Source organism: Tauraco erythrolophus, chromosome 5 (genome assembly GCF_009769465.1).
Source record: "Tauraco erythrolophus isolate bTauEry1 chromosome 5, bTauEry1.pri, whole genome shotgun sequence".
Taxonomy (NCBI): Eukaryota; Metazoa; Chordata; class Aves; order Musophagiformes; family Musophagidae; genus Tauraco; species Tauraco erythrolophus.
The window spans coordinates 79000025-79071900 of NC_141469.1; the positions used below are offsets into that span (position 1 = coordinate 79000025).

Here is a 71876-nt window from a genome sequence, read left to right on the forward strand (position 1 = left end):
ACCAGTTGGAGAGGGTCCAGAGGAGGGCCACGAAGATGATAAGAGGGCTGGAGCACCTTTCCTATGAGGACAGGCTGAAAGAGTTGGGGCTGTTCAGCCTGGAGAAGAGGAGGCTCCGGGGTGACCTTATAGCAGCCTTCCAGTACCTCAAGGGGGCCTACAAGAAAGATGGGGAGAGGCTGTTCAGGAGGGCCTGTTGTGATAGGACAAGGGGTAATGGTTTTAAAATAGAGGGAGGTAGATTCAGGTTGGATATTAGGAAAAAATTTTTTACCATGAGAGTTGTAGAACACTGGAACAGGTTGCCCAGAGAGGTGGTGGATGCTCCATCCCTGGAGACGTTCAAGGCCAGGTTGGATGAGGCCCTGAGCAACCTGATCTAGTTGGAGATATCCCTGTTCCTTGCAGGGGGGTTGGACTAGATGACCTTTGAAGGTCCCTTCCAGCCCTAACGATTCTATGATTCTATGATTCTATTGAGATATCTCACAGCAGCTCAAAACCTTTTCAAGCACTCATTTTTTTCCCCTAGTCTCCTGATGCTCAATGTAGTGTACAGTGAAAAACCTCTACTTTTCCCAGAAATTTATATATTTGATATTAAAGCTTAAGAACCTCTACTTCCTTTTCCACCTTCAAACCCCTATATGTCAATTTTGAGCATGCATAAACAGCCGGGCACAAGGCAGATAACCTGAGTTTCAGCAGATTGTTTAAACTACACAGAATCTCTGTGTTAGATGCTGTACAAACATCGGGATCTAGTGTGGTTCAAAATAATCTCCTTTACAATTCATCATAAAAAAATAAGGAAAAATAAGATTATAGGCAATGCTCAAAGGGTATCGTGTTCTTTGAGGAAGGCTTCACTGTAAAATCAGTTGGTTTGTAAATACTATTTCTACCATGCATGGCTATTCTGTAAAACCCTCTTGGTTCATTCTTTGTCAACCACAAATGATCAAAAATTATGAGTTAAGATGTCCAATAATCAGCAGCTTTTCTAAAAAATTAATAACATGCTGGAATATTTATTTGTCTTTCACTTTCAGAGTATGCTCATTGGCTTTCAGTGAGGTCACTTCGGAAACAATCTTTCAGAAAAAATTGTCCTGCTTCATGGCCATACTCAAAGTAAGAATTTCTGGTGAAACACACTTTCAAGGAACACATCCCAAACTGTAAAGTTTAAAATAAACTTCTGGGTGAAGAACTTCTCCAATATGCATTGCTTCATCTGTTAAGCTTAGAACCGCTATTGCACTATCAACTTGGCAGAGGAAAAACACCCTGAATGGGCCATAGCATTAGGCTAAGCCTCACTTCCTAAACTCCACACACCTCTTGCCAAGTCCACACAGAGTCTGCTGTAGAAGAGTTAGATGTCTTCTGCATCAAATGGCACTACCACCTCCCAGAGCTGCTCAACATGATCAAATATTACTCTCCTCTCACAGGCACCTCGCTCACCTTGCATCACCCCGCTGACAAATATCACACCACCTTTCGTGCTCTGGAGCACGTGGTTTGTCAGGCAACCTCATACCTGCTCACTGCTGAAAGCTCTTCACAGACGTTCTCAAGGAGACAAAAAAGCCACCAGGAGAAACTCTTACCTCCCCGTGAAGCCCTCAGGCCAGAGAGGCTGTCAGAAGGACAGGGGCTACCTGTACAAACACAGTTGACTTTGCTCTTCAAAAAAACAAGAAACTGCTCCACTGAAGCAACGCTTGCCTCCAAAATGCCATAGCCTTGCAGGTAGCTATGGGCTCACCAGGCCTGGCAAAGTGTAGGGCACATATCCTTTCCCACCTCCGGCCTCAGGGTATGTGATGCTGGTTTAGGAACCTCTGGTTTTTGCTCCAGTTTTCCCCTATCACATCCCTCCTGGCAGGCTGTTTCATTTTTGAGTTACTGGTAGGGGGAAGAAACTTCTTCAGTGTGAACAATCACATTCAGTGCAGAAATAACCCAGCTCGTTTTCAACTAAAAATGAAGGTCAGATAATTTTAGGCTCCATCTATGGCTAGCAGTGCCTGCAAACGTTTCTGGGTACAGCACTTCAGCTGCCTATGCCGTTAAGTTGTTCTCACAATGTGTTCCATGATGTTGGCCTACAGCTTCTTTCCAAACTTTTCTGGATGTGGTTAGAGAGTTGGTGCAGAGAAGAAACTGTTCCAAATAACTAGGTTGGATGTAGGCACCCTGCTCTGGAGGCTACTGCCAATGTGAGCCCTTCTGGGTCACAGGAGGAGGTGACAAATGATTAGGACTTTTTATCTTTTAGTACAAAAGGATTAGGTTCTTTGTACCCTTACATCTTTTACTACTTTTATTTCTACTTCTTCTATAGATTGAAAATACATGCTTTAAGTCCTTCTACATTGTCAGTCTAACTTTACATGGGAATTTACAAGTTAGTCCAGGAAAAAAATTTCAAAAATTACTTAAGTGAATCTGAGTATCAGGAAAACGTAGATCTCAATGCAAACTTTGTTGGTTGAATCCATGTCTAATTTTACTATAAAGCAAATTATGCAATAGGATAACCTGCTTACTGTGTTGAGTCACCTTCATCAAAAGCTTTCGTAGGAAGTGATATAACATCCTAGTAGGCTTATAGAATTAGCCTGTAGTGACTGTACATTGACTGCAGGACAGGAACAATGTCTGACTGGAAGATTGAGAGGATATTTTCTGAGCTCTGGGTAAGTATGTGATTTCCATGTTCTTACACTGCAAAGATCCCAGGCGTAGAAAAAATAAACATACATGAATGTGCAAGAAACACTATGCATCATTTGAATTAACAAAAATAATGCAGAAATCACTTTTTTTCGAGCACATGTTACACAGCTAGTAACACCTGAAACAAGAGGTCTAAATGACTGACATTGCTCTTTGCTTTTCCCCTCCCCGATCCAGATTTTTCCTGAACAATCTTGAGACTGCAAGGGTTCAGTGACTTGCTTCCCTTCAGGAGCAAGAAGCTTTTGACCCCACTCATCTGTTTTTGCAAGAATTTCATGGAGTCTGTAGTCGCAAAAGCTGGCTCTTTTCCTAGGTTATGTATGATTCAGGCTAACCAGAGGGCAGAGGGAGCAGCGGCCAGCAGATATACCCTTTACAGGTGGTGAGAGCAAGACTTAAAACAGAATCCCCGTAAACTATCATTCAGTTGGTTTACTGCATTTAGCTATTGCAGGTTTTTTTGTTTGATGTTTAATTTCTTGCTGAACCTTGAGCGACCTGGTAGGACATATGACATCAACCATGAGTAATGATTTGTTTGTAGTTAGTTACTATTAACACTACCAGGTAGCTTAGTCAATAATAATAATAATAAAGGGAAAAGTTTTTTTAAAAAAGATCTTTAACTGCATTTAAAGGGTCACCTTTTTTGCTTCTCTGATGACTGAGGAAATTAATAAGCCGTGTTGAAAAGGTTGACACTATTGTGGAGCAAAAATATAAATACATAAATAAGTTACTATATGTGGGTTTCTATCAGGACATGTTTTGTATTGACTACTTCTATTGCTGCTAATTTGCCCGTTTTGTCAGATTTACTCCAGATCTGCCCTGCTGCAATTTTTGACTCTGATCTCTCCCTCTTTCTCTTTCTTTTTTTAAACCAAATATCTGAATGCAGCCTTTGATATGGTGGGTCCTGAGGTACAGAATTACCTTCTGCTGACATCCAATTCCTCTTTCCAATTCTAATTTCCAAACAACACTGACATCATCTGTCTCTCTACTCAAAGATGTATTTACTGTGACCAATGTTAACTCCAATTCCTTTCTCAGTTGTGTCTCCAGCCTAACTCTCTTTATTTTCCAGCTCTTTCAAATAAATACTCCAGTTTAGCTGCTTGCGCTGTATTAGATTGGATGTATATTACAAGGCGATAAACTTTAAAGCACTTAAATGAGAATTACAGTAATTTGGTTCAAGGTATCTAAAACAGTTAGACAACCTGTTTTTAAGACATGGAAGCTTTATTCACTCTTTATTCAAAATCCTAGCAGGTGTCCTACGAAAATACCCAGGAATTTTCCCAGATACATGGGAACATATTGGTAGCAGCAGGACATTACATTATTTCCAGGCACTAGGAATGAACATACTTATCAGGAGAGTAAGAGTCCATGGCTTGCCTGAAAAGAATCAAATAAGTAGTTCCACCCAGTACAGGGCAGAGGTACATCAACAGCCCTTACACAGGAACAAAGTGCCAATAAATTTTTTGATGAAAACCGTTCCAAAACCATGAACCTGGTTCCAGGGCCATGGAGGCACATGAGAATGAGACACAGTGAGAAGGAGTGACTACAAAAATTCTGTTCTATGCAGGAGTCTTTGAGTAAGAGACCCATCCCTCTAACTGCCTTATTCTGAATTACTAGGCTGGAACTACACTGGGTCTGTTTAATGAACAGATTTTGCTTCAGAAATTGTTTTGTCAAACCAAACGCATTTGTTTGAACTGTCAGTTTCAAGGTGTTTGACTAGATTTTGTAAGTCCAGTGCACATAGGAGAGAAAAACTTAAATACAGAGACTGACCTTTTCACTCTGCAAGCAGAGGTTTCAACAAAGTCATGTTTGATTAGAGATTGCAAAAATTTTGAAAGCCTTGGAGGTGTTTGTGAAACAGAACCTGTTTTTTTATGGCTTGTTCCAATGTTGACATGCACCCAGAGGCAGGGCAGGACCTGGCACTTCAGCTGATCCAGCACATCGGGCTGACTCAGAAGCATTGCTGGAGACCAGTAGGACTCTGACTTACACAGACTAACTGTTGATACTGTCTTTTGGCCAACCTCCTTACTTTGGCATCTTCTATTTTCTTGTCAAACATAAAGTGAGACTTTCTAGCTGACCTTATTACTGCTGTGTTACTATCTATCCCTGCTTTATTTATTTCCAATACAATTTGCAATAGCAGTGTAAATCTCACAGCTAGAATCTTTCCCCTGTGCTTACATCAGACAACAGTACATAAGCTGTTGTCTTATATAGAATTTTGCAGATGATGCATTAGAGGAGATACCCATGAATCAAAGATGGCACCAAGGGGGTTTCACTTGCAGTGAGCTACGTTCTACTTCAAGGTTTCCTAAGAAGCAAAGAATATAGATTGAAGATAGTCCCTCAAAGACCTGCTTTCTGACATACAGCAAATGGAAAGGAAACATGTGACAGTTTAACCAAAAGGATGTTCAAATGGATTAAGACTGTATCAGAAAGAGAGCTTTATAATTTCTGTTCTCTCTTTTGACTGTGTAAACTGCTGGAACAGCATTGATTCAACCTGAGAGACCATGAAATACTGTTATCCAAAGTGAAGCATTTCCAAAATGTTCTTGCAGGCTCCAGAGTCTCTCCTGCTGCCAAAGTAATTTAAATTTAAAGCATTAACTTTATTTAAAAATATCTCTCCGCTTTGGAGAGGAGCTTGGAGCCAGCTGCCCTCCCTCTCGGCATATGTAAGTGATCACGGCAGGTGAACATGCACTATACAGTAGCTTCGTATTTCTCCCATTAGGATCCATGTCACTTTCTATTTTTGAGAGCTGACTGAGTGTTTACTAGGCTACGCTTCATCCCCCTCCTTCCCCTGTACTGGAACCTTGTAACCCAAGATGCTGGAGGCAGTATTGGGTTTGCAGTGCTCTGACCCTTTGTCCCTCTACTTGAAATTGACTGGTTTTATCCCGCGATGGCTGCCGGTTGGGTTACACTGATAACCTTTTGTTATGTGCCTGGTGAACTTCCTAGCAGAAAGAGGAAAGGACCATGGCTTACCTCAATTCAAATAGCAGCAATTCAAAGTCAGGTCCCTGTTAGGCTGGGATAGTGTCAGAGCTCTCTGAAATTGCGCTGGATGCACATGGGGCCATGAAGAGACTTACCATTGAAGCCTTCGAGTCAGTGATCCACAAGTGACCCAGGGACTGAATTCACATTCTAGCCCCTTTCTCCAGTCCTTATTCAGGCAAAATACTCAGTGAACTTCTTAGGTATTTTTCCTAGTAAAGGCAAAAGAATTGATCCACTCGTGGAAGTCATCACACACAGTTAGCAAGAAAAAACAATTCCTTACCCACTGTTCCACTGTACATCACCCCACACACGCACTTCACCCTAAAAAGATACCCAGAAAAGTAATCACATGACAAATGGGAAGACATTTGAATGATTTTGTCCCTCCCATCCGGAGGGCCTCCATCTAAAGCCCCTGGGAGTTTTACCTTACCGCAAGACCAAACTGGAAATGAAGCACAGAGTGTCAGTGTTTGGCAGCCTGGTTCAGGGAGTAAAAAGACTCGGTGGAAGGTGGAAGGTTGCTGCCATTTGTTAGTAAGGCTCTGGGTTTTTTCTTTTATTTGAAATCTTCCAGCATAAGTAAATATAAAACAATAGATTTGCACCCTTTCTCCTGATTTCTGATGTGCAACAGAATTCATATTTCCATATCCCCCTCATTTCACTTCCAAAAGGTTTTGTTTTCTATTTCAATTTTCTGTGACTATCTCAATCTGGAATATTAAACTTTATGTTCCTTTTTATATGCAAAAACTTGTGAGGGTGAACACAGTTCTCAGAAAAAGATCAATAAAGTTCCTATCATCTAGCTAAAAAAGCATTATTTCGAGTCTCCTCTTTGCATAGCATTTGAGTTAATTTTGGCTTCAATATAACCGTAAAACTCTGCTTTAGTGAATAGCTAGTTACTGCTCAAAAGGACATTCCCACCTCTTCTGACCCCCGGCTGCATCTTCCCACCCTTCCCTTGGCCAGCACAGACACTCATCTGATGCTATGGAGAACCAGGTCAGGAAGCTTAGCCAGCAGAATATTAATCTCTCTTTTTTCACGGTTTAGTTTTTCGCTGTTTTAGTTTGAACAAGCTCACTGAGAGTCCAGAAGAATGCAGAGTTAAACTAAAAAAAAGCAGCACGCTGTTAGATTGGCTCAAACATTTTCTGAAACTTTATTTTTAGCATTTGCCAAAAGTAGAGTTTTATCTGGTCTGACTAGAAATTCTTCTATCTTGCCACTTTTTCAGATTGTGGTGTCTTACGTTGCCCCCAAATTTTGACAGTTCTGGAAAGCTCAGTGGGCAAGACCTGGATTCCTTCTAGCACACATCTCTACACCTTGCTTTCCCTCCACCTCCAAAACACACTCAATTATACTCAAGGCAGCACAAGTTTTGAAAGCTTTTACACACAATATACTAAGAAGCAAAACAGACTTATTTTGCCTTTCAGGTATTTTAATGAGTTGCTAACACTTTTCCTAAGCAATATTCTTTACTTTTATCCATTACCCTTCTTTTTCATTCAATGCTTCTTTGAGGAATTTAAGGTCTTGCTTCCATAACACTATAGCCCATCAGTGGGCACTTGAAATGCAACCAGCTGCCATTTTCCCTCCATGTCATAGTCAGATTCATATCACTTTTTTTTTTTTTTTTTTTAATGTGGATGCACAGACAGGGAGTGTATACTCAATTATAGAGAAAACTTATTTTCTTTGCTTAAGTATTCATGAGAGTAACTGCTGACCATTCTATTATCTCCAGAGACCAAAATATGCTGTTTCCCAAATCACCAGAAAATAGACAGCAGCAGGGGAAGGAAGCACACTGGCAAGACCTTGTTGATTTATCCTGGCTTCCCAGTTGAGCAGTCACACCTAAGGTTGCTGTAAGACATAATAGACCTTTACATTGAATCCTTGGTTAGCCTGCCTGACCTGCCAGTTAACCAGTGGTTAACAGCTAATGCATTTCCCAACAGTGTCCAGTGATAAAGGAACGCACTCATGGTTTCATAATGCATATTTCATTGCAGGTGCTGTCTCCATCAGTTAAAAGTCTGTCTTTTCCTATTTGCAACAGGGTTATAAAGCTCCACTGATTTTCATGTTTTGGAAAACAGTAGCTAATATATTGAACAAATCCCAAGCCTTTTATCCACGTATATGACTTCTTTAGAGCTCAAAGTATCATCCTTGATAACGATGAGAAATGCTGGCCTGGCTCTTACAGGTCTGATAAGCGTGCACAAAACAGCTGAGTGAATTAACAAACCAAGGGCAAAAGGCAAAGATCATGCATGGGATTAAGGTAGACAGTGATCCTGCCCGAAACATGCTATTTGATCATTTCTTTTTAAAAAGGCAGTATGACTTTGAAGCCCTAACAGTATTTTCCATAGAGCTGAAAAGGATGACAGATGTCCCACTAGCTCACTATCTACTGTCACAGCAAATATAGTTTTCTTGTCACCACCTACAAATCCCAGGATACGACTGCCTTCCCTCCCTCCCTCCCGTTTATCCCTCCATATCTAACTCCACATTTCCTCACCCCACCTGCTCTGCCAGCTTCTCCCATCAGCTTCCCTCACAATCACTGCCACCGAGTCCCTTATGAGCAGCAAGTGTTTCCTGAGCTCATCTGCAAAGCCCCTATCCTTCTTTTGATGGCTTATTACTGTCATGCAACTAACTGCAGGCCACCGAAGGGACCTCATCTTTTTATAAAAATGAAAGAAGAAAAGAATGAGATCTTTCTCGAGATGAAATTTATCCCAAGATAAATGATGTTGCAGGGAAAACTCACATTTGGACAGGATTTTGCTGACACGCACTACTGATTTTTATTGCTATCAACGGAGATCTGCATACAGATCTAACTTCTCTTGCAAAGCTTAAAACAGGGCAAGGAGGTAACAACAACAAAATGAAGGTCATAAAAAAACTAAAAGAAAATTAATACAATACTGACAGAAGTCATTCTGTGAACAGTCAGCATATTTTGGTGTTGGACGTCTATTTTGCTTCCTACTGCTCTGGCCAGGAGGTCTTTTCATACAGGGACACTACATCTGGCCTGAACACATTCTCCATACTCCAGAAATTATGTTCTTTCTTTCCTCCTGTCAGGGTCCTCAAGACCTTAAGGAACCACTTTCCAAGACTCCCTCACAGTCCATGCATGCTCTTGCCAGAACTCCACCTTCCTTACACCTAATTTGTCAAAAGGAAATTCTCAACCTCAATGGCTTTATTCACAAATGAAATGAAAGATACAGGCTATGTCTGAGCAGCACAATGGAGATGTAGGTATCACTGAGTAACTTCTTTTCAGGCCTTGAAGCAGAACAGCATGGTGAACATTAGCACCTAAACTAATCCCAAACAATTTTTTTATATCTCTGTGGCACCAAGCTAATGCAGCTGTGCTGCTTCCAGCACTCCAGCTAGCATCTCTGCATGACCCTGTCTTGTGGCATGTGGATAACCTAATTCCTGTCAGTATCCACCTGGTAGTTCTGTACCATGCGAGACATACCAATCATTGCTGCTCCATGTATCTGAAACACCAGCACAGGACTCCATCTCGGTTGCCTAACTCCCTCCTGAGAGTCGTCTTCTTCTTCCACAGCAATGCAGGGTGCACTTTTCTTCAAACATCACCTCTAGTCATTGACTCTCCTTGCTGAAAATAACTTACCTTTTAAGGAGCATAAGCTAAAATACCTTTGTCTCCTCCTGCCCTTCCCCTGGGGTTTTGTCATTCTCCTGTCTTCTCTGTTAGTTACAACAGCTAGGACTGATTCAGCCAGTCAACAGACTTTTTTGCTCATAAAGCTATAGTTCTGCTTCTGTCCTATACTGGATGGCCTCTTTTGGACTCAGGAGAAAAATATGTTTTAGTGCCTGAACTGGCTGACTAAATATTTCAGTAATTAGGCTGAGTATCATCTGCCTTCCTGCAGATGTGCAATCTTTTCAGAACTAGATCAATCCTTTGCACCTACAATATCAACAGTCACATAGACAGATGGTATTTAGAGAAGCTATTCAAAATAACCCACATCCTCTGTTCTCCTGGTGGTCACTCTTGGGTTTTACTAAGGGTGAATTGTAATCATATGAAAGATCTTGGACCAAGATAGTACACTTCCCATGTCTTTCCTTTCATCAACAAAAAAAGTACTGCATTAATAAAAAAGTCAAAACCCATGTGTTCTTGTAGTCATCAAATAAGCATAGTGCAATTATATCTCTAGATTGCCTGGCTGTAAAAGAAATCCATGCTCACAGGGTAAAAAACATCCAGCTTTCACAGACATAAATACCAACAGACCACCCAGAAGCAATTCCTACCAGGGAATTTTTCCACAGGTCCCTAGAGGGCAATGTATCTAAGTAAAATGCAGAGCAATGAGGCTCCAGGAGAAAATCAGCCAAGGAGAGATCCTCCCAAACTGCAAAACAGGTAAGAACTGAACTTGGCAGATATCTCAAGGTGATAAGAAAATATGTCAAATGTACGGTGCAAGTAACTACCTGAAATGTGTCAGAAACAACACTTTTTGGTTACTTTCTGGCAGTAACCAAAAAGTTTCAATTCCACTGTGTATGCAAGTCCGCCACCTGAGACTTCAGTTTGGAGGGATGGAGAGGACAGCACCTGTGGAGAAAGAGCTCTCTCATCATCAGACTCCTGTTCTCTCCCTACCCAATCTACTGTGAACTCAGCAATGCCATCCATGGATTTGCATAGCCAACACAACGACACCAATGTGAGTTTACTCCTCTAAGCGTTACCACACAACAAGCAATGACTGTATATTTTTAATAATAGTAATTTCAAAAAGTATACTCTGTAATCAACAAGAAAATACAAATCTGAAATGGGAATCATCAAAGGCCACTAGTGTCAGAAGTTACGTGGAGGGCAATTAGCATGGAGCCGGCTTAAAGCTCATATGCAAACCCACGATGTGCTCCTTAGGGCTAAAGGATGTGTCCTTCAGAGCAGACATAGTACAAAGCTGCCTACAGTAAGTCTCTTCCAAGCCCCCACTAGAAGACAGATAAACATGTACAGGGCAAGGGAGTCGTAGTTACAAAAAGCCTTTAATGAAATGTTTTGCAATCATGTTACATTATGGCTAAGCAGGCATGAGTTACAGCAACCTCTTTTTGTCCACTAATATTTACCCTATGGGCAATTTCATTTCATAAATGAACACCAGAGAATTCAGGAGACTTTTCAGACAGATACCATTTTTTCTGAATAGTGCAACACATCAACTCATAGATCACCACCTGAATTTCAGAGCACAAATACGGTTCCACTGTGTGTGCACCAGGGAAGTCTATAAACACTCCCCATACAACAGGAAAACCTTCAATGACATCTCCAAACCCTGGGCAAATGTGCTATATTTCTGAATGTCAGTCACAGCTGGGTCATGGTTGTCTGCATAGTGGGACAAACCAACACCCTGGAATCATGGACGTTGAGACCGTAAAAAGTTTGTATCTCAGCGAGGAACAAAGCTTTGCACCTGACTGTACTCCAAATTAGTCATAGAATCATAGAATCATAGAATGGTTAGGGCTGGAAGGGACCTTCAAAGGTCATCTAGTCCAACCCCCCTGCAAGGAACAGGGATATCTCCAACTAGTCCTTAGTGAATGGCTGATTTTTCTAACCCTGTGGGACATGTTTTTCTTTAGGGATATTTTCCTTAGCCTCCGAAGTGAAAGAATCATCAACGCCAGCTGAACATCCCACCTCCCCTGCAGTTCAGTACTGAACCATTAAATTCCCGCAATTTCTCGGAAAGGATGAGCAGCCGCGTCTGACCGCGCTGGAGCTGCTGCAACTTCGTTGCCGCGTGGCCGCTTGCCTCGCTCCACGCAGAACTTGCCTCTGCCCGTGGTGTCGGCACAAAGCGCGACAAAAGGTAAAGTCTCCCAGATTGTCCACCCACGGCCCGCGGGTTATTACGGCAGTCTGCCCAACCGAGAAGGTCCAGCTGAGCAGAAAAAATCCCTCCCTCTCTTCTGAAGTGACGGGATGTGACCGTGCAGGGACAGTGAGCGAGGTTATCTCGGGACAGGCAGCGGACCAAAAAACAGATTGCGTCAGCGTGGGAAAGGATTGGGCAGGAGCGGAGGGTGTGTCAGGGCACGCTCCGGGACAGAGAAAAGCTCAGAATAAACAGGGAGATAGTCGCTGGCCGGGGGTTTGAATAGAGGCCTCGGAATTGCAAAGATCTGGGCCACGCTAATGAGGGCACCGGCACTTCCCTGCCAGCGGAAAGAGGGGGAGGAGGGTGGAGGGAAAGGAAAGGAAAGCAGGATGTGGGGAAGTGTGGAAGGGTTGCAAAGAAAGTCATCTGAAACCTCAATCTGATGGAGATCAACAGTACAGTTGGTAGGGAATTCGGTGGTAGGGTTTCTCGTGATAAAATTTAATTAATGCAAAATCTACTACGGGTGTAACCGAAGCGCCGAGACGCCCTTTACGTGGCCGAGGTGCGGCAGAGACAGAGGCTGCCCTTGCCCCAAGGAGGGCACGAATTACACTTGGGTGAGACGCAGCAGGTGGCTGCAAACAGCTGGGCACGGAGAGGCACCGTCGGGCTGGTCTCAGCGCCGGAGCTGAACTCTGGTCCTCTAATTTTGGAGGCACCACAGGATCGGAGGCAGTTTTGAAGGAGGGTGTGCTTGGAAAAGAATAACTTGCTCTTTCAGCAGAGGTTTATGGGGCACAAGCAAAAAGAGCAGAACAGAAGTGGAAACATGACAGGGCTCCTTTGAAAATTTATCAAGGGAGAAAGTTTAGCACAAGGGACTAATTGGAAAGAGCTGGGAGTAACCATTTCAATAATATATGAGATGTAAAGGAGGGTGAAGGAGACACCAGGAATGATCTTGCAGCAAAACAGCCTACATCTCGGGAAATGGAAGAGACAGAGCTTGCCAACAAACTAGTAAGCAAGAGGGGAAGTAACTGAGCTTAAAGTTTCAATAAAATGCTGCTGCAAATTTTCATTTTTTTCTATAGAAAGTGCCCTTTGACTACAGCATTTAAAATGTCATTGTTGCCCTGAAAATATCTAGAATAAAAATTAATTATTGTAAAAATTCTAGTGAATGCTTGCTGTTGAACTGACAGTGCCTAATGCTGTTGGTAGGATGCAGAACCGACAATTAGATCTAAATTTTATTCCTAGCTCTCTGTTAAGCTGCTACATAACTTTAAGCTAGCCACTTACTCCCCCAATATCCCGTCTGTAAAAGGCGTATGAAAACAGCCATCTGTGTGACAGACACAAAGGCTTTAAAAGTCTCAGATGCAGGCATCTGGAAAGAGTGTTGAAAGGGGTCTTTTCTACAGGCACTGATGCACACGTTCTTCCTCCTATTTTCATTTATCTCCCTTTCACTGTTGAAGACACATCTACAGGACTTATTTGTAGCAAGCTGTCATTTAAATTTCTATCCAAGCGAAACAAGAGACTCATTGCCTTAAAATACACCAGGGTGAAATCCCTACTAACCGAGGCAAATGCTTCTTGCAGATTGCAGTGTTTTATGGGGGCCATATCAACACTTTTCACATTATGCTTCAAGACAGATGCCAGCAGGGAGAGCTCCAGGTTTTGGCAGGAACTTTTCTAAAACCTTCTGGTAGTAAGCTCACCCTACTTTATAACCATGCACACAGAAATCCTGGTGCAGTCCACACAGCTTTCTCTACCTCTGCAATCTGTGTTCTGACTTTCAATTCTAATTTATGGACATCAGTCACCATTTCAATACTGAGTAGTTCTTATCCTTGCACTTACTGTATTTTAACCATTTAAATGGTCAGTTCCTTTTAGCAATTTAATGCCTTCACCATCGTCAGACATACAGTGAATGTTCCGTCAAAAGAATGAGACTTTATATTTTACCTCTCTCTAAAAACACTGTATAATTTTGAGTAATTCGCACAACTTCATAATACTCCAGATATTTTCCCCTTTTATGAGCTATGTATAAAGTCAGCATATATATGTATTTTTTTATATATATATGTGTGTGTGTGTGTACATACACACACTGACTTCTTAATTGACCTAGTCTGTATAAACTGTTTTGAAATTTTTGGCTGGATGGTGCCATAGAAGTGCAAGTTGTTATCCTCTCATATGTTTTTAAGCCCTGAAATTTCAATTGGAAAACTAATTTAAGTGAAAGAAACATACAGATAAGTCTTTCACATACTTGCACTTTAGCAACAAGAAAAATAGATCCCAATACACTCACCACTGTAATATTTCATATACATATTCATGTACAGAACAGTACGAGGCTTCAGTATGCTCCGTTTAAAACCAGACTTTCCTTCCCAGACTGCATAACGTTGCAGGGACTGCCATCCAGTGGTGAACCAAGGGCTTAACAGATGATTGAAACTGCAGATAATAAAATTAAAAGGTGTCAAGGCTGGAAAAAAAGAGTAGTAGCTATTAACGATGCTGGAACTACTAATGGTAGAAAGAATTTCTTTAGTCAGATTCATATATTATTTACAATGTTTGGCTAAAAGACATTTATTTTCCAAATGTAGCTGCACAAAGGCAATACTTTGTACTGACCGTCCAAGGTAGGTAAACTGAGGCTTGTTCAGTCACAGCCTAGTAAACAAGCTGCAGTTAAACACAACTCCTAGACACATCCAAAATATCACAGGCATGATTCCCCTCTTTGCACTGGTCTGTCTCCATTGATTTCAGTGCAGTGTAGCCTGGCTTTATCCAGGTGTTAGATGAGACAAGAAAATATTTAAGGTCACTCTGTGTTTCTACTGCCTTTTAAACCATTAGAGGGAAAAACTTCCTCATACATCTAAAATTATTCCTGCTTAGGCTATGAAATCAAATGATGATTTAAATCTAGTTTGTTGATCATTTTGTTAAGTAGCAGTGGTTTTAAGCATTGTGTGCCTTATGTAACTTTAAAAATGGTCTGACGGAACGTTCTGTTTCTCTGGTTTTATGAGCTTTCATATTTATTGCCTTGTCTACTGTGTATATGAATCTTGGTATTTGTGACAGATTTTTCTTAGTTTGCTCCATTGTGTACAGACCATATGTTGTCTATGCTCATAAAACACTCAGTAATTGTATGTGCAGAAAAAAAAAAAAAATAGAGTTACTCACTAAGAAACTTAAGAACTTTCAGGTTATCCCTGCAGAGGTGTTTTTAAATCTAGCCCCAGGAAACAATTGCCTCCTTTTCTTAGAGTTGTGATGAAACTTTGGCAGGATTCTCAGATGTATTTGGCAGTTAACTTCTATTGATTTGGACAAAAATTATGTACCTGAATTCCATGAGGATCTTGGCTTGACTGCTGTTGATGTAAATTTTGGATACAGGAGTGCCTTCGTTGGCTCCCCAGTGTAATGCTTGGGGATGCAGTAGGATTTTTATTGTTTTCAGGATGAGTCATGCAGGCAGCAGCACAGCAGATGCTGGGGAGTGTAGAACAATAAAGACAAAGATATGAGACAGCTAAGAGAAAACTGGAACAGTCAAAGGAACAACCAGAGGATGAGAGAGGCTGAAAGGATGAGAGAAGCCAGGAGGCTGGGCTCTGCCATGGATAGCAGGAGCTAATGAAGTGTGGAGTCAGTGCAGGGTGAAGTAGCTCAGACAGTGGTCGGCAGGGAAAATTAAAGGACCTGTAGTCAAAGCAGAAGGAACAGAGGTTAGAAAAGCAAGAGGAGCAAGACTAATGGATCACCAAGTGGCTGGTGAGGCCCAGTGATGGATTTTGGTGCGATAAATGAAAAAAGCACTAGAGGAGGAGGAATAAGGAAGTGGAAGAGCTGAGGAGACTGATAAATAACATCCTTTGAAGACAGAAATACCAGAGCAGTTAGAGAGCAATCAAAACCAGCAGCAGTGTCCCAAAACTCGGAAGTCTAGAATGACAGCAAAGAAACAAGGGACGGCAGCTGCTGAAAGACAATAGCATAAATCCCCCAAAAAGAGCTCAGGCCAGCAGCAGGCCAGCAAAAGGAGATGAAGCACAGTAGTTCAGAGCTGGTGTAACAACAAACTGTAGCAGAGAGAGGCAGACACACTTGGGTAAAACACGAAAGAAGTTAAATTCCACAGGTCAGTGAAGCACAGTTCCTGAAAGGAGGGATCTGGAGAAGCCCGTGTAATTGAAAAGTGGTTTAGTGTCTTACTGCTGCTCCAGCTCAGAGAAGGCAGAAATGCAGAGAAAGCTCCATCAGCAAAATACTTCCTAGAAAAATCACACTCCCTCTGTTCACTCATCATCCTGTTCTAATGTGGCAGCTATTCTGACAGCTGCCTGTTACACATTTTAGGTGAGAGACTAGCATGGAAATTAGGAAAGGAAAAGGCCTCAAACATTCATCCATACATTTCTATTTTCCTTATCCCAACAGCTAATTAATTTTCTGTTCTGGCAGTAGGTAGTTATTGGAGCTACTTTCTGCTGTCATGTCTAGGTCATACAACTACTTGATTTTTTCAGACTGAACTGAGGCCAGCAGGATTCCGTCCTACAACCGCACTGCAGGGATATTTTTAAAGGACAGATTTAGTTATTTACAAAGACCTTTCCGTAACTGTTTTTAAAGATAGAGAGCATTGGTGTTTGGAAGGTCGAAAGTTTTGTTCTCGTCCATGGAATAATAAAGCTGAGCAGCTTCTGGAAGCCACCTCCAGAAGCAAATCACTCACCCCAAAACAAGACCAGATGTATCTGCAGATTTTAACAGGTGTTTGCCTAGCCTGTTCTTAAAGCTGCGCACAGCAGAAATTCCATCACCGCCATAGACCATCTAGACCAGTAGTCAACTATTTTACCCTCAAAAATATTTTTCTAGTATGATCTCAACTCTATCTTGCTGCTATTTAAGCTCTAGCTACTACTGATACAGAAATGAAATTACTCCTTTCCTTTTCACACTTACTTCGATATCTCATATACTCTGTAGTTAAAAGTTTTGCAAATATCTCAGTGTGATGTTGTATTGCTGCACAAAAGGCAAATACTCCTCTTCAGCTTGTGATGCAGCAGAATCCAAGGACTTGCTCTGAGAAATCCCACAGTTCGCCAGTTATTTCGCTTCAGTAGCATTGGCATTTTGCACTTGTACCTAGAAAGGATAAACCAGTCTATGTCTTTCAGGGCACTCTTTTTTATTTGTTAAAATCACTATGTATCCTAATTCTGCCCTCCCAGTAATCTCTGAGTTTTTTGATTTCTGCTAATTTAGTAAGTACTCCTTACTCGATTCACGTCACTGGGTGTTGAACCAAACTAGCCACAGGACAGACCTCAAAAAAATGTCTTTCCACTTTGATAAAAGCACATCAACTAATCAGTAAACACTCTCTGAAAATGGTTTTCAAAGTACTTTCGCATCCAGCTTATAGTTGTTTCAGCTAAGCCAAGTTTCCATAACATACAAGACAGTATTAAAAACTACAGCCTAAACATCTGCTTTTCTTCTATTCATGGGGGCCATAACTCTCATATGTATGGCTTTTTCTTCATATGACTTAATCTTTAAAAATTCAAGTTGGCTACTCATCCTTTCACCATTTTCTTCCAGGTGCTTAAAATGCTTCCCCCACCTCCCAAACCTTTTTCTCCAGACTGAAGTTAAGCTTATTTTTTTGTTATTCCCCATCCCTCACACTCTAGATCCACTGTTAAAGACAGATGACGTACTGGAAGGCTGAATAGAGTGAACATATTACCCATCATCCAGGAGCTGTCAGGAATAGCTAAAAACTCTGAAATTGTTTCAGCCTGTTCACTAAGTAACATAGAAAAAGTTTAACTTTCACAGTTCGCTCTAGAAACATCCAACCAGTCTGAGTCCTTTCAAAATTTTTCTTTCCATTTCCAGCTAAGAGCATACAATTACTACTGACAACAAAAGGATACCAGTCCCCACCTCAACATTGATCTTTGTAGTGAAAATTGATTCCAAAAAAAAAAAGGGAAAATACAAATGTCAGTCTTTTGCATGCATAAGGCAGCGGATGATACCACATTGATATGATTTACTCACAGCTAAATACTACTTCTTGCAGCCTGCAGGTACAACTCTGAAAGAGCTTTGACATTTATAGAACCCATATGGGATAGCTGCGTGACGAAGTGAAACTCCATCTTATCCCAGAAGAACATTAGTAACTAAACTGATAGCGCCAAACAGGAGCTCAGCGAGTTGCCTTATGGATTCAAGATACTAGACATCAGAACGCAGTGCCTCGCATCTATATCGCCAGTTAAAACATGGTGCAAGTCAGACATGCTTGACTCCCATTACAGTGCCACAGCTGTTGCTCTAAAATGAGCTCGTGGTCTCAGTCCAGTTCTTAGCTGCGGGGTATCCATGTCAAACAAAAAGGACATCAGCATAACTAGTTCTTAGCAAAGAAACCAAATTACCTAGAAATTCTCCTATTTCTAGTAGCTGCTTCCCATGAAACACTACCCTTTAAGAAGAGTTCGATGCCTTAGTTGTATTTTTTGCTGTCACTGAAAGCCAGATTTATCCAGATTTCTCCAATCATCAGTATAGCTAAAAGGTCTCAGAATTGCAGAGCGTTACAAAATGTTCTCCTTCTATGATTCTTACAATTGTTCCAATTCCTTTCTTGCAATGGTTACAACCCTCTTTAACCATCTTCTGGAAGAAAAACATTCTAACATAACTGCAAAGTTCAGAAGCGGCAATTAGAAATTCTAAAAAAAGGCCAGAGCTGTTGCTGCAATCCTTTTTGTGAGGAAAATCGTCACACTGAAGGAAAAGCACAACCACCACATTCACAAACGTGCAGCACCAATTACATTGTCACAGACATCGCTGTGCTGTAGGACAACGGTTTCCATTGTATGCAGAGTTTCCATGCACGTCAGGAAAATAAACACGAATTGCTGTCTTCCTTATACCCACGTTGGCTCCCTGCATTGGGAGCAGCAGAAGAAATTTAGGATTGTCTCAATTTCAAAGACTGTAACTCGTTAAGAGATCTAATATCTAGTGCTTCCTAATTCATATATTAAGAACATATATTTATGTATATAAAATACACAACTGGAACTGGAAATAGGAAGATTTTAGTAACTGTACCAAGCAGCATTCTGTGAACACGTATCCCGCTTCACAAGTAGTTAGCTGAAGCACTTTCAGCCTCCTAAGCAAAACTCCATTAAGCACAATATATTTAGAATTAGAATGCCGTAAATTAGCGAGAAAGTCTAATGGCGGTGCTTAAAAATATTCTGTATCAGTCTAAGGTGTCAGTTTTATTTCAGGCATCGGTATGGACTACTTCATACCAGCAAATAAACTTACCTGTAAAATATATTATAGGTTTTAGTTAACAATTACACATCTTTAAAAAGTTGGTATTTGGACTTAAAAAAAAAAGCCAAGCTTATTTTTACAAGCAAGAGTAGTTATTAGTATCTCCTCAAAACGTCTGAAATGTCCCCCTCCCTCCAAAAATTGCTTCAGTGGCACAGATCTTCCAAACATGTCTCAATTCTTGGTAAGTAAGGAGGGAGGTCAGCAGAGCTGCTACCTTGGACTTCAGAGGGCAGACATTGGTCTGTGTGGGCACTGGTTGACACGGTCCCTTGGGAGGCAGTCCTGAAGGGCAAAGGATTCCAGGAAGGCTGGACAATATTCAGGAAGGAAATCTTAAAAGTGCAGAAGCAGGCCGTCCCCATGTGCCAAAAGATGAGCCCACAGAGAAGACCAGCCTGGCTGAACAGAGAGATTTGGCTGAAACTCAGGGGAAAAAAAGAGAGTTTATGACCTTTGGAAGAAGGGGCAATCAACTAAGAATTCCAAAGATGTTATGAGGTTATGCAGAGAGTTTCCCTGTACTCAGCTCTGGTGAGGCCGTACCTTGAATACTGCATTTAGTCTTGGGCCCTCACTACAATAAAGACATTGAGGTGCTGGAGTGTGTCCAAAGAAGAGCAATGAAGCTGGTGAAGGGTCTGGAGCACAAGTCTTATGAGGAGTGGCTGAGGGAACTGTGGTTGTTTAGCCTTGAGAAAAGGAGGCTGAGGGGAGATCTTATCGCCCTCTACAACTACCTGAAAGGAGGTTGTAGCAGGGCGGATGTTGGTCTCTTCTACCAAGTAACAAGAGATAGGGCAAGAGGAAATGGCCTCAAGTTGCACCAGAGGAGGTTTAGATTGGATATTAGGAGAAATTTCTTCACTGAAAGGGTTAAAAAGCACCAGAACAGGCTGCCCCGGGAAGTGGTTAAGTCACCACCCCTGGAGTATTTAAAAGATGTGTAGATGTGGTGCTTAGGGACACGGTTTAGCAGTGGACTTGACAGTATTAAGTTTGCAGTTGGAGTTGATGATCTTAAAGGTCTTTTCCAATCTAATGATTCTATGATTTTGTTACTGTTCCACAATTTGCAGAAGTCCGGAAAGAGTATTGGGGGGGAAAAAAGGGAAACCAGAATGTCTGGTCTTTTTTTTCTAGAGGTATTTTTCAGCTTAATTCAATTAAGATTACTTGGATTGTTCAAGGTTCATATATGGATATACTAACTTTCAAAAGCTACACAGGTTATACATCTCTCCCTGACTATATTGACCAGGCATCATCACTCGGAGATTATACTGAAGCCCACAGAGGAACCATGGATTCAGTATTTTCTCCAGCAAGAGAGCCAGAAAATCAAAACCTCTACACTTCAGCTTGACTCTTTTTGTTGCATTTGGAAGTAGGCCAAACTCCTGGTTTTAATCATGGAAAGATGCGTTCCTATAAGCTCTGCTTTACCTTTACCACAGTATTTCAACTTTGTTTTTGATTTCCCACCCCACAATTCAGTTCAGTTCACCCTAGAAGATAAAAGCACCAAACACAGATGGATATTGTCACTAGCTATGGGAAGTTTTCCTTCAGTCACTGAAATATTCCTATTACTATCCTAAACCCTTACAGCAGAGGCCACCTGCCGTTACCTACAAAGAGCAGCGGACATTTACAGAAAATACCAGCCTTTCTTTAGCTGAAAGTGGGATTCCTGTCATAGCAATGCTTCAGCTTTGCTGTTTATTTGACAACGCTCCGTAGAAATTTTTCATTGGGTGACCAAGAAGCCTCCAACCGACATCCAAGACGAACCACTCTCTAGTTGTGGATTCTGACATCTTCCTAATGCTCTTAATTTCTGGGTGGTCTGTCTTCTGCTCTGCACTTGTTTTCCTGGTTCTCTCTGCACCTCATGCTTTGGCGGAGGATCATACAAGATCTAGTTCGTAGCCTGTGACCAAAGAAACATAAGGGATCATTTAACCTTGTTTGTTGCAGAGTCATTATCTTAGTCTTACTCCCTCAAAATTATCTTCTACCTTGCAATTAAAAGTCTGCTTTATTTGTTCCAAGTTACATCACCTGATCTAGGTGGTCCTGCTCCAGCAGGCGGATTGGACTAGATGATCCTTTGAGGTCCCTTCCAATCCCTAACACTCTGTGATTCTGTGTGTCATTATAATCAAATGCATTTCATAGACCACAGGCATCAGCTATGCCACTAAAGCCACTAAGAGCACGCTCCTTTAGAACCAGCTGCAAACTTGGAAGCTGAACTGCAGTGGGACAAGTCCTGAGCTGGAAGATCTCTTTTATACTCAGTGAAGCGACCTTCTGGTTTTACTTCCATCTCAGAGACATTAAAAAGTCGACTTACGTATCCAGTTATTTACTTACATAATATCAATGCTCCCCCTTGAAGCTAAGCACATATCTCACCAAAATCAGAGTGACCAAAAGATGATCGCTTGGAAGAGACTGGAAACTTTGCAGTTATGAGCCTCATAAAACGGCTCTTAAGTTAAGTTTAAAGTTAAGCAACTTTAAAGTTAAGCAACTTTAAATCTTAATGATAAACACGTAAGATGAGCAAATGCAGAAGTCACATTGCCTGTAAGAATGAGGGAGTGGAAGTGGCATATCCTGAGGGCAGATGATTAACAGCTAGCTCAGAAATCCGATTAAGTATGAGAACAGTAATACTTACTTCACAATTACGGGAATAAACAACATTTCTCACTGACAATTGTGAGACATTTTATACAAATGAACACAGTGCTTCAAACACACACAGCTTGCAAGAAGATGTTTATGGAGATTTAGAGAGATCTTTCCTTCCCCCAGAATGCAATACATTACTTCAATGAAATGTGATAGTAACATTCAATCTTTTAAAATAAAGACAAAGTAAGTTGGAGCCTCACCTCTCACACAAAAAAGCAGCAGCTTCAGAAGTAAGTTTTCTTGGCTACTGGTAACAGTATGTCACGTAGATACAGTACAAGTTCATAGAACGTATGAGGTTTCTTGTCCCTGATACTTAAAAAAAGAAAGAAATTCACTCTCCAATAGTGAAAAATAAAGCTGAAGTTATGTGGCCATGGTATGGTATGGCATCTCAAACAGGCCATACACACAAGAAAAAGCTTCAGAAACTGCACAGAATTCAAATAATTTTGTAGAAAATAAGTTTTATTCGGTTCCTTTCGTACACTTTTTCAAAAAGAAATGCACGTTCATGCAGTTTGCCTTTCCCAGTGCATGTCTGGATTTGCTCACATAGAGCCATTAATATCAAGGCAAAAGGTGCCTTTGAAATCATTTCAGACACACTGTATTTTGACTATAAAGCATCCAAAGTTACTCATTTCCTAATTATAACTTGGAAAGAAACATTTCAAGCGTTTGTTCTCCAATTCACACAAGTAATTGTCCCACATAGGGAAGAGGAGACAGATCTGCAACAAAGAACTGTCAAGCCAACGGCTAATAATCATTTCAGGTAGAGCTAAAGATAGGTTCTCTATTTCAAACTAAGTTGGGATATACAAGAAAAACCCAGCGAGGCTCTTTTCAAAAGCTCTAAAACAGAAATGATAAAACATTGCTTCGAAGCTACAAATCAGCCATTGGTAGTGAGAGTTTGTTTGCAGAGAAAGCACTCTTTCCCCAGTTGATCCTCATGGACAGGTCTCTTGCCTGTTGATGGTGACTATGGAATTTGTTCCTTGCTGCTGCTTCTCAAACACTTCATGAGAGGAGTAAATTCAGCTCGGGCTTTCACACATCACAAGAGGTACTAACCCATCAAGTAGCCCCTACAGAAAAAAATTAAGTTAGAAAAAAAGTTAGCAAACACAGGCAGCGCTCCGCAAAAATCGAGACACACGGTCTTACAACAAAAACTTCAGACTGCCAAAAATTGCTGATCAAGGCTATTAAAACAATAAATTCTGTCCAAGGTACAAACTGGCCAGCTTAACTACACGTTCCTTCCTCAGCTGATTTTCTTCAATGAACACTGAACATGGATTAGCCTGTTCTCAACCCAGCTTCAGTAATTGTTTGGAATTTTTGAAGCCCAGGTTGCACCCTACGAAAGGTTCTGTATTTCTACCTTTTACACAAACTATCAGTGTTAAGATATTCAGTACAACCCGACACTTTCTGGCACTCAACACAACTCTAGTCTCTTTTTCTCTTCCATTTCTCCGTTTCTTTAATGAGTTTAAGAAAGAGAACTGTTAAGACACACGTGTACTAAGAAATAAGACACTTAACACACATGGACTAAGAAATAAAGAAGGAGGAAAAAATTGAAAGTCCTGCACTTGGATTTTGCATAGCTTGAAAGCTCCACACCTTTCCTACTTTTTGATCTGTGAATATAGGTGTATTAAAATGTTACATATATTGTATGCTTCAGTGTTACGTTCAGTTTTCCCGCAACAAAAAAAAAACCACGAGACATCATCTTTACTTTAGGGCTGCTTTGGATGTTTCTGAACACTTGTTACAGCTGCCATCAGTTCTTCTAGTTACGATCTCTCATGGATGCTGTCACTATAAAGTACTCACTTGCCTTTCTTCAAGTTCTTTGACACCTGCTTTTTCCTCAAAGCCCTACTTTGTAATTGATTTACCTGACCAGTACATAATCGGTCTACCTTAGAATTCATTCTAAGTCAGACTCACTAATCACAGCTTCTGACATACCAGAAACTGTCACTTTTTTTTAACCACAGCACAATCTTACAATAGCTGGCCCCAAAAGCATTCCACCTCATTCAAGGTAGCTTGTTCCAAAAAAGCGTTGAAAAAAGTAACTTATAGCCAAGCTGAAGATCTTTAGCACACCTTGTCGTATTTTCTGTTACTCTTACATTTAACACAGGCACACACATATCACAAGAGAGAAGAAAAGCTGAAAGAGTATTAAATAACTTACGGTAATTTCATCCTCATGAAAACCCTGGCCATGAAGAAGCTCAAAAGCACACTGACAAATCCAATAAAGAGCAAGAGAAACCTATTCAGCTTGGGGATATTTGGTGCATTGGATCGATCCAGAATTATGAATCCCAGGCCGCCCATTGTGAAGAGGAAGCTGGACGCAAGCCCTTCCATAATATATTGCCCATTTACCCTAAAGAAAAATAAAAAGAGGAAGGGAAGAAGAGATAATCAGGAAAAGATTAGTTTTAAAGAAACTATTTACATTTCAAACTCCATCTACCCAACCTGGTTTAACTGTACAAATACACAGGATGATTAACCTTGATGGCTGACTTTCTAACAAAAAGTGGGTATGGAAACTGATGTTATGCAACTACATTGAGGCTTCAATATGTGATTTATCTCCAAGACTGATAGTCTGCAAGGTGATCAGCGTATTAGTGGTTCTACACCTAATAGTGTATACTAATGGCTACTAGGCAAACTCCTCAGTTTTCAGAAATATCTGGTCCAAAATAGCAACTGATGACTCATGGCATGGAACCATGACCCCTGGGTCACTAAGCTTTCCAAGCCTTATTTCCATCCCCGTTTAGGCAGCAGTACCTGAATCCTCATCTCAGCACGAATCTCACTGGAAGCGTTATGTCAGCGCTTGAAGTACATCTACTGGTCCCAGCAGACAGCAAAAGCAGTTCTTGCCTGCAGTATGTTTTGCCACCGGCTCGCTGAGGTTTGCAGGGACCCAGCCTGAAAGCGCCCCAGATCCCTGTCTGTCCACATTGCCAGACTTCCTTCTTGCAAAGCTCAGGTGGAGAGAGGGGAAGCCGAGATGCAGAAAGAACATTGCACCTGTATCTGAGCCTCCTGCTTCCCACAGTCACTGAACCTTGTTCCTATCCTTGCAATTAGCAATACTAGCGACCTCATAAAACTGGCATGGATGAAACTACTGCAGATGCTAACACAGAAATTAAGATTATCACTGTCATCTCATATCCTGAACACAATTTCATCTTCTTTCATGTTATTTATACTGAACTGTACTAAAGTGCTATCGACTCCCTGCAATAGCCTGATTCATCCACATTGCCACAATCCAAGCCAGTCTGAGACATACACTACATCGAGTCCGAGTCAAAATCTGCACATGAGGAATGTCACAGATTCAAAGAACTTTTTTGGTATTCAGCAAAAGCCATTATTTGTTTCCACACACAAAAAACCACTGCTACAAATGTAGACTTAACCTGCTTGAGGCCCATTTGTTACTTAGCAGTCACCAGCTTATTTTCAGTAACAGAAGTGAAAGACTCGAAGGCGGCACTGTTGTTTCACATTTCCAACTGTGTTCCCCACCCTCAGATACAAGAGCCCCAATTACATCAGAGTTTACAAGGCCAGAAAAGAAAGTTTCACAAACACTATGTATGCTGCTATGAAATATGACCAAACGTGTCTGCATCTACTACAAAACTCAACTTTAATAGCAAGGACAAGAAACAGAAGTACTGCCACCTCAAAACTTCTTTCTTACCAGACTTTTCATTATTAACCGTTTTAGAAGGACTGAGCTTTTCTATTTCCCTTGATTTCAATGCTGCTTTCTGTTGTTGGTTTTTTATTTGTTTGTTTTGTGGGGTTTTTTTTATATATTTGCAAACCAAGGACTGATATAGAACAGATCTTGCTTTGCACAGAGAGCTCAAAAAAAAAAGCAGAGCCACAGCTCTGTAGTTTATTCACTTGCGTTTAGGCATCTGCAGCACCTCACTTGCTCTTCCTACCTGTATGCCAAGAAGGCCACCGGTCTCTGATGTCCGTGTTCATCTGTCATCGACCCCACGCTGGGAGGTTCCACGATCACATCATAGATAATCCCTGTGAGGAGAAAAGCAACCATCACCTTGGACTCACAGCAGTGTTACCCAACAACAAAGGGGTCAAAGTTTTTGTGCAAGAGTTTCCGTGAAGGGTTTAGTTGGCAGCAGGTGATTTACACGTACCTAAAGAAACTAACAAGATGAGCATCCTTGAAGCTGTCAGGAGTGACTAAAAAGGAGACTCTTTATCCAGAACTGTCTGCCCTTGGAGGGAACATCCCAGAAACCGCATAAACTTTGTTCTCATGTTTTTCTGAACTGTGAACATGCAGTGACTTGAGGGAAAAGGTAATTCCAGCAGGGGGAGATCGCGACCACCGACTCATGGACCACCTCCCCTAAATACACCCCAGACCCAAAAAAGGGGCGGAGGAGGAGAACTGAGCATGCGAAGTAATTTACACGTAAGCGAGAGAAAATTAAGCAATTGTTTAAGAATATGTAAATATGTTATGAATTATGCATGACCGTGGCGTATAACTAATTTTCTGCCCGGAAGCCGGGTGTGCCCGCTAGGAGGAGAAATCCCCCGTGCACCCAGCGCTGCAATAAAGAATGCCGCTTTCCAAAACTCCAGAACGAGCCTTGGAAAGTTCGATTTCCTTTCCAGGCATCAGCAGCAAGCAGCGAGAACTGTTTGACCGCCACGGGGACGCTCGGCGCTGGCCGCGGTTCGTGTCTGGACCCGGACAAGGGGTCAGCAGCAGCGGCTGTGCCACCCGGGGCAGGGCCAGCAGCCCGCCCCGCGGAGGAAGAGCCACCCCGTGCCCTGCTCACGCCGCCCACCCCAGCGGCCCTCGCCTCACCTCCGGTGATGAGGAAGTAGGACACCACCACCAGCGCGTACACGGTCATGGCCGAGGGCATGTGCACCCAGCTCGGCCGCTTCAGCTTGATGTTGGGGCACTCGAGCACGGCGAAGGGCAGGCGGTACAGCGTCTCCATGGCGGCGGTGCGACCCAGCGGAGAGCCGCGGCGCTGCTGCTCCCCGCCCGGCTCGCCCCGCCGCGGGCGCCCTCCGCCACCGGACACGAAGGCGGAAACGGAAATTGGCTGCCGCGTCCTGACAGGGGTAAATTATCAAATTAAACCGAAGCCAAATAAACAAAAAGACTCAAAAGTTATGCCAGGCGGGAATGATGGACATAAAGAAAAAAACTTTTTTTTCTGCTCAAAAACATCGGGAAACGCAGACCACCCGCCGCCGGGGGAGCCTACCCACTTTACTCACCTGCCAGGATCCAACAGCCCTGACGTGTCGGCGCTGGGTAACGGCGAGGCGCTTGGGGCGGGGCAGCCACGTGGCCGCCTCTTCCACCCCCCGCGGCGCGCGTGCTCGCACGGGTGCGCGAGCGCTCGCCACCGGCCTCACGTGCGGGACGCGCCCCGCGGGGAGCTGCCCGGGCCGGGAGCGGAAAACCCACGTCCCGGGAGTGAGCTGGCGGGATACAGGCCGGAAAAAGATCCCGAGCGGGCCTCACCCGAGTCCCTGGGTTGGCGGGGGAGCGAGGCCGGGGCGCCCCTTTGCCTGCCCGTCCTGGCCTGCAGCCAGGGGAGACTCCAACAGCCGAGTCCGGGGCAGGGAAAAGGGGCATCACAGCAGCTGCTGAGCGCAAGCCGGGTACCTGTGTGTGCACAGACCATCTTGCACACTCCTGTAAGTGTGCAAGCACCCGGGCCGCCCGGCGCCGGCAGCAGGTCCAACCTGTCACTGTCCTCAGCTCAGCCGAGCCGAGTCTCAGTGTGGAGAGATGCAGCCAGGCAACATACAAGGGAGAAAAATTCCCCATTTTGAGAGAAAGCTTGTCTGGTTCCTCTTATTTTCATGAATAGGGACAGGGGAGACCCTCTCTCAGATATTCTTCCTTATACCTTTATTTGAACTGAGGTCAAGTCTCCTGACAGCAGCACGGGAACTGGTTCCTTCAGAAAAGGCACCAGGCAGCCAGCGACTCAATCAGGGAGCTGGCTGAAGAGAAGCAACAGGTTCATAAAAAAAAAAACAAAAAACACCACAATAAAAAATATACATAGGAAGACTGATGCCTTTCAGTAGACATAATTTAACACCGGAGAGAGGCAGTAAAAGCCACCTCAATGCCGACTCCTCACTCCAGGTTGCGTGAGCGTGTTTAAAGGCACACGCACGCTCCGGGTGAACGCGCCCTGCCTCGCCCTCCCATCCAGCCCACTGCACAGAGGGCACCCACCGGCAGCCCTGAGGGGTATCATGCCCCAAACAACTACCCCCGTACCTACGCTGCAGCTGATTGCTTGGAGAATTACTTTCCAAAATGGTTAAAAAAAAAATTAGGGGCCTTACTACCATTTCAGTGACAATTCCCTAATAACTGCTTTTGTTTCCACCTGCAGTGGTGATACCACCTCTCCTCGTACCTCAGTTGCTTTCCAGTGCAATCATGGCATTGTATCTTAGCCCTCCTGTTTGGAGAAATCTCCCTCTCAGTGCGATTCGCCTGTCAACAGACGTTTATGACATTTCTCCTAATTACTCCGAAAGTATTCTCCCTCCATCTTGCCTCCTTTCCAATAGCCCCACGGAAAATCTTATCTCGCAGCTTTTAATGTAAAACAAGAGCAGTTCTGGGGCAGGTTAAACACACCTGCCCTACTTGCCACTTCTGCTATAAAATTATTTTTCCCAGCATGTCAACATATTGAAGCTTGTACTAACACAGGAAGGCAACGACTAGTAAAGTTTTAACCTTGCAAACTACCTATAGTAACAGCACCTAAGAATGTCAGGGTACTCATGTTAGCCTTAAAACCTCCTTTAATTAGCTACAGCCTTTGGAACAAGTTTTAGCATAATCCGAGCTAAGGAGAAATAAATGATTCATACGTAAAGACACAAGACTTAGCTGCCACGTTTATCCATTTTGGGAACACTGACAATTATTTTAATGACTGGGGACACCGTGAAGAAATTCTGAGGGAGGTACAGCTCCTTTCACCATGCATGCCAGTTATCCTGGACCACAGCTACCTCCCCTCAACCCCAGGGGGCACCACCACCACCACTGTGGGCCTGAAGGCAGTTGACCCACAGTACCAGCTAAGTGCCAGGGGACGGACAAGTCTTTTCATCAACTCAGCTTTCAGTGATCTGGCTCTTGGCTGACTGCACAGCCTGACAAGCTTCAGAGCCAGGCATGGTGTGAACAGCCAGCGTACAGCCAGGAGAAATTTGCACGCATCTCTCAGAGCCACAGCCTGAGCGGCCTCCGCAAGTGATCCTAGAAACCTCTTCAGATGGCATCCCCACTGCTCCCAGTAAGCCTGCATGCTCAGTAATTACTTCTCTTCCTTCCTTATTCCGGTGGTTGAGCTCACTACTTTTTAAAAAAAAATATTTAAAAATACCAAAGATTAGTTGTCAGTAAAAATATATACCCACTTCTTGTCATACTAATTTCCAAAATTGAGAGCTGGGAGTGAGGAACACCACTGCACCCACAGGTAATGCAAGAATTATCCCGAGTGTGCTAAAGCACTCCTGGGTAGTGTTGGAGGCACATTTTTCAGTTCTCTCTACACAACAGAATTAAGCAAAGCAGCAACACAAGCCCATTTCCACCTTTTACAACTGTTTTTTACATTCCCATAACATCCTCAAGCGATAAGGATCCAACAGAACTTTGCTCCAATACCAGAGGACTAAATTGCTACTCCAAGACCTAATTCAGGAAGCCATTAAAGGTTTATCCCACCTGGGCCCCAGAGCCCTGCTTGTATCATACCTGTAACTGCTGATCCAGGAAGCACCCAACAAACAGAATACAACAGCTTTCTTCCAGGAGATCCAGATGTAGCAGGATGTAACCGTCTGGTGGATACAGCACCAGCTTCCAGAAGTCAGACAGTTCCCTCCACCCTCAGACTTGAGTAACAGAAACTACAGCACATACTATTTACAAGAAATAAAAGTATCTACCTTATGTCCGTACTAGCTTGCCTCTTCTTCATCTGACCATCTCTCTTCCAGCCTTTAGTCACAGTCTCCTTTGCTTGCTTTTGTCAGATTCTAACTTTCTTCTGAGTCAAGTCCTCTGATGACGACATACACAGCCGTTGCCATGAAAGAAAAACTGCATTGCTCAAAGTCACTCCAACCCCCCCTCCAGGACCGAGAGACAGTCCTGTTGAACCAGATCTCCTTCCACCTGCTTGATTTCCTTGTCTGCAGGCAGCACAGAACACAGCATCCTGACTTATGGGTTGGGGAACTAAAACCCAATCCTGTGTTTAACCAGCTGTGAGAAGCAGCTCCTACCAGCTTTGACTAGCACATGGAATGACAGAACACAAGACAAGTGGAGCTTTCATTTATTGGGCTGAAGCTACAATTTTATTCACTTTGACTTCTGACTCTGTGCTTGTGCCTTCAACACTTTCACAACGATCTTCTGCTCCTCAATGAGAAAAGCTCGTTTGATTCTGGAAAGGAAAGCAACAACTTTAGGACATGTATCCACTTAAGTGAAAACACATAAATAAGACAAAGTTACAATTAGCTCTGCTGTCTCCAACATTCATTTGCACCTGTGGTCTTAGTTGCACAAATACATAAAAAGAGAAACCACTGATGTTCTTGCCAGCATCAGAAGACGGGGACGCTGGCACAGTATGAATGCAGAAGTTTGGGGAAGAAAGGCCTAGTGTACCTGCAAATTTAGGATCAGTGACTTGTAGGCAAGCAAGGTAATACCTGATAGCTGAACACTGGAAAAACTACCACCTTCACAGGCAAAAAGCAAAACTCCTCACTGGCAAACTAATTTAGCTGTTCTTAAAGTCTGAATTGGTGTGACAAGTTGTGGTCAGCTCTCTTCCTTAGAGATAGAGAAAACTTCACGAGTCCCGTTATCAAAACGAGACCAGTTCCCCTCTCAGGATTAAAGCTTCTTTACACATAAACAGGGAAAACCCTGGCAGGTCAAGTCATGCCTAAACATTATTGTTTCTGGAAGACATGCAAGGCCACCACGCAGATGGACCGAAGTGACAGTACTCACACCAACAGCCCATTCACGATTTCCAGTTAAAAGTACAAATATATCACACGCTCTTCTACCTTGAAACATTAAAATGCCATTCCTTATGGGTTTGGTATACATGGCTAAGGTTGCAGTACACAAAACCTACCAAAGATACCTAAACAGACACAGGAGAAAACCTGCCAGTTAGAGGGAAGGAGGTGACTGTGTTTTCTGGTTTAGGCAGAAAAAGTGTAAGGAATACTCTTGTATTAAAAACGACCTACCAAGCTCCTATAGTGTTTAAGAAAACAGAAAAAGAAAAAAAAAAAAAGGCTTTTAACACATAGAAGTTACGCTATGGATCTACCGTTGTAACAACCTGTCTTCAGTGGCACCTAATGTAACTTAACTTAGAATTCACACAAGAAAAAAAAAAAAAACACAAAATGCTGGCAAGATTTGCACTTCAGATGTGAAAACTGGCATTAGACTGCTTACTCCAGAGATCTGCTTTGATTACCATTCATAGAGATGACATATTCTTTGTAACACCCATTTTTTCGTCAAACTTGCCAAGGAAGTACAGCATGTTCAGTTGTTACCCAACAAGTGAATTCAGTGAGGCTCAGCAAATGCCATCTTAAAGCTTAACCACATACAGACACTTCATATGCAACCAATTAGTATCTTTGAATCCCAAACCACCACCAACAATCCAAAGACTCAACTGACCTTACACTAGCATCTCCGCGTAAGACAAAGAATAGGACAACACAAGAGAAAAATCCTTACTACGGGGGCTGGATATAAAATAAAAATTCAGACTCAGTAGACAAAAGCAACAGTGCAGTAGGAAATCTTGAACATCAACTCTCTACAAAGGAGCTCCCCATGCAGTAACTACCTCAAATTCAAGGGGCAAAAATCCCATCACTGCAAATGTGCCCCATGCTTACCCCCTCCATTTTACTACACTGATATCAGTCTACGATTCTTCAAAATTTTGGCTGCATTATGAAAACACAGTGAGATGTAAAAATCTCATACGGAGTAACCTCAAGAATAATGTTAGCTTTCTGTAAGCTTACCTGTCACGGACACACTTAGCACACATGGAACCCCCATAGGCTCTGCTAACATGCTTCTTCGTTTTTGACAGCCTCATAAGAACTTTAGGACGCACAGCACGAACCTACAGAAAGCAAAAATGAGAAGTGCATCATAAAGGGGCCTACAGGAAAGGTTGAGAAGGAATTCTTCAAAGGGCATGTAGTGATAGAACAGGAGGCAATGGCTTTAAACTGAAAGAGCGGAGATTTCGATTAGATATAAGGAAGAAATTCTTCACTGTGAGGGTGGTGAGGCACTGGAACAGGCTGCCCAGAGAAGTTGTGGATGCCCCATTCCTAGAAGTGTTTGAGGCCAGGCTGGATGAGGCTTTGGGCAACCTGATCTAGGGAAAGGTGTCCCTGCCCATGGCAGGGGGGTTGGAACTAGATGATCTTTAAGGTCCCTTCCAACCCAAACCACTCTAAGATAAGACAGTAATTGTGGCTAACAGTCACATTAAGACAATTCACTTTGATAGCTTAAAAAAGCAGCAACGCCTGAAGTCGACTATTCAAGATGCAAAGAAGTGACTGAAGTCACAGCTTGTATGTGTTGTCTTTAGCATTCCTAAGCTGATCTTTTCATTCTACCACAGGGGTTCACCAACAGATTCATCATCAAAAAACTGTTTATAAAACAGATTGTTTCTCCAGTGTAGGAACTGCTCAAAGACAGACGTTACTCAAGCGTTCCCATTACTGTTAAGAGCTATGGCGTTACACTGAGAATACATTTTGCAGAAAAACATAATGCTAAAAACATTCATTCCTTTTTTTTTCCTAAACCTGAAAGCCGAACTTGGCTTACGTGTTTTTTTTAAACTCTACCTAATAGGTCTAATTTAGACTTTCAAACCTGCTACAGATTCACCTCAGTCTAACGATTTCAGCCAGTTACAACTCACAGAACAAGAAGGTTCAGATATAACACCACCAAGAACCCACAAGCATTTGAAAAGCATCTACTCTTTAAGCTTTCAAAGTGTGTTTTACCAGTTGAACTGTACCACAGTCAAATAGAAGTATTTTAAAGAAGAAAGTTGTTCCAATGAGAATTCATCAAACAGCAGTATTACCTTAAAAGGTTCTTTGCACAGAAAAAACCATTGCTGTAAAAAAAGACATTATATCAGTAAGGATAATACTTACACCACGAAGTCTTCCTGGGCATATTCCACATGCCGACTTTGGTGCCTTCCCTACTTTCTTGGTGTAAAGGTAAACAATCCTGTTCCCGGGTGTTCGGGACCTAAACATGGCAGAGGAACGCTCTGTTAATTACAACAATCAAAACTTAAACTTGGCTTTCTTACAAGTTAAGTCTTCTTAGAAACTACATCTTACTTACAGTCTGGTCTTGTTGGAAGCTGTGTTGTAGGACAACCTACGGCGGTAGGTCAGGCGCTGAACCATTTTTTACACCTGAACTAGTCGAAAAGAAAGAAGCAGTGTAGTTTAAGGTCTCAGCGTCCACGTGAAGTCCACATATCACAGCACCACCTGCACTGAAGCATCAAGCTAGATCTGAACCAGCAGCCGCGGGTTCCATACTGGTATTAACAAAGTTAAACCATTTCCTCATCACTGATAACCAACACAACTACGTAAAAAAACAAACAAAACATGTGCCAAAGGATGGAACGTGATTTGCCATGAAGATTCATCCGAACCAACTCGAACGCAGCTCAATACCCTGGTCTTGCCTTTACGATGTCATGCTCCCCTGGAATATTGCTTAAAGCTGTAACAAGTGCGTGTTTAATGTAGAATTCGTTGGCGAGACTGAACAACACGCTAAAGCAAACGCGGCGCAGCCTCTCCTTGTCTCACCTAACAGCAAACTGCGCCAGTCCCACCGCAGGCGCAGGCCGGAGCCGCCTCCGGGCCCGGCACAACGAGGCCCCAGCGAGGCGCCGGCAGCCCCTCGGGGCACCCCCCGCTGCCCAGGCTGGCGTTCCGCGGGTGCCGGGCCCGGGGGGCGGCGGGGCCCAGCGCCGCAGCCGCCGGCACCGGCTCGCTGCGGCCCGGGGCCCTGCCCGGGGCCCCGCCGCGCAGGCCTGAGCCTCGCTAGGCCCGACCTCTTCGCCGCTCGGTTCTGCTCCCGGCCCGACCCGGCCCGGTCCCGCCACCGGACCCTCGCCACAGCCCCTCGGCCACCCCCACCGCCCGCTGGGCCGTGGATGAGGACGGATGGCCCCGACGGCCCTCGCCCGCCAACCGCCATACCTTGAGCCGCCGGACCCGGAAGAGAAAGCGGAAGTGCGCGGGTCAATATTAAAAACAGTGGCGCGCTGGAACCCGGAAGAAATAGCGGTGCCTGCGCGCTGTAGCGCGCCTGCAGGCCGCGGTGGGCGCCGCCATGTTGTACGGCAGCGGAGGTGTATAGGTGGCGCCATGTTGTACGGGTGAAGCGGCGCCGGGCGCCGCGCAGCGGCAGGACGGGGGCGAACGCGGCCGAGGCGGCGGTGCCGCGGTGGCGGAGGCGGTGGAGGTGGAGGTGATGGAGGTGGTGCGGCAAAACGACAAAATCCTCTCTGCTGCAGATGCTTCACTTTTCCCACGGATCCTACGCACATGCTCTCTCCCTCCATCATCACTTTTTTTTTTTTTTTAATTTTTGTGTGTTTTACTGAAAAGCTCATTTTCTAAAACATCAGTTTCCTCAGAAGTAACGTTTTGTTCCTCGTTGTGGTGGTTATAAGCCTTTTCTCAATCTGCTGTTCAAAGCTGTAAATTACACATCACTCATACATGCTTTTCTGCACCAAACCGGCATAAACTGCGTGTTCTTCGGCAAAACTCACACGAGGAAAAGGCGGGTCCCCCCGGAGACTGCGCCCCTTCTCCCGCCAGCCTCCATGGGGAGAGGGTCGCACCTTCCCTCTTTTTGCAGCCTTCAAAAGGAAAAAAAACCAAACAGGTTCAAGAAAAAAGAAAGGTTCAAGAATACCTCGCCTTGAGCACCACATTGCCATCCTTGCTGCGCTCCCTTCCCCTCGGGACGCCCTCGCACCCGCCAGACACCCGCCATCACAGGAGCTGTGCCTGTCTGACGGGCTGATCCTGAAACTGGGCTCTGTGGAGGACAGTGCAATACCGACATTTGCCTAACGCCTCCGCGCCACGCCGGCAGCGGCACCAGGACTCTCGGACAGAAGATCCTCTTGCCTCTTCGCCAAGGCACGTACTTGCTCTCACATGCTCCAGGGCAGGTGCTCTGCAAGGAATATGAGGACATAAAACTTTCTCAGCTGGTCAGGTTAAAGGTCCATCCGACCCAAAATTCCATTTCCAAGCCATAAGTAACCTAGGAAAAGCATAGGGGAAATAGAACACGGCTAGTTGATCTTCCCCTTAATACATTCTCCCGTTCAGCCGCCGGCATCTTAACAAGCTTCCTGAGCTGGGCCATGTTTTCTGACTTTGCTATTTAATTGCCTCTGGTAGATCCCTGAGAAAGAAAAGAGAGGAAGCAGTAAGAGCTAAGGGAGCGTAAGATGGCTTGTCAACAGCAAGAAACAGCATTCTAATGGTGTCAGATCTGCCGAATCTGGAGTTATTGAAAAATAAACACACAAAAGCTACCCCTATTGCAATTGTGTTAAGCACTGCTTTCGCAGGAAGGAAAGGAGGAACGCTCACTAGAAGAAGCCCCACTGGATTACACTTCTCCCAGACATTTGCTTCAGCTCCCATCCCATGCATGCAGGTCGCTGAGAAGCATGTTGACAAGCAGAGCTGGCTTCTCTGCTCTGAAATCGATAGGAAAGCCCCTGCTATCCACTTGCAGCCTCCCTAATAGATCCTGCTCCCACCCTGCCATGTGGCACTGATGCATCAAAGAACAAGAAATTTTTCAAGGACATGGGCCTGTTGGAGTGGGTCCAGAGGAAGTCCACAAAGATGATCCAAGGGCTGGAGCACCTCTCCTACGAAGACAGGCTGAGAGAGTTGGGGCGGTTCAGCCTGGAGAAGAGAAGGCTCCGGGGTGATCTTATTGCAGCCTTCCAGTACTTAAAGGGGCCTACAGGAAAGCTGGAGAGGGACTTTTTGCAAGGGTGTGTAGTGATAGGACAAGAGGCAATTGGTTTAAATTGAAAAAGGGAAGATTGAGGTTAGATATAAGGAAGAAATTTTTCACTCAGAGGGTGGTGAGGCACTGGAACAGGTTGCCCAGAGAAGTTGTGGATGCTCCATCCCTGGAAACGTTCAAGGCCAGGTTGGATGAGGCTTTGAGGAACCTGATCTAGTGGAAGGTGTCCCTGCTTATGGCAGGGGGGTTGGAACTAGATGATCTTTGAGGTCCCTTCCAACCCTAACCATTCCATGATGCTACAATTTTAAAGCAGATCTTTCCATTCCTTCTGCTCCCCAGCCTCTGCTGCTGGTGGTGGGCCCGCTCTTCCACACAAAGTCCATTCCGTCCTTCTCGTGGCACGTGTGAACACGCTGTGGCCGCTGCCATGATTGATGCTGCCTTGTATGGGCAAAGTCGTCATACGGCGTCAATGGGAAATGGCCATCTTGTGCTCCGCTGACCCGAGCAATGTTCTGCAGGGATAACCAAGGACCTGCACATTAAATACGCAGGATTCTGCTGCCGTCGTTAGTGGCTTCAGCTTTGCTTTTGGAGCGTGGCTCAGAGGGTGCTCAGAATGCTTTGATGTGTGCTCCTGCCCTTATTTATGGGTTTGTAACTCACAGCTCGTTGTACTGCGTCCTCCCTGTTTGCGATCTATAATTATTATTTTGGTTAATTATTGACTCTTTTTAAGTGCAAATTATGGACACTAGAATTTTTCTAATTCATGAAAGAAGAGAAAATATGTATGAGCTAGATTTTAGGGTATATTTGAAACAGGAGCATATTTCAGACGACAAGTAGATTTCAGCGCAATTAGAGTATTTAATATGAACTTTCTAGGCCCGGAACCCTGAGGGGAATAAGAGAGCCAATTAAATTAGATTAAATAATCATGCCTAAATATAAAAGTGTAACAGAATCCAATTGTTAAAGAACAACACTATTAAATTATGATGGAACTGTTTAGTTTAGATGTTGTCAATGCAACAGGTTACTATTTTGTTATTGAACAACAGTATTGATATTTTTTTTGAACTCACACGATTTGGGCTCTAAACTCAACTGTCGTAAATTTTAGGAGCTGCCGATTAAATTCCAGTGGTTCTCTTCTGCGGATGCACTGGCCTTGTTTTTCAAAAGTTTTCAGTTTATTTTGCAAGAGGAACAGGGCTGTCAGGCAAACACCTCGCCAGAGCATCTAGAAATGTTACCTTCATGACAACTGGTTTAATGCTATCTAATGTGGGGATAAGACTTGAAGCAGGAGCTCACCAAGCCCATTTTGTACAGATTAGTGCCAGGCAAGTGATTCTCTCATGTCCTTTGCTGCTCTTACCTCTTCACAGGACCAAAGTGTCTCTTTCAGGAGCAGTTACTTTCTGTGTCTGACATGTCTCATTAACTCTTTCTGCGCTTTCTCCTTTCCTTGAATACAACAAAGAGGATGGATTAGCAAAAGTGCAACCCATGATTGGAGAAGTAATGGTGGCATCCTATAAACCCCATTTTTTCTCTGCCTAGGATGTCAGTGGAAGCATAGGGCCTGAGGATGTGGGCTTTTTTCCTTAAGGAAAATGGAGTTGGCTTTTAGGGTGTATTTGCTTATTGGCAGCATAAAACTGGAAACCTCTTTTCCACCAGAGATCATTAGGAAGATAATAATCTCTGATGGCAGATTAGTAATGTGGCACTTTTTGCACCCACCAGCAAGTTGTCACCACAGTCCGTTTACTGTACTAGAAGAACACTTTGTTCACAGTTTAAGACCAGTTCTTGATATGTTGACCATCCTTGCGTTTTCTTCCACATAGTCCTCTCCTTGCCTCTCTTTTTTTCTGAAAGTCCCTTTCTATGTGCAGAACCGTTTGCTTGGTTGCATGGGAAGTTCCAGCAGAGTGAGAGTGAGAGTGTCCACATGAGTAAGGCTCAATAAGCCTGGCTGGACTCTTGGAAAGCTCCCTCTTTACTTTCCTACACTCCTATCCCACTTCCAGGGATCTCCCAGGCCCCACGAGGACTCCGCTGTTCCAACAGCTTCTCTTCGCGGATCGTTCTAGGGCTGTCCTGCACCATAAGCTTCGATTGAAAAATGAGAGGTTGTTTTCACTCGTAATTCACTTGCTGTCATACTGACCTAGACTGGCAAGAGGCACGGGAAGGAAAGCAAGCCTGTGTGCAAGCACATATTGGGTACTGCAGAGAAGAAAAAAAAAGTGATAGCTGAGGGATATAGAGCTCCCGTAAAGCTGCAGCCACAATACCATTTGTATGAACAGTGGATGGATATGTGTTTTAGAAATATCTCACTGAAGTCAGAATCCAACCTCATGTGCCGCTTGGGTACAGCCAGCAGGATTAGATCTGTAAATGAGGGGAGGAAGTGAGAAACCTTGGAAAAGTACTAGCAACTGACAGAAAGGGCAGAAAGAAGAGGTCCTATCGTCCATTGTCTCTTCAGAGCTATTTTTTTTCTTAAAAATTCCGTTCCCTTTCCTCCTTAACTATGTGGCATGTGTCACAATCTGATTATATTCATTTATATCAACATAACCTTCCACAACACAGACCTGTGCAAATTACGTTATGAGAAACTGTAGTTCATTTCCATTTCAGTGGAGCTTGTTAAACAAGCAAAATTATTTTGTAGCAAAGGGAAAAACAATTTAGTGGAATGCACTCCTAGCATAGGAAGTACATAACATCGTATTTGGGTTGAAACTTTTTCTGTCAGAAATGTCATAACCCCGTAAGAAAGAGAATTAAAATCCCGTTATTTTAATTTACATCTAGCCACGAGATAAGTAAAGTTATCATTGAAATTCTAATTAAATAGGATGATTGACTAAGGTAGGACATCAAAGAAGAGAAGTGAATATGATAAGTCAAAGTCTTATTAATTAGTCCGCGTGGAAGAAATTCCAGGGACGTCAAGCTGAGGCTGCTGCAAGGAGAAAAAAAGCAGACAAGAAAATGTGTGTTTCTTTGAAGTTAGGAACTGAGATAGTGATGGAGGTAATTGTGTCTGACTGGATCCAGTAATGAAGAGCCGTAAATCAGACCTAGGAATCGGAGGAAAGATTCTAGTAACGAATGTGGCTGCCCCCCTGCTGCGAAGAAACAGAATGCAGAGCTGACTAATTGACCCAGTCTATCTCCCAGTAGCTCTCTGTTATTATTTATTAATTTTTAATTTCTGAATTATTTACGTTCTGGGAAATTATTTTTGACAGCCTGTTAGGCGTGCCAAAGTTAATGGAGGATGAAAGGACCGGTACTAGAATTAGCAGGGATGTAGTCACAGGCTACTGAATTTAATGATTTTGGAAAGGAAAATTGATTTCACACAGCGTGTCACTTTATACTACTTTAGGGATACACCAGCTATTTGATTAATTGAGGAATAACCAACTCAAAGTATATTTGAAGTGTAAATGAATCACAGTGCTCAGCTGTTTATTTTTCCCATTTTCTGATGAGAACACTGAGTTTGCTTAAAGTTGCTGATTAAAACCAATACAGGTAGGCCCCGTACTCACACCTGCTTGCTTTCTCCTGCCTTAGGAAAAAAAAAACAAATAATAATAATCCCACCATCTGGAGGAGGCACGCAATCCTCCATCTCACTTGGGACGGAGCTCGTCCTTCCTACACGACGCCTAATTGAATAGGCTCTGTGCACGCTCCCCCTCCCCCTGCGGAAAGCATTTAAGACGGAGCAGGGTGCCGGGCCCGCGGGCAGAGCACGCAGCCGAGACGGGAATTTGGCACGGTGGCGGCTCACAGCTGCTTTTCATCCGATCCCCAAGTTGAGGTAGGGGTCCCTGACCTACGACATCTCCCACGTCGGTCCTCGTGGTGCAGCGGTGTTGTGTCGATCCACCCATCTACGGTGCGGAGCAATGAAAAAATAAAGGGGTTCTGCATGTCTGTTCCGGGCTGTGAAAACTGTATTGCATCCTCGGTGTCGAATGCAAGGTAATTCTTGTCTGCTGCTCACGTCTAAGCCTTCTGGCCATCCAGGCATCAAGAACACAGAGGCCATCTTTTCCCAGCAGTGCTTATAACGCTGTAGGCAGCTCACACCCCCAGAAAGACTTGTGCTGGAAACATCTCCAGAGCTGCTCGGGATCATCACCGTGCTGCTCCTTCTCCCAACAGCAGTTGCCCAAGGTGAGGGGTACAGCCGCGCTCCTCCTGCGGTACAGGGAGGACGTGCCTCCTGGTGTCCTGCGCCCTGGATCAAAGGGCAAAGCACCCTCGCTAACACGGCCTCCGATGGCGGACTTGGGTAGATCACTCCATTAATGGCAGTGTAATCCGCTGTGTGGGTACTGATGGTGGTTAATGTGATTTGGGGTGTCCATAACGTAGTGTCTTTGAGTGGTTCAATGTGACCTCCTAAACATCTTGACAATCTAGTTGCCTAAGTGCTCATCCTAACTGGTCTAAGTCCAGCTTTCCCAGTTTTAAAATAAGAGTAGTTAATGTTACTATTTAATAAAACCTCAGGGACTGTGCAAAGAGAGTTAGTGTGCAATTCTTTATTTGCAGAAGCTTTGGGAGAGTAGTAAATACCAAATACTAGGAGTAGCTGCTCCTTTCCGCAGAGCTGCTTACCATTAGAAACGACTTGAAAACATCTGCCATAAATTGACATGTATCCCATGAACAGGTGAGAAAGGTGTAGCTAGACTCCATTTCGAGTCCAATAAACAATAAAACTTCTTTGAATTGGCTGGGACCAAACTATTGAGTTAAGTGTCAAAGCAATCTGGCATTTGGGACATTTTGCTGTTGCTTTGTTCTTTAAAATAGGAAGGGCTACCTACCATGGCAAATATTGACCATACTGGGGTGAGGGGAGAGGTAAAGAATAATGAAAAGTCAATCACGCATCAGTGTACCTTTAAAAACATATATTTGTGTTCATCATTTAAAGATACATGAAGAGGTACAGGAAGGTTTTGCTGCTTAGGTTCTCTGCAGGGTTTATAATTCATTTAAACATCTCCCTAGGTTATTTTTCTGAGCACTTCAGGAGCTTCTTTGTGGTGTTTTACTGAGGGGAACGTGCAAGGCTAGCCTGGGTTTTTCTGTTACCTTTTGGATTATACCAGTGGCAATTAGCTAGGCAAGGAGGATCAGCTACAACAGGGTGTTAAAGGAGATGTGCGACCTGTGGCCTCTGCTCTGGGGATTGCTACTTTATCACTTGTTTCAGCATGTGCAGACCGGACTGGCTCCTAGAACAAAAGCCTGAAGCAAAACTATTTTTTCTGGGTCTCCTGAATCTGTGAGAGATCTTTGGTTTTATTTTGTGATTGTTATTAAAACTTTCTAAAGAAGAAATACTGCGCATGCTGTTGATAAAACAACACAAAATACCATTTTCAAGATTGCACTTTTCGATTGTAATAAAATTGGATCACCGAAACTACACTCACTGCAATGCAATTCTGAAGAGTTTCATTCACTGGCGGCAGAATTGAGTGCCCCAAATTTCATAGAGAAGGTTTTATCTATTTAGATGATGGCTTAAGAAACAGTGAGCCATATCTTCAGATGTTACAGAACAATTAGGCAATTTATGCTGCTTGAAGATCTTCCTTACACTTTTAAAACTGGCCAGTGGAAAACCAAATACCTTCTAGAGTACACGTAGAAATTAACCCTAAAATATTTACATTCAACAAGCGCAACTGAGTATTTGGATGAAGATGATTCAGCGTGCTCTGCTGTTCTATACTGGAATGAATCCATCACAGAGCTGGCTTCTCCCTATTTCAATATTAAAACAAAAGAGGTATGCTTGCAGTGCAGCACCCTGGGAATTCAGCTCAGAAGTCCAATTAACAACAACTAATTCCCTGTACTGCCTATTTACCCCTAAGAGTTGGCTAGATATAATAAGTCATGCATTTTGCATTTAAGCTCTTAATGCCCAGAGGACAACAAAAATCTATCCCGATCACTTTTTATTTGCATCAGACGAAGACAGAAGAAAGCATCCCCCCCCCTTCCCCCTTCAGTTAAGCGTGTCTGTATCTCGGTGCTAAGTCTATGCAAGGAGCTGTCTCCTGCCTTCTGCCCGTGCCCCCCTACCCTACTTCTCCATAAATGCCTGCCTTCTTCAAGAAGACAGGAAAGTAACAGTCCCTTTGGAGGTGTTTTTCTGTATAGATAATCATAGAATCATAGAATCGTAGAATGGTTAGGGCTGGAAGGGACCTTCAAAGGTCATCTAGTCCAACCCCCCTGCAAGAAACAGGGATAAGTACCTCTTAAAACAACGTAGAATTATTCACCTTTTAACAACGATCTACTCTCGTTCACCGGACCAGGTTTGCTGCTCTTTAGACTGTCACACTGTGTTGTACGTGGCACACACTCCCCTCACGCTGGTTCTCACTACAGGTGCTATCAAGGTAGTGCCCTGCTGTGAACGTATTTTAAAAGCTGTAACTGTAACATACTGTAAATGGTAATGACCATGCTATAACATGCTAAAGATGAGGCAAATACTTTCAATAATTAGAATGAGCTTCTGCAACTCAGATTTGCTTACAATGTAAGTCAGATTTGAACCGAGTTCTCCAAAGACAAAAGTCCAGCACATCACTGCACACTTTAAATGCAAAATGGAGAGAAGCAGAGAGAGAGGGAGAGCATATGTGCACATGAGGCTTTGGATATTCCTACCTAGGTACAACCTAAATTACACATTAAAAATTAGAGACACATTAAAATATCTAGCAATCTGTCCAGATACACTTTTACTGGTGATTAACAGGAAAAAATTAAGGCCTACAGGTACCCATACACATCTTTATTTATGAAGTTTTGCAACACAGAAATAATGCCATATAACACAAGGTTGCCATGGTTGAAGGGAATTTGGAAGAAAAACGAAGTGGTTTGAGAAGAAAACAGCAGAGCGTATTAAAACGTGAAGCATATCACACTGCTCGATAGCAACACAAAACGTGACACCGTGCTAAAAAAAAATGCCTGGATGGATATTAGGTAGCTGTGCCTGCAGATCAGCAGGTTATTGTACAGAAAGCTGCCTACAAAATATTTCTGCAACACTGTACTTTGCTATGCATGGCAAAAACCCCAGAAGGTGCTATTTTTTTCATGAAGCTGTGGTGAACTTGGCTTATGCTTGGGATCAGACTGGCTGCTCCTTACGGGGGTTTCTGAGCTGCATATTTGCAGATTTGAGGCCGGATTTTCAGAGGGGCTCACGGCCAGCTTTCCAAGTGCTCAGCTGCCAAGCTGCAAGCCAGGCTTCGTGCAGGTCCTGGAGTCGGAACGACTGAGTGGGAACCGAGCTCTTCTGAACGTCCTGGACTCATTGGCTGATTCCTCTCTTAGCAGATATGCCTGTGACAGAAGTTGAGACAGCTGAATGCAGAATTTCTGACGTAATCAGCTGTGAATTTTAGTTCCTGCCTGTACAGAGCTGGCGGCTGCAACCGGGGGCCTCCTCTGAACTTTTGAAGAAAAAGTGTTGGCTGCGCCTTGTTCTCAAGCAGATTTTTAGGTTGCTCTGCACCCTCCTCCCTGTGAGCTGCAAAAAGAGCAAAAGCCTGACAGTGTGATCCCGAAACAGGGCTCTGTGGAGAGCGACACAAAACCTACATTTGCCTAACACCCCACGGTCAAACTTCTGGGAAGCAGAGGAAGACAGCGGTGCTAATGATTGTCTCCCTTCTAAAGCCTCTAGATTTTAAGTGCTTTGAGGAGATGGAAGACAAGCATTAAATTTTGATTAAAGGGACACTGCCAACTTATATTAAGCTTAGAACGTAAGCTTTCATAGCAGGCAGGCATAGGCGGATGGGAACTTGTATTTTGTGTGTAAATATTTCTTTGCAACAAGGCGGAGACAAGTATCTTTGAGCTGAGCACAGAAGGCATCAAAAATTAACTTGATTACAAAAAAAAGTAACATGGTGCCATCTAATTTTGCTGCTGAGAAAGAAATGCAGATGGGAGATACCATGTAGCTTCCCAAATCTGTTGCAGCTCACCAGTTAAGTTTGGTGTGTAGGGAGCTTTGTTTGTTCGTTTATTGTTTTATGTGGTTTTAACAACGATAAAAAGCCGCGCTGAAGTCCTATTTTAAACTACTGACTAGGGACTAGAGTGAAAGGAAAGGTTGGCACGGGGACTAAGCTGCACCTAGTAAGTGCCTTTGCCTCTGCTTTTACTTTAGAGTCAATGCATACAGAAAGTCAAGCTATCTTACACTTAATGTATGGTTCACTGCAGCTGACTGAGGAGTAGCTAATTACTTTCAATGATCAGAGAGGTTTCCTGCAACTCATTTTGCTTATGATGGGAGCCAGATCTGAACCAAATTTTCCAAGGGGAGAGCCTAAAAGACAGCACCTCACAGCAGCTTTAATGTACGCTTAACCCTATATGGAAAGAGTATTACCCAGAAATGCTCTTTCTCAGAGAAACGATGGGAATGTGAATCCAGATCTCCACCTGATAAAAACCAGCTCCCTGAACAGAGCTATGCTGATTTATAACAGCCAAAGGTCTGACCCCACATCCCAACAAGAATTAGCTGCAGCCACAGAAATCTTCTGCAGTGAGGATGTAGCTGAGTTTGGTCTCAGCTCGACCAAACGCTGAGTTTCTGCTGCAGGTTTCTCTGCTGTCTTTGCAATATTCATTCGAACAAGCCTTTCCAGGGAGCAGGCCGAAGAAATCAAAGTGAAAGGCAACAATGGCCATGATTTTCGTTTTGTTCTTCCTAGAGCACAAAAGGGTGAAGCAGACCTCAGGTAACCAGTCCTGTGGCTTCAGATACATTTTGAGTGCAATGATAGTGCCTTCTCTCAGGGTCGGTGCAGCAGGTGAGAGGTGCTTCCCAAAGCTATACCGTTAGGTATATGTGATACATAACAGAGAGGATGAAATAAGGCCACGCTGCTGCACTGGATATGGTAGAGCGCAGAAGAGTGCTGGAACACAAATTGAAAACTACTTGTTAAACAAGGTTAATTTGTTCTCCTTCCATAGTGTAAAATGGCTTCAAACACTTCTAAACTAGGTCATTTGACTGCTCAAGAAATACATGGTGCTAGGCAGCTGTCTTTAGCAACAAGTTTATTGGAGAGTTTGATTGCATCCCAAAAGCATGCTAGATATTTCTGACCATATCAAAGAAAACTCAACTATATTACCAAGGCACACTAATGAGGTGGTTTGTTTAATTGAAATACTTTAAGTTTCCGTGTAGTACAGCATGAAAAAATCATTATTTTCATTAGATGAGCTACTCGTTAGCTGAAAATCTAAGTTACAAAATATCACAGTGTGAGATAATAAATACATTGTAAAATGCATTAAATCCAGGTTATTAAAAGGAATTTCTATTTAAAATATATAGCCATATAATTTGAGCATACTTCCTAGTATTAGGAATCAGGTTTGGTTCTTTGAAAAATATAGCCCAATCTAAAGGACCTTATCACGCTCTCATTGCAGTCATTGTCAAAACTCTGACCTGTTACAGCTTGGATAAATGACTTGATTATTCTGTGTCACAATTCTGCAGTAATGGGTTTTGTGTGTTAGAAGTTCTGAGACTCACCTAAAAGGCCCAATCTTGGCCTTCAATTAATCACTGCTCTGTTTAATGCAATCATTAACAGCAAATCAGGAAGCACTTTATAGCTTCTATTTTGAGGGGCAAATGTTTTACCCGAAGTGTAAGTCTTGGAGAATTTCCGAGTTTTATGTAAGAGCACACATCTTCATGGGACATCTCCCATGTCTTTGGTGAGAAGTAGTTTAAGAACTGTACTGATCTCCTCGGGAGGCTGCAATTCGAGTCCATGATGAGTTCGAGTGAAAAGGGAAAAATGGCTGGAAGAGACCTGTGGAGATCATCCAGTCCAACCCCTATGCTCAAAGCAGGGTCAGCTGCAGCAGTTTGCCCAGGACTGTGTTGAGTTGTGTTTTGAATATCTCCAGGGATGGCAACTCTATAACCTCTCCGAGCAACCTGTTCTAGTGTTTGACCACCCTCACAGTAAATGAGTTTTATCTTATATTTAAATTGCCTGTATTACAGTATTTCCTGTATTTCTGGCTCTGTGTTCTTTATTCCCCCTCGCTCAGTATTTATACAGATGGATAAGATGCCCCTTGAGCCTTCTCTTCTTGAGGCTAAACGAGCTCAGGGTCCTAATCTGTATACCAAGAGCTCTTCCTGATGACTAGCATCTGAACACTGATCCGAGATGAGAACTAAATTGTATTTTGGTTACCCATTCACAGACGGGCTTGGTCTGTGTGAAAAAAGAGTAATGTAAGACTGGTGCAACTATTCCTTTGCATAGTTTTACAACGGAGTCAAGTTTTATCCTCCTTCCCTGCCCCTCTCCCCCATCTTTTCTATGTCTTAGACTAATGAGGGTATTTTGTCCTCATATCTGTGCAGAAACAGCCCCAAGGTTTAGCAGCTGCATCTTAATTCCTGAGGAGTCTTGGGCATGCATTCAGGTTGCCTATACACGTTGGCATCCAGTGATGTTGACACATCTTCACAGCTTTTGCTCTCCCTGCCAGCTAGAGTCAAAGCAGCGGCGCGGAATGGTGCCACCAAGGGCGCGTGGACATGGGAGGAGATACAGCAGGACTGCGGAAAGATCTCCTAAGCCAGCCAGCAATTCAGGAGAGCTACAGATTACAGATGGTGCAATAATCTCACAACTGGCCAAATCTGGAGCCTAAGCAATACTTATATGGAGATGAGCATACATGAAAGGCTGCCAGTGTGACAGCGGAGAGGGCCAATACTGAGGCTTGCCCAGGAATGGGCACGCTGCCCCCACACAGCCACCTGCTGAGATTGTTCCTGCCAGAGATGCAAGTAATCCTGGTGAGGCAGGTGCCTGGGGGGATCGAGTCCTTAGGCAAAAACAAAAAAGAAATGCAAAACCCCAGGCTCAGGCCACCCCTTCGTACACCTGGCAAGAGCCCCTCTGCAGTCAGCTCGCAGGCTGTGAACTCCGGAGGCTGGAGCTGCACCCCACGTTCCTGCCTCTTCCCTCCGTTGTGAAAACACTTTTCTTCCTTTGTGGAGACGAAGTAGCTCATCTTTGTGTTATCTCTTGCTCCTCTCGTTTTGTGTGGGTTTTGTTAAACATTTTTAGAAGCCTTTCATTTTTTTTTTTTTTTTTCCTACTGGGGCCAACAGGGATGTGGCTTGCAGATTAGTACTTCTGTTAGCTGTATTTAATAGGGCTTTTCTTATCCCATTTAAGTAGAATAAAGAAGCTTCATTTGTTAGCTTAAAAAAATCAAGACTTTAATTCTTGATCATTGCTCCCAAGAGAAGCCAGTTGGAGTTCTCTCATCATCACTGATCAAGTCTGAACTTTTTTTGTTTGCTATTCAATTTCATTTGCTTTCATCATTTCAGAGCACTAACAGGCTTTCAGCCCCACTGAAACAGAGGATGGGTCTTAAACTATATTGCGGTGAAGTCCCTGTAGCAATGGAAAACTGCTACACAGCATGTAGCTATGTACCCTCCCTTCCGTAAAACCTGCAGTTACACTGAATTAAAATTAACTTGCTGACTATTTCATCATAAGTATTCCATATGGCTCTTTCTTCTTTTATATTATTTATTTGTTGTAGAGAGAGACTGACAGTCAATTTCTCGGATTTCAGACCAGAGTCAGACTAGTGTACAAATCTTTCTGATTACTAAACTGCTGTAGATGACCATCTGGATCCACTGCTAAGAAGATATCCATGGAATGAAGCTTGCTTATGCCATGGATAAACTTGCTATGATGTTTTATAAATGGTATTTTTTTCTTAAGAGATCCCAAGGATGAATTTGCAAGGGGGATCAGCATAGAGACCAAGTCTGCAAAGCAGTTTCCCAGTTAGCATACAATACATCCAGGCCCTTTCTCTGCTTGCTTGTGTCTACCGTCTCCTAAGTGAGAAGATGCCCAAGTGGGCTTTTTATGAGTAAAATCTTCCCTAGATTTCCTCTGTGAGTGCTCCTGGACAGTAAAGGTTACCCAGGCTGTTAGCCCTTGCATAGAGAGAAAGCTGTTGTGATAAACTGATTGAGTATAAGCCACTGTTGGACCATTCCCAAGAAAAGCAAGGCAAAGTCTATCTATCAGCTATCAATCATTTTTGTTCTTCAGGGTCATTGTAATTTTCTGTGCAAACCCCCAGTTTCCAGAGAGGGTCTGAATAAGACAGTAAGGCCCTGAAGTAGTCTGTCTGCTCAGCCTCTGCTGCTTTTCAGCTTAGTTTCTGTGCTCAGGGTGCTCATCTGAGTGTTTAGGCTTCTTCTAGGTGTTTCATCGCTCACATGCCTGAAGGAAGTCATCAGCATCAGTTTCGGGGGCATTAAAGGTGTTCAGCTGGCAGAAACAATACAAAATACATGTTCCTTCACCCACAGCTGGCAGAGGGAAGGAGACTCTCTGCCGAAGACTCGAAGGCAGGAGCTCACGTAGCAGGTAGTCCTTTGCCACACGAAAACAGGCACGCTGCTCCTTCCAGCGACGAGTGGTATATGGCTCCACCTTGGTCCAGCCGATACTGCCCATATTTTCCTTGTTTGAGGTCTGCAGCCAGTTTGTGGCTTCTCCTCGGAGGGCTGGGCTGTGGGAAGAGAGCTCTCTGCACCTTGCCAGTGCATGGGAACAGCTGCAATTTGAAACATATAAATATTTTTTTACCCCAAGCAGTTACCAATTAATGTTCAGATGGAAACCACGTAGATGGTCTGTGGGAGAGAATCCTTGCTTGGCAAAGGATTGTTGCTTTTATGAAATGCTGTAACAGCTCTAGTAGCAGAGTGCCTTGTTTTTTAAGGTCCCAGCTCCCTGTCCAGGGAGCTCAGATTTGTACCAAAGGACTAATGTTGCTGGAATGTAAACCTGTCATTTCATGGAACTGAGATGCGGAAGATGGACAGGAAAATCCAACTTCTGTAAAAATTACACCATTTTGTATACAAAGGGGGGAAAAGTAAATTTTGCAGGAGGGAGCTTGTCACAGTTTAGCTGTCAAGGGCAGGAGAGAACTTATAAACATCAGTTGGCACCTAGCAAAATAACAGGGACATGAGGAAAGCCCAGAAAAGTGCACCTCCCCTCACTCTCATTTGGAATCAGCATCCAGAATAGGTGGCATTTTCTTGCAAATTCATTTTCAAATCCTCACAGCTTTATCGAGAACACATAGTTTTTCAGACTTAAATTCTGCAATGAAGATGTTACAGTAGGATACCTTCATTTCAAAAGATGTTAGATCTGTTGCTGAAAGTGCTACACACCTCTGAATATCAAAGTTTTTATTTTGAAAGGACAAGAGGAGATTAGAGAATCCTAGTTTTAGGCACCTCGGACTTAAACATTTTAGACTTTATTTTTTTCTGAAATTTCCCTGCCTGTGAAATAAAAACAAACTCAGTCTTTGCTTGTCCTTTGCAATTTTTTGAGATAATTATCTGCACACAATTACTTTGCAAACAATTACTTTGTAAACAATTACTTGTAAAGCCTTTAGAGATCTTCAGATGGTAAGTGGTAGAAAAATACAGGACATGATAGTCTTTTCTATTATTTTTCTCTTAGCATCACTATAACTCGTTCTGTTCCTCTACATTTTTCCACAAATATTGCCAAAGAAGGAATGATATTGCCAAGGAATCACAATGCCAGAGAGTATTTTTAAAGTCAAGAGGCAGATTTTCTTCTGAGTTCTTTTTTTATTAGATAAATGCATTGTCATTCCAGTTTCCAAGCATGACTAGTACAGCTAATTGCTCTTTCATCCACTGAAATTTGAGCTGATTAGGTCAGGGTGCATGTAAAGGGCCTTTGCCATATTGTACATGGAATATATTGTATGTGGAACCTACAGGACAGGTTCCACCTGGCATCATCGTGTCCCAGATGGGTTATTTTGGGTTATCATAACAGGTTGGTTACTAATTGGGTTATTAATATAACAGGTTCTCCCTAAGCGCATCCAGGGGATTGGATGGTTAATCCATGACAATTTTACCTTCACGTATGGAACCTGCAAATCTTGGATACAATAACTATGTCAAAAAAGCACACTGATAAGCTTTGCAAATGAAAATGTGTTCTGAACTTCACATATGGGCTAAAAAACATTATAATTTTCACGGGGATAAATCTCTAAGCTGAATTGCATTGTGTTGTGCATAACTGCAACCGAGATTTTCTTCTGCAGATGGATCCATCCTCAATAGAGGGCACTAGAGGATGAAAATGTAGCTGTGGATCTGCTCACTTTGCTGTGTTCAGATCGATTCTCTAATTTTCTTTCAACCGGCTTTAATATGGACCCTTTTATCTTAAAAAAGGAGGAAGTAAGAGTGTTGGCCATCTGGGAGGCACAACACCAGCACCCAGATGTTAGCATCCTTCTGCGCCGTTTACTTGATCAACGCGACATCAAGTTGTGCTGGGTGGGTGGGAGAGTGAAAGCATGGGTAGAAGAGAAGTTAGGGTTTTCCTGGAAGGAGAAGGTCACTAGTCCTGTGCCTTCACAGGGGAAAAATCCTGGCATGGCTTCACGACTGCAGTCCATTAGCTCTTAGCAGCCCTGGGAAACAGCACTAAATTCTCTCAGGGAAAACAAACGAAAAGGTAGAAGCTTCCCTGTGCGTGTGTCTATAATTATTCTGCCAGCAATAGACTGCCACTAGCTAGAGGTTTTGCCCAAAGTGAGCAAACTCTGCTGTCTTCAGCCCCAGGTGTGAAGCCCAGCATGGAGTGGGCGCAGGGGGGACCCTTGGAGCAGGGGCTGGAGCTTTGGCTGCTGCAGCCTTTGCCGGCCGTTCGTGCCAGGCAGGGCGGCTGCTGTGCTTGGGGCAGGGAGAGCAAGGCGTTGAGATGAGGCTGGGGGAGGAAGCCAAAGCTCAACCAAGGGAAGAGCTGGGACGTCAAGGAGCTGGGGCACAACCAGGGTGGGAAAGTGTTGTCCCTGACCATGCCATCTTTGGTTAGATCCCCACCACTCACAGTTAACCACCACAAAAGATCCAGCTCTAGTAATCAGAGGCAGCTAGAGATCAGCTGGAGTTCTTACAATTCAACAGCACACAGAAGAAACCGACAATACTTTATTTATCTCTATGAAGTAAAACTCCTTTCTGTTCTCCATCTTGCTCAAACCTGATTTCTATTCAATTTCTGTACCTCTCTGAATTTTGGTCATGGTGAAGGTTTATTTTTTAGAATTATGTATGTACTACGCATGCACATTCCTATGAACAAAATGTATGAGAATTTGAAGTAAAACTACTAAAATGCTCCTGCTGGCTTAGAATATGTCAGCTATATGAATTAGGCACATATTGTAGCTTTCTGCATCATCTTGTTCTCATACAGAACAGCAGACAGCACCTGAGGTAGCCCCCAGCGCTACCTCAGTATAGGCTGTGTATTCAAGTTTATCTTCCTCAATATTGACTGAGAAACGCAGCAAGTCTACTCAAGTTGATGACAAAAAGGAAGAGTCTGCTCACAGAAAAGGATGAGGAGGAAGAGTCTGTTGTGAATTTGGATGAGGGAGTTCAAAGAATTTGAGGTTTCAAGGGGAAGGTCTTTTTACTCCAGAACATGTTATGCAGAAGTCACAAACGTTGGATCTGAACTCAGTTTGGAGGCAGATTATGAAAGGTCCTTGGAAGACAGATAAGGAGAGGGAAAAAGTTGCTTCAAAGGGATAAGGAACAGGATGTCCGTATAGAATTTCCAGTGCCATCCGACAGCAACATAAGGTGGGCTAGAGTGAGAGTGAGTCCTAATCCCCCAAATGTCTCGCAGCAGTCACCACAGCTGGGCACCTTTCCATAAAAAGCAAACAAGCATATAAACAGAAAGGCAGAGCCACCACTCAGGGAAGATTTTTTTGATGGGTATCTGCCTACATCAGCCAGAATTCCTCTGGTCCTTCTTTACCATAATATCCTGTGTACCAAGCTTACATGGGCTGCACTTAAAAAAATAATGCAAACCCCCTCCATCTTCCCCTAAATAGCTCACTCTTCTGTAAATGCCAATATCAAGATGGCCAAAAGGTTCGCTAGGGAGAGAAGCGTTGCTGTCTTCCCATTCCCTCCCTGGTGTCTGAGCTTCTCTGCCTTAGAGCTAACCTGCTGCAGCAGCCCCGTTCAAAGCCGAAAAACTCCCACTGGTGATGCTACTACACTTGGGTCCCAGAGACGAGAGCTGCCTTCTGCAGATGTATCAGCACAGCCAGCTCAATAGCATATTTTTCCGGGAGGTGATAAGACTGGTTGGGACAGTAAATAATTAGCTTTTCTGCCTTTGGCTATAGAAATGATTATGAATTTTTAAGCAATGAGAGTGATTGAAGCCATTTCTGTTTGCTTTCTTTTAGTTGCGTTGCAAAGTTTAGCTTCAAGAAAGAAAATACCCACAGAGGAGGTTGACAGACAGGTGGGAAAACACAAAAATGCCAAGAGATCAGAGGTAAGTCAGTGAGCATTAAAAGCTGGGGGAGAAGGTCTTGATAAAAGGGGGTGGCTTTCATAACAAAGGAATTATAGTTCTTGTTCAGTCCTTCCTTTATCTGATAACAGGCTATTCCCCGAGAAAGTTGGCTCCTGGGAAGTTAGTTTCAAGCAAAAGTTGAACATGAAAGTTATTTTTTTTGGCAGAAGTTGCTTTCTCTTTAATTTATTTATTTTTGTAAATTTATCCTATTCCTTCTTTTAATTAACAGGATACCGAAATATGCTGCGGAGAGGAGTTGTCTGTATTAAGACACAGATAGGATTTAATCTCCGAAGTGTACTGCCTCCCCCATGGCCTGCTCAAGGCTACTTGGATATGCCTCCTCTGCCGAAGGCAGTTCTGCCTCCAGGACTCTTGTCTTCTCTGGCAGACTGGCAGTAAGGCATCCCCTGATGGCACGTGTTGAAACGCTGGCTCTTGATCAACCTACTTGGCACAGCAATGGACCTGGAGGTACTTCAGGTTTTGCACACAACGCCTCACACTCATTAACTTTCTGTCTTGCCTTGTCAACCAAAATCAATATTGATAATAATAAATACATTATCCTTCCCTGGAAAATGCTTCTAAGGTGAAAACACAGAGGGACATTTTCTGAAGGTTCCCTCCCTACCTCCTCTATTGCCTAAACGTATAAGCCTTGCAATTTTCTAATGGTTTTAAAATCCTTACAGTTTTTTCAGCTGCTCTTCCACTTTGCCCTTGACTCACCATCTGGCTGGGCCAGAAGGCACCTTTCCTCTGCTCAAATGTAATCTCGCTGTTATATAGACACAGCAAATGCCACGCTCCTGCTGCTATTCCAAACAGGACTAGAAATCAGACCATGCAGCAGCGGCTGGCATGCGCAGAGGATCCCAATACCGTCAACATCAGTTGAACATGCATTGGAAACTTCCTCAAGGTGGCAGTGAGGGCCCAGAACAATTGGCCTAAGGTGTGATGGCTCCTAAAATACACAACTGTGTTATCTCACCATGGCACTATGAGCTGTCTTCCCCAGCTGGAAATTCTGGAATGGGTTGTGATTGCAGATTGGGGATTTCTTTCAAACCAGTGGGAGAAGCTGAATGAGGCTCCTCCGAGTCCTGCAAGAGGGAGACTAAAACATATTTCCCAAAAGAAGGATTTTCTGCCTCATGGAGGAAAGTTAAGAGGCTGAATAAAGAGGAAAGAATGGGAGCTTCTGCTAAACAGAGTAGCTGCATGACTTTAAAATGCTGTTCCCAAAATTATGACATCAGTGTACAGCTGCCACAAAGAAGACATAATTTCTTACTGTTGAAGTGGCATCAGGCTGACTGGAATGACCAGTTAGAAAATGCTACATGTTTACCCAGTCAAAACCATTTCCCTTCAAAGTCCTCCTTCACAAATTTATAAGGATGTAAGGCTTGGAAAGAATCTTCTCCAATCACATTGTCCCACACCTACCCATGAGCCAAGATCAGGTTTAGTCACCTCCTCCCTGTAAGGCGTTGGTCTAACCTGTTCTCAAATTTGCCAGTGAAAGGGCTCAAAGTCCAGAGAAAACCTAATTCCCAAAGTGTAGCTTAAAATTTCTTTGCTGCAAATTACGTTGATTTATTTTTGCCCTTCTCACAGTGGCCATGGAGAACAAATGATGGCTGCCCTCTTTAAAGCAATTGTTTACGTATTGGAAAACTCATACGTTTTCCCCCATAGTCTTTTTCCTCTAGACTAAACAAACTCAGTTTCTTCAACATTTCCTCATCACTCATGTTTTATAAACCTTTTATCATTCCTGTTGCTTTCTTCTGGACAGTCTCCAATTCATCTACATCCTCAATTCTGCTGGGCCCTGCTTGGCCACGGCTGACAATCTGTCTCTAAGAAAAATGCCACACTTCTGACCGAGACGTTAGAGATCTGTTTCCAGATTCAGCATTTTTCCATGGTAGGCGTAAGCATTTTAGCTTCTGTTAGTACCGATAAATATATCATGAAATAAACTAAACAAAACAAAACAAAGTCTCTCATTCTTGAAGGTGATACGCCGATTTTGCACTTCAGTGGCTGTTGTCTTTATTAAACGTTTACATGTGTTCCTTCACACTTTCTCCGCCTAGCAGCATGTCTACTGAGGCAGTCAGGGGCCTTGCATTTAGCAACTCTTGTAGAAGAGCTTCTTACAAGGCAATGTAATTAAAGTCAGCATTCAAAGCATTTCAAATAATCAAAAGACTAACCAGCCCCCGAACAGAGGCAGAATCAAAGAGCCTGGTGTGGAAAGAAACCCAGTGACCCTGAAGGCATGAGCAACCAACCCAAAGAGATTAAATGCCAACTGAGGAAAATGGGGGAGGAACTAATGGCATCAACTCTGGAATAACAAACAAATTCAGGAGACTTCAAAAAGTGAATAACTGAGTTACCAATTTACATATGTTTCATAAGTATTTGGGATAAGGAGAAGTCTGTGCGGTTAGAATGCCCAGGCTTGGTTTACTTCCCCACCATGGAAGTCATTGGGTGTTTCCTCCTCAGTATCAGTCATGGTTGCCAGCAAGCACTTGTGTAGTTTTGAATAGTCTCACACTCACAGTCAAATCAGAAACACTCTCTTGTCTTCTCGCTAAGCTTGAAAAAGGGTTTGTCCACTCAAAAAGCTCATCTGTTTAATTCATCTATATCAGCTACAAACCTCATCACATCAATCAGTATCCTTAAGCCATGATAACTGGTGTCATGAAGCTTGCAACTTTTTCTTGTAGGTTTTTTACTCGAGGTGCACTCAACTCGAGCAATCTCGTTTCCAAAGATTTCTTTTCCTTCTGTGGACTGACTGAGGTTACATGAAATACTCAGCAAAATATAGAGTCAGCAGCTCATCTCTGATGAGAGCTCTTTATCGAGGAAACTCCTTGACTTCAACTTCCAGACAAATTCATGGATCTCTCCTGTCTGTTCACTAAGCTAAGCAGCAGCTTTATCACCCATACATTGGCTCCTTCTGTGTTTCTAATAGCTTTAGGAGAGGAGCAGAAACTCCACGTTGTCTGCATCATGGAGTTCTTTTAAATGGTAGAACTGGGACCAACTCATCCTAAGGGTGAGACCAGCAGAAAAGAATTTGGTGCAATTAATTTAGCAGGCTTTCAGCCTGATGTTTGTTTAACCAATGTGGATGAGAGCAAAATCCCCCCACAGTCCCTTTTAAACACCTCAACTAAGAAAATAAGCTTGAGCGTGGTACAGAGCATGTCCATATCCCAAGGGACCAGAGAAAGTGCAACAACAGAGTGCCTTATACAGAAGGGGGAGTGTTAAGCATATTTAAACCAAACATTTCTTTCCCTTTCCTTTGGGACAAAACTATTTCCCATAGAAACTAAGGCTGTGCCCCTACATGTGTAGCCCGGGGAGAGATGCTTTGATGTGAAAGAGAATCCTGGTAAAGTACCGGATGCAGAAGCCAATGTGGAAATAGGAGGGACTTCCAGAAGCAGGAAAAAGCATTGTCCCAGAGGGGCTTCCATCACCCCCCCCCAGGTTGTCACTCAGACTGTCTGGCTAGTTTCCTCCTGCCGGTCACTTTGCCGTAAGGAAAGTCTTCTGTTAGACATGGGGCAAAAGTTTATAACTTTTCCCTTACTTCAGGCAGCTGACCAAGTGAAAATGTGAGATTTTATGGCATAGTATAGATAAAAAAACTAAATCGAAAATGTCAGAAATTATAAACCAAGCTCTGCTTTCAAAAGCATACCACAGAAAACTTGGTTAAACCGTAAGTATTTCAGAAAAGCAGAAGTGCTGTAAATTGGATTTAATCTAGGGAAAAGGGGAGAGTGATTTAGCTCTGTAAGTTTTTAGGAGGAATACAAAGAAATGAACATATTAGCATGAAATACTTACGAGTGTGTGCACTCACATGTTGTTGGAGGTACATGGTAGGGTGAAGGGAACCTGCACACAAAGTGCAGATGATTTGCTTTACTAGATTGGTAAGATAGACTCAAAGGCACATGGTGTGGGGGATCTACGTGTAAACATTTGCCTGGTATTGCAGAACTGACAGCCCATGGGGAGCCTGTTCTAGAAAAAAAAAATCTATGGTGCTTTTTCCGTCTTGTTCTTTAAGAGAGCCCAACATTACTGTCTCCCTTCTTCACCTCTCACTGACATTAGTGCTGGTCGTGGCTCTAAACTCCAACAGCGAGCTGACACAGATGGCACTGCTAGTGCCATCGCACGACATACAAAGAGCAGAAGTCCTCCTGCACGCTCATGAGCAGATTCTGGTCACGTGCAGAGTCTTTCCAGCAGCAGCAAAAGAGAGAATGAACCATGATGATTTGTTATTGTACAATAAGTCCCTCCCCACTCTCCAAGTTTTCACCATTATCAAGGTTCTTGTGGGTGCTGGTTCTGAAACAGCTGGTAGGGAACCAAATTATCCTTTGATTAGAAGACCTTATCTAGGCAAATGGCCCTAGGACGGTAATGGGTGAGTTTTATTTCTGTAAATATTTCAGCACGAGGCTCACAGATAATAAACTACCTCAGCATTTCTTTCTATGCTCTGGCTTGCAATGAAACATCAAGTGGGGCATTCTGTAAAAAAGAGTTTGTCAACAGTCCCACTAGAAAGCTGTGATGGTTTAACACTGCATCCCAAAGTAAAATCTGGCACCTCATTTTGCACCCAGACCAACGCATTTGTTCAATTACTTCACCAAATTTGCTGAATTATTTCTTTGGTGACTAGAGAGGACTTCCTATTGGTGATGTCCAAGGTTAATGATTCAGGAATATTGATTACTAAGTTAGCACTTAGTGCTTACCTCACAGAGATGAAGTACAGTCCGTATCTTCAGCATCTTCTTGAACTGACTGCCTACTAAATAGATCACTGCTCTACCTGATGTTCTTAAAGCTAAGTAGAATATTGGCATATGGATCTCTAAACACCCACATGTCTCCCTGAAGATACAGGGAGATGGAGGAGGTCAGCTCTCCTGAAAATTGAGCCACAGGATCAACGTCACAGCTAAACCTTCAACGTCACAGCTAATTCTGGTCAACATTTCCCTGGATGTCCAGTTGGCAAGTCAAAGTCTTTTGAAACAGGACCCAGAGGCAGAGGAAGCTCCAAGCCCTCCTGTACAAGGACTGGATTCCTGTCTCTCTTTAATGGGTGTAAGAGTATTTTGCTCTTGCATAGAGAGCCCTGAGGTGTATTTAATTAATGCTCATTATGAACTCTGAGAGGAGCTTGAGACATAAACATTATTATAGCTTCAAAGCCTAGGGGATCACTCAGGTTTTACTCAGCTCTTACGCTGACAGGGTTCTTACTGACCTGTGGAAAACCCACGTAGATGGAACAAAGTCTTCAGAATTTGGCCCATAATGTACCTGTCTTTCACTCCTGGGCCCTAATCCTTCCTACGTTCTTTGGACCTCATCTATTCATTGACTTGAGCAGCCATTCTGAGGTGTTGCTCCACCAATAATGGTTCTCATACAAATGCTTGCTCACTATCAAACAATCTGGCCCTATTAATAATGACTTTAAAGGGAACAGAGAAAGAAGAGACGAGGAGTAGATTCAGTTTAATAAGAATTTTCTCTCAGCCAAGTTTTATGTTCTTTTCTTTTATCTTTTTATCAAGGCAACTGTATTCTGAAAAGCCTCAGGGTACAATAAACAACAGAAGGTGATGCAATGGCTGCTCGTTATTGCTTGATGGGTGAATCATCCTACTAGCTGTTATCTGCGTTATTGGAACAGATCACTCGAGGGCTGCATTGAACATGGGCCACAAAATGTAACACTGTACTAAAGTCATGATGTGACATGTCAGTCTCTTTATTTCTAGATGAGTTTCCTTTCAATTCTGCACAGATTAAATAATGAGAAAGAGTGCCCACGGGTTATATTAAAAATTATACCTGGGCCTTATTTTTATCAAAGCTCAGTTGGCACCAACTGGCCAAATCCTGCAGCCCGTGCTCATGCCAGTGAGCAGCTGTTCATGCAAAAAATTCCACTGATTCAGGAGGGCATCTCAAGCAAGCAAGTGCTCCCTTTTCAGAATGAGTACTGAGGCTTTTCCTACCCCATCCTGCTATTTTACATGAAATGCCACATTCTGCGTAGTTTTATGGTATACTAAGGTACTCTTTTTTTGCTGGGTTTTATGAATATCGTATTACTGGGACCAAACCGAGAATGCAATGAATGTTTCCACAAACAATATCTGATCATTAAAAAATGCCAACGTAAACATACTCTACCAAAAGCAAAATGACCTCTTTTATCTTTCTCATACATGATTCCTAGACTACATGAAGGCCCCAGTGATTAGGATCCTAAAACCTGACCTGCCTGGCAGAGGAGGCTGTCCTGTGGGTTTGTATATGAGGTCCTCTAACCAAATGACACTTTTGACATACGAACCCTGACTTTTGGTGCTAAATGTACAATTTAGCAGCTGTAATATGCTTTTGCTTTGGGTGTTTAATTATAGTGACCTATTGTCTTACATCTGGACTCCATGAAAACACTTCAGTCCTTCAGGAAGCAGGCACAGAGGCAGCAAAGAACATTTGCGACTTTAGGAAGTGCCTCTGCCGAGCTGCCTCTAGTCAGCCTTTGCAAACCAGATCTTGTTTACTGCACAGTATTTTGCGGCATTTTCTCCCTTTGTTCCTTGCACGTCTGTGTGCACCATTTCCAAAACTGAAGGTTTCAGGATCTGAACTAACAGCTGTAGTATACCGTCAGCTGTCCCCTGGGAGTGGGATGTGGCATTGCGTGGCTGTAATCAGACCTCATAGTGCCTAAAGCAGAAAGAGAAGCTTACACTTTATGCTGAGCTGTCTGTGCAGAAGGAGAAATCAGGTCAGCGTGGACTGTAATAAAGTTATGCTATTGCTTATAAACAAAAATCACTCTTCTGTCCAGTATTCCCATGAGGACATCTTCCCTCTTTGTACCTGAGAAGAGATATGTAACAGCAAAGGGGTCTAAAAACCTTCATTAGGCATGTCATCGATGAAGAAATTTAAGATTGCAAACATACAGTTGCCTGGCCAGAACCAGCCATGCAGTGGTAGCACAAGGCACGGCCACAGTGCTAAGGCTGTAGCAACCTAAGGCAGTCAGCAGCCCACAGGTAAAAGGGATGGTTGTCCCAGCATGGGCAGATCTCTCCATGCGGCCATTCAAACTAGGCTAGCAGCTGCAGAAAAGCCCAGGGTGGAGTTAGGAGTGGTCGCCTGAAGCTCTGTTGGCCACCTTTTCCATGTGGATCACACATCGCTGAGGAGCAGCACAAAGTCCTAGCAGTAGTCTCCATACATACTGAAATATCAACATCCTTTAAGAATCTCACAGACAAATGAAGTTCATCTAACCTCCTACCCCAGGCAGAAACACAACGGAGTGGTAAATAGAGAGGGATACGGTGACCAACTTCATCTGTATGGTACATCATAAACTACATTTGGAGGCCAGAATCTGGCTGTGAGTGTATGTCTACTGCTAAGCTCCTTTCAGATGCAACTATGTTTTGAAGACCGATTTGTCTCTTACATTTTGGTTTGATGTGCAGTGGAGAAAGAAACTTTTCAGAGACAGGCCCTTTTTCTCCCTTTTGCCATTAACATTTCTCATTCTTTTATGATTGAAAAGATTTACAAGGATGGAAATGAACGCTCACACACTAGAAACAAGTGATGCCACTAAATTTTTACAAACGAGACTAGAAAGAAACATCATTGAGATTTCTATTTAACTAGGCTTTCTTTATGAAGGCGTGTTTCCGAGATGAAAGAAGTAACTGTTATTGTAAAGTACTCTCCATTTTGAATCCAGAAAATACAGGAAGCCGAGCAGTCTCTTTGTTCCTCCGGCTACTACTGCTGCTGGAGACAAAGCAAGTCAGGCATCTACATAGTCTTATGTTGATTTTGTTTTTCTTAGACAAAAGCTTTTCTAAGGGGTGGGGTCGGTCAACAAGAACGGAGGAAAAGGGATTTGCAGTTACAGCTGTACTGCCTTCTGCGTGCCCTTGGTCAGCTTTCATCTATTTCATTGCTGTATACATTAGGCTATGGCGAAATCAGTCCAAGGAGAGAGGGAAGGAAATCTCAGAATAATGCTGGCATCCTGGGAGAGACTTTGCCCATGTCGATACGGAGCAGCAAAGACCCCCTGACCCAACACACCATCCAGCCTCTCCGACTGCAGTGTCTTGAGTGTTAGTTAAACACAAAAGAGATATCGATGGCTGTTCCCCCCTTTCCATTTTTTATGAAATTTCATATGGAAAATTGGAAAGCTCTATGACTGGGGAAAATATTTCTGAAATGTGGCCATAGGTTTGTTCCTTGTTCATTTTTAAGAGTCCAAAGGTTACTTGAGACTTCAACCTATGATAAATTTCTATCAGTTCTAAGGAAGTACAGGTTTAAAACCTTCTGGAAGAAAATTTGCGAAATATGAGTAGATTTGGTGACAATTTGAGAAAGAGAGTGAGTAGATCTCACTTACTCAGAACAGTCACATGCTAGAGAGGTATTTACTTTTCCTAAATTTCAGCATTTTTTAAATCTCGTTGAAAAATAAAATAGAATGAATTGTACAAATTACATTGTATGTACATTAAATGTCGGTTTAGAGTCTTCTAAGAGAAAAGGATTTTACCCTTCTGGATTTTGCTTTGTTACTCTTCAATTCAGGGCAATAATATTAAGCTAAGGAGAGTAGTTGTCACAGGCTAAATCTTCAGCAGCTGGAAATCAACATGGTTTAGCAGAATTCAGTACTATAGATGAGGCCTTGACACCGCGCACTATTCTTTGGTGCCTACTTGTGCTAAAAGGTGGAGCAGCTATATACGTTATGCGGTGGAGGGGAGGGGGGGGAAGCCACAAGAGGAATGAGGCAAGTTAATTGCACGACAAGAAAAGACAGGAAAGTCCCATGAAAGCAGAAGCAATGCAATGCTGTCCCTGCGCTCACTGACCTGAGTCCAGAGACATGTGTTAACAGCACACACTGCAGCCCGAGGCAGAAAAATGTGATGTGGTTGACAAAACTGTGGCATGACTAAAGACAGAGCATGTGAATTGTATTTATGTACTAGTCTCTGAAGTGGAGAGCATATTGTCAAGCAGCCTGAGGGAGCTGTATCATATGCAGCTCCGTGTGCAGCATAGTATAGCTGTATCCCATTAAGATGCTGGTAACGGAATATATTAAATATCCTCTTGGAGGCTAAGGGTCCAATCCTCCTGCACTGAAATCAATACAATTTTTGCAATTTATTTTTAATGGGAAGAGAACCAAACCCTTTCAGCTGTTACTCATCTGAAGGATTCACATGCATACACAGCCATCAGTAAGACTAGCAGAGCGCTATGTGGCTTGTGCTCCCCAAAACGCCCTTCCGTAGTCTCATCAGAATGACCAGGGCTAGGCTTGTATGGCATATGGGGACAGACCTACAACTGCTTGGCCGGTACCCTGCCCAAAAGCCAAGTGATATGTTCGCTGAGCCAAAGCCATCGAACTCTGTCTTTCAGAGCAACTAGACCAGCCTAGAGCAAAGAAATTTGTTTTCTTATCGTAATATACACCTAGATGTATCCTAAAACACAGCAGCATTTTGTAGTCTGCTGTTACAAAAGCCATCACCTGCTATCTTCTTTCCTTCCCTCTACAACTTTTTTGTTCCCTTTTTTTTTTATTTTTTAGCTTCATAGCTCACCTCCAGCTAAATAACTTGTGTGTATGATTTTGTTTCCAGCTCTCTCAGGAAACATACAGAGCCAGAGAAATAACCAGAGCTTTAGTAGAATCATAGAATCATAGAATGGTTAGGGTTGGAAGGGACCTTAAAGATCACCTAGTTCCAACCCCCCTGCTATGGGCAGAGAAATCCTCCACTACACCAGGTTGCCCAAAGCCTCATCCAACTTGGCGTTGAACACTTCCAGGGATGGGGCATTCACAACTTCTCTGGGCAACACTGTACTCTGGCTCCCTGTTCTGCTTCTTGGGGAGAACAGGCTGGGTCCTGTTCTGCCTTCCCCTGGGCAAACAAAGAGGACTCTGCTGACGTTGGTGGAGCTAAACGAAGGTAAAACATCAAAAACCAAGAGTCACCCACAGATAGGATCCTAGGCTTAGAATACGGGGCAGTTCTTAAAAAGCCAGCTGTTGAAGTACATACAAATTTCCTTTAAGTGCAATAAACATTTAAATTTTCTATTTGAAGTGAAGGCTCAGAAGCCCTGCTGACACATTAAAAAAAAAAGCCATTTAAAAAAAGAAAATTCCCACAATATACGTACGTGTGATGGCTCACGACCAAGTGCTGGAGGTGGGCAATAGCGTTCCTCTTCACACGTGGTGGTGTCCTGCACCATAGCTCTGCTTCAAAAGAGAGGCTAGGGAAGGAGACAGCTCCGGGTCCTGCAGGACTTAGATCTCAGCCTGCCCCTCGGCAGACGGCTGCTGCAGCAGAGCACGCTGCTTCTGGCCACAGCACAGCAGGCAGGGACTGTGCTGTTTAATAAATTATCTCACTGCATTACTACATGAACATCTCCAGCTCTACATAGATAAACCAGGATAAATTTCACGTGCAGGCCACGGGAGCAGATTTTAGGAGACCACTTGTTAATTGCATTCCCTTAACCATCCATCATTCCATGCATCCCAATAGTAGCCCATCATTGCATCGGCAGGCATCTTCATCTACTTGGAAAGAGGCAATCTGCGTTTTACATGACGTGCTGCACAGCAGTGGTGGGCTCAGCTTCTTACCAAGAAAACGGTTACTTCGCAGTGGCCTCCGGTATCTCTGGCTGCAGCCAGTTGTCTGAAGCAGAGAACTAAACCAAGATACCATACCTCACACTGGTTTTTGTTGTAAAGACCTTACAGTCGTTTTCTTAACAGCTGAATATGCTACACTCCCAAGAGCTTTACGAACAGGGCTGGGAAAATATGGACAGTTTGCACAGGCTCTTCAAATGGAGGCAGCTGATTCTTGTTCCTGCTGAGTCAAGGGACAATTTGTACAACCCCACTGACGAACCTCCCTTTTTAAAATTTCCTAATAGTGTAAACCAGCACAGACCCAGCGTGCAACAAGCCATGACTGAATAAAGGAAAACCGGGTAGAATGTGGACCAATTACTGAATATATATATATACAGTAATGATGCTTTCTCTGCTCTGCCCAGGTTCAGAGGAGGGCTTTGTCTCAGCCAGGCTCGGGGAAAGGTAGCAGATTGCACACAAGGCTTTCTCCTTGTTGGAGTGGTGGAAGGTCAAAGATGCATCTCAGCAAGAGGGGTGCATGGAAAGCGCGTTTGTCTGCAACTGCCTGCCATAAAAGCCTTCATGCATGATTGTACAGGATCAGGATGTACAAAGAGCTCATCTGAAGTGTAGGTGCACTTATCCTTTCACCATTCACACCTCTGCTGCTGGGAAGGGCAGTGAGGACGGGTAGAGCTTAGGACCTGGCTCAGGAGAGATGATTCGGTGCAGATGCACAGTGTGAGTGGACTGCGGTTCCTCACAGCCCATCTCCAGACCTGCCCAGAGCTGTTGAGGCCAGAGGCATTTCCTGACAATTTGTGGTCTGGCTCCCTCAGTCTTTGCAAGGAACAACAGACTGCTCTGTTTCTGCTGATAGTCATGGTGAACGGACCTCATTCTCCCACAGACAACTCCGTAGCCTTGGAGCTCCACTGCAAGGTCTCAGATAGGATTGTACCATTGTGGCCTGATGTCTTGGTCTTATTGACATCCATACTTTTGGGATACTTTCTGAAAGGTGGATATATAGCAGCCTTCCAGTACCTAAAGGGGGCCTATAAAAAAGCTGAAGAGGGACTTTTCACAAGGGTGTGTAGTGATAGGACAAGGGGTAATGGCTTTAAACTGAAAGACATTACATTTCGATTAGATCTAAGGAAGAAATTTTTTACAATGAAGGTGGTGAGGCACTGGAACAGGTTGCCCAGAGATGTTGTCGCTGCCTCATCCCTGGGAATGTTCAAGGCCAGGCTGGATGAGGCTTTGAGCAACCTGATCGAGGGAAAGGTGTCCCTGGTCTAGATGATTTTAAGGTCTAGATGATTTTAAGGTCCCTATCAACCCAAATCATTCTATGATTCTATGATATATTCCCTATAATTCAAGCAGATAAAAAAACCTGTAGCATGATATGGAGATCACAGGAAGAAACGCAGCATAGAGGAGTCTCAAGGCTTTGAGCTTTCATCTGCAATGCAGCAAAGGGCAAACCCAGAACTTGAAGTCAGAAATGGCATTGATTTATCAAGACAACTAAAAGACAAGAAACCACTGAAGTAAAGAGAATGGCTGACCTGAGAGCCTGCAGTGTCATGGGAAGTCCTCCAAGAGTCCAAATGGCAACACCAGGAAGGGATTATGTATAAAAAAATGCTGACCCACAGCATTAGAAAGCATGGAGAGATATATCCTGGATTCACCGACAGAGCAGAGTGACAAGACCTGCAGGCAGAAAATGTACACATTGAGACTCACTGCTTAACACTAAATTCTCCCGAGCTACTGTTGGAGTGAAAAGTGTTTCATTCACAGCTGGTGATATCATCTGAACCTTCCTGACACCGAAGCAAAATATCGTCTGGATAGTCCCAACACGAACGTGAAATATTTTCTAAGCATTTTCATATTTTCTGTGTTATTAGCTTTAATATATTCACACTAATTTGATTCCAAAGAGGCAAATCATTCCTGAGTTATCCCTACCAGACATATCTATTCTAGAAAGAATCTCTTTTCCTCTGTATTTCTTAAATTTCTTGCTTCAAAGTTATACAGGTTGCTATGAACTTTCTTGGGGTTTTTTTACTCATCTCTCATATCTTCTTTGGGGTTTTATTGTTTGTGTGAATAATCATTGGTTTTACTTGCAGGTATTTTCTTTAAAACAAGTAGAATCCTCTTTTCTGAATGTGTAGTTCTGGCTTTTGGCCGCCTCAGAAAATGTTTCTACCCAGTTGTCAACTACAATTTTTACTTCCTTTTAGAAATTCTTTCCTCCAGCTGATTTGGCCCATAACTGTTCGAGAAGGGCATCCTCTATCCTCTCTCGGTGCTACTGATGGGGCTGGAAATACCCATGGGAAGCTTTGCTTTGTCATGCTGCACTAAAACAAGCAGTGGTGTCCAGGCCACCAGGGATAGCTGAGGTTTCGACACTTATTTGAACAGTGATGGAGAGGCCACCATCTGAAGAACGTTTCTTGTGGCTTCCTATACATCTTACCTCTCCTCAGTGTTGTAAGAGAGCAGACAACTGTATCAGGCCACAAATATTTAACAAGCAGCATTTTTTGTCCACTAGAGTTGTGGCACTTAAAAAAAAAATAAGCACTCATTGCTCGTATTTTACCTGAAAACACTGACTGTGATCTTGACGCTTGACTTTGTGGGAAGCCGTTTCAACTGGGACTGGGCACAGAGGGCAGGTTTCAATTTGTTAGGCTCACACATGAGAAAACTGCTCCTGCCACATCAGATCTCCGGCAGCACTGACTGTATCATATATCTAAGCGAGGAAACAGGGGACGCGTCGGACTTCGCTTCTACAAATGGAGCTGTGCAGATGGCACAGTGCTTACGAAGAGGCAGGAATATTGTCTTTTGATCTCAGTAGGAGGGTGGGGACAGAGGAGGGGGAAACGTGATATTACCCACAAGCTGGGGAAAGTTTCGAATCTCTGGCTCAAACAGGCAGAGTATTTGCTTCTGGGTTTCTGCTTTTATCCTCCTCATCACTGATATTAGCTCCTGAGTCCCTTTTTTAATTCTCAGTGAGCTTGTAGTAATTTCTAAAGCAAAGCTTAAGATACGTTGGAAGATGTGCAAACTGAGTTCTTAAATTCTAATCTCTATTAAAACAAACATTCCAAAAGCACTCGTCAGTAAAATGTATTTTACTAATGCTAAGTGTTCCTTTTAATGAATAATGATCTTAAAATCCTAGAGCAGAGCAAAATTTTTAATAGGATAAACGGGAGATTTGTTTGGACTTGGCCAAAACTTTATGAATCAACAATGCTAATTTAACTTAGTAAAAAGCGATGGATTTAAGATATGAATTTGACGAAACATCTGTTGGAAGAAGGATATGCCATCTCCGCCCAGCTTACCCGTACTATCAAATAGCCGTGCTGAAGTCAGTAACATTACAGAGAAAAGTATGACAAGAACGGTAGGGCTTGTTCTATGCAGTTTTGTAATCTGTTGAAATTATCCTGAAACAAAGTCAGAACAGTAAGTAAAAAAAATAAACAAACAAAAATATCTCTGGACAGGCACAGATCCTGTTTTATGAAAAATACTGTTTCATATATTTTATTTTTATTTTTATTGAAAACCTGAAAACAATTTCAAGAGCAAAACCCCCTTATTTTTACTAGTTTTAAAAACCTTGCTATTTTCCAAAGCAATTTTGAGAATTTTTGCTTCGATTTCTTGTCAAATACTGCAGCGAAAATTTCTTCTAATCTCAAAAGAAATCTCAGCAGTTTAAAAGACTCGTTTGTTTATGTGTCTGTGTGCATGTCAGAGAAAGAAGGAAGAACCTTCTGAGAGCAATGCCGATTACTCAGCAGATGAGCAATTCCCACACCCCACCAACATAAGGGCAAACTGAGAAGACTTGCGCTTGGCCCCAGAGCAAGGTAGACAGGTGTCACACTTTTTCATGACATATTTCCAGTCCTACCAGCTGTATCTACGTTGTCATGGAAGATAATATGGTATTTTTTTCCTAACTCACACTGCAAAAGGTAGACAACAACTTAAAAGCATGCTTACTTGATTTATAGGGTCTCAAACCTTTTGGTCACATTCGTCACTTAAGAAAAAAGCCATTTAACTTCTATGTAAAGTAACATGTTGGAAAGAGAGCGGGAAAGCTGGCTTTCATGTGGCACAAAGCCCTTTACGTTTAAAGCAAAAGAAAACCTCCTCAATATTCAAATTTTCTTCTGTGTGTACTGTAAATAGGCTAATATTTATATGTCAAATCAGCAGAAAAGGTGGAAAAAGCTAAAGAACAGTGTGTGAAACCGTTACCAGAAATCCCGTTCATATAGATAAAATAGCATGGATGAGTCGACTTTGTGGGGTTTTTGCATTAATTGGCTATGACACTGGATATAAGGCTCAGTTTCAGAGACCAGTGTTGACTCTTCTAAAAGTTTGAATAATTAATCCAAATTCTCAAAAGAGGAAGCTTTATACATGATCTGAACTCAGAATACGTGAAAAATCCTGCATGCAAATTTCTCTGGTTCCTGAATAATTTTGTGAAGATTTTTTCAATGAGTGAGAAAGTAAGTGAAAGATGCAGGAAAGCGTTAGCAAATTGCAAAAACCTGCAACATTTATTTATTGTGCAGGATGTCTAATTCTTTATCGAAAATAATAAGCCAATTTTGATCTCCTGGGCTGAAACTCCCATCTGCAGATGATTCTCTCTTTCTCCTCACTGACTACAGAGGGAGCCAAGTTTCCTCAATTAAAAAGCTCAGGTAGGTGCCTGAAGTTCAATCCCTCTAAAGTTTCTAATGAGAAGAGCATAAGCAAACTAAAAAACTGATTCCCTGATTCCCTTTCATTTTACAGTAATTTTAGTGACACAACCTTTCTGGGTGGAAGTGAGGTCTTCAGTTAGTCTGTTTTTCCTCTAAATGCGTTTCAACGTTTTCAGCTTGGAAGTTTGTGTACTTTTCCTATGTCCTAAAAGAGCAATAGAAAAGACAATATCCTAATGTAGTCAGCAGCAGCAGCAAGGAAAATTCATTACACAGGGTGAACATAGTAAATTGAAAGCAATATAAGTATCAGTTAAAGTTGGGGTTTGACCACAAATCTATGAAAGTGATAAATCTGTGTTTATCTGGGGAGGCAGTTACTAAATTTTCTGTGCTTGTTTTTCTCCAAGCTTATAGCTTCCAGGAGAATATGGAGGATACTCTACATGCAGGAAGCCATTTCTGAAGGACATCAAGAGAAAGATCATTGTGGTGGCAAATACATCTTTGTTAAAAGCTCTGCTAGAGGAGACCTGTGCCGCGTAATAATTGCCAAGACCTGTAAGAGCTGCCAGTCAGCCACATCATGGTGAGGATGGATGAAGCCCCATTCCCAAACAACCAGAGGATCCCAACCCCCAAGACCACATAGGCTGCAAGTGTTACAAGACCAAATGCTCCAGATCTCTTGGGGTATGGTGAAAGACGAATACCTCATCTGCCTCTTTCCTTATTAGCACTTTGATCTCATACACTGGGGTGAGATCACATTTGAGGAAACTGCAAAAGGGGGCACAGGGAGCGTTTTGCTCCCGAGGAAGGAAGACATTTGGTGGACTATTAACTATTTGCTGGACAATCAACTATTTAGTTGACTTTGCTGCAAATTTGAATAATCAGGGCCGATCCTGTTGATGTGGCTTCTTCATAGATTTCTTGAGAGTGACAACTTTGCCACTCAGTTCCTTTAAATTTTACGATGTCTTTTGGTGATACAAAAATTTTGACAGGAGTGAGGCTTTGTGAGAGCAAAGAGTCTTCTTAGATGTGAAACACTGTTTCAACAAAAAGCACAATCAAAAATTCACACACATCCACAGATATTTCAGTCTTTCTGGCTCTGCATATTAATGACATAACAGTTTATCACTAATTTCTGAGCCGCTCTGTGCTAGCTGCACAAATAGTAAGAGTTCCCCTCCCCCAAGTACAGACCAATGTGACCTAATAAAAGAGGTAAGAACCTGGTTTATACTGATTTTGACATCATGATCACGTCAGAAAACAAACACGTGTCACTGACAAAACAAACTGTAGGAGGTAGACAAGAGGCATGTGCCTAGGAACAGTCTCTGAAGAAAGCTTGGTAGATGCATTGCTATCAAATCTTACCCCATTGGTTTGCTGAGAATGAAAATCAAGAATTGCATTTACCCTTGTGCAGAAGTTAGCCAGAAGAAATACTACGTCAAAATCTATGCCCGTGAAACAAAGTTGAGCATCTACCAGGTCTAATCAGGTACCACTCCTGCTGCTCATACTCTCTTGCCTGCAATTTGAAACACTGTGTATTTGGGAAAAGAGGTTAATTTAACAAAGCCTTAATGAAAAACTTTGGGAATAGTGACATCAGCTGAGTGTCTGTCCTTCTGTGCCTTCAGTTCCGCAGAGTTCACCTTGCTGTACCTGCAAACTCTTTAACAATTTTGCTTTCTTCTAGACTTTCTCATAAAGGTATAGCAGGGTTGCCCACAGCCAAAAGCAAGCAATTCCAGGTCACGCTGTTCCACATGGCTGCATCAGACCTATTTCCATTTGACTGGTGCTTCTGGCGTTGTAAGAAGCAACATGGGAAATCCCTGTTTTGAGGTAATGCAGAATTAGAGATAAGTAGCTCTGCAAAAACCCGAGGCTGGTGAAGTGAATTTGGATTAAGACCACAACCAAAATATTTTTGAAGCTGTTTTTTCTGTACAGATGAAGACGTGCACACATATATACCATAATTATGCTTGACATCTGTTTACTGGTTTGGTCTTCATACCTGTATGTGCAACTCTACAGACATTAGTAATTAATACTACTTGCTACAGAGACGAACCAATGTGGGTGTGCGTAAAGGGGTAACTGATAGTATCTTTTCTGATAGCGTAAGAGTTCAGAGGATGTGGAAAAAACCAAAAAGAAACCAGGAAACAATTGTTCACTAAACACCTCAATGCTCAGGGAGATGTAATGTTCCCATAGATGGAGGAAAGTCCACCTGAGCAAAAGAGAGCTGCTGCAAGTGCAAGCCTGCAACAGCACCAGGCTCGGTCAGTGTCGGGTCCCAGCACTTATTCCTGCTGTCGACAAGCTACGGATGAATTTAAAATGCCTTCAGCCCTCAGGAAGAAGAAGGAGGCTTCTCAGCACATAAAATCACTCTTCGATTAATTTTTTTTTTTTTTTTCCACTCAGGCCTGTGATTTATTTGGCATATTTTTAAGGTAACCATGGATGCAATGCTCAGCAAAGGGAATCTCTCCCTAAATCGCTCTTTCAACCTATTGTTTACATTTCTTTGGACGAGGAGACCCCAGTTCTGAAGAACAAGGTCATACAGAAATTGGGCAGGCCAAAAGCACAGGAAGAGAGGAGACATCCCTGTCATTCCACATTTGCTGGAGATTCAGAAGGGGGAAACCCTGAAACTACTTCTAATGCCCTTGAAGGGTGGCAGGCAGGGCGTGGGAAATAAAACACCTAGCAAAGTGGATGGAAGAAAAGATTTCCACCGATGTCAAAGGTTTGCACCAGGTCTGTGGTGGAAAGGCTCATAGCCTTTGATTCCAGTCAGAGGAAGCAGCGTAGGAACCTCAGCAAAGGCACTGGAAAGGGGAAAGTGCTTTGAGAACAAAAGCAGCAGCAAGGCGGCAGGAAGGGAGCTGCAGGGGCAGGGGCTGTTCAAAGATGAAGGCTTGCACACCTTTCATAATTCCGAATAAAACCTTCTGATCCAGACAGACGTATTTAAATAATTCTGACTCATCTGGTGGCAAATACACCTCCATGGCAACTCCCTAAACCTAGCTAATGTAGAGAAACACCCAAGGAATATGTTTGGAAATGTTGTTAACTTAGCGGCATCCAGCTCAGTTCTTAATACACTGGAGCCCACTTAAACAAGGAAAGAGCTCTTGGAAGAAGCAACTTGTTCAAAGAATTGATTTATTTTTGCTCCAGAAAATACAGCGGAACCACTGAAAAAAACAAAATCCCTTTTGAAGAAATAAACCAATTAATAGAAAGAGAAGACCAAAGTGATTCTTCTGGCGTGGTCCGATCAAGCAGACGTTTTTACAAAAATAATGAGGGCCAGTTCTTCTCTGCTTTATGTGAATCTACCACAAACAACCACTGGAGAAAAATATAATAATACAACAGCAAGACAGCATTCTTCTCACCCCTCATCCAGAGAACTTC

At 43.0% G+C, this 71876-nt stretch overlaps 2 protein-coding genes across 3 annotated transcripts; both read right to left on the reverse strand.

The window, feature by feature from the left end:
• Positions 1–22005: 22005 nt before the first annotated feature.
• On the reverse strand, positions 22006–27035 carry OSTC (oligosaccharyltransferase complex non-catalytic subunit). 2 transcript variants are annotated; one of them, XM_086611703.1, is made up of 4 exons: positions 26860–27035; positions 25958–26051; positions 24163–24360; positions 22006–23032 (listed from the first exon to the last, which is right to left on the reverse strand). In XM_086611703.1, the coding sequence occupies exons 1-4, from the start codon at positions 26996–26998 to the stop codon at positions 23014–23016; spliced, it is 450 nt and encodes a 149-aa protein (XP_086467829.1). In that variant the 5' UTR covers positions 26999–27035; the 3' UTR covers positions 22006–23013. The 2 variants fall into 2 exon arrangements, with proteins under 2 accessions (XP_086467829.1, XP_086467830.1); XM_086611704.1 differs by lacking the exon at positions 24163–24360.
• Positions 27036–30383: 3348 nt separating this feature from the next.
• Positions 30384–34444, reverse strand: RPL34 (ribosomal protein L34). The gene is made up of 5 exons (XM_086611972.1): positions 34389–34444; positions 33511–33589; positions 33312–33411; positions 32142–32245; positions 30384–30511 (listed from the first exon to the last, which is right to left on the reverse strand). The coding sequence occupies exons 2-5, from the start codon at positions 33573–33575 to the stop codon at positions 30427–30429; spliced, it is 354 nt and encodes a 117-aa protein (XP_086468098.1). The 5' UTR covers positions 33576–33589; positions 34389–34444; the 3' UTR covers positions 30384–30426.
• Positions 34445–71876: the final 37432 nt, after the last annotated feature.

Excerpts from the sequence above, each read along its gene's own strand:
- OSTC (XM_086611703.1), bottom strand. The coding sequence starts at position 26,998 with ATGGAGACGCTGTACCGCCTGCCCTTCGCCGTGCTCGAGTGCCCCAAC. Across the intron at positions 26,052-26,859 it reads CTACTTCCTCATCACCGGAG|GGATTATCTATGATGTGATC; the intron begins GTGAGGCGAGGG and ends TTCTCCTCACAG. Across the intron at positions 24,361-25,957 it reads GTGGCCTTCTTGGCATACAG|GGTAAATGGGCAATATATTA; the intron begins GTAGGAAGAGCA and ends ATTTTTCTTTAG.
- RPL34 (XM_086611972.1), bottom strand. The coding sequence starts at position 33,575 with ATGGTTCAGCGCCTGACCTACCGCCGTAGGTTGTCCTACAACACAGCT. Across the intron at positions 33,412-33,510 it reads GCTTCCAACAAGACCAGACT|GTCCCGAACACCCGGGAACA; the intron begins GTAAGTAAGATG and ends TGCCATGTTTAG. Across the intron at positions 30,512-32,141 it reads GCTAAGTGTGTCCGTGACAG|AATCAAACGAGCTTTTCTCA; the intron begins GTAAGCTTACAG and ends TTTCCTTTCCAG.